The sequence below is a fragment of the Vulpes lagopus genome, chromosome 11, assembly GCF_018345385.1.
Source record: "Vulpes lagopus strain Blue_001 chromosome 11, ASM1834538v1, whole genome shotgun sequence".
NCBI classification, from domain to species: Eukaryota; Metazoa; Chordata; class Mammalia; order Carnivora; family Canidae; genus Vulpes; species Vulpes lagopus.
The window spans coordinates 72,656,459-72,726,359 of NC_054834.1; the positions used below are offsets into that span (position 1 = coordinate 72,656,459).

At 52.5% G+C, this 69,901-nt stretch overlaps 2 protein-coding genes across 4 annotated transcripts; one reads left to right on the forward strand and one right to left on the reverse strand.

The window, feature by feature from the left end:
* Positions 1–18,773: 18,773 nt before the first annotated feature.
* On the reverse strand, positions 18,774–43,273 carry IGHMBP2 (immunoglobulin mu DNA binding protein 2). 2 transcript variants are annotated; one of them, XM_041774216.1, is made up of 16 exons: positions 42,576–42,600; positions 41,495–41,664; positions 39,581–39,795; positions 38,777–38,960; positions 38,265–38,362; positions 36,269–36,432; positions 34,164–34,364; positions 31,858–32,005; positions 30,495–30,669; positions 28,251–28,433; positions 27,853–27,971; positions 27,361–27,455; positions 26,332–26,455; positions 24,684–25,592; positions 22,318–22,490; positions 18,774–19,881 (listed from the first exon to the last, which is right to left on the reverse strand). In XM_041774216.1, the coding sequence occupies exons 3-16, from the start codon at positions 39,582–39,584 to the stop codon at positions 19,684–19,686; spliced, it is 2,775 nt and encodes a 924-aa protein (XP_041630150.1). In that variant the 5' UTR covers positions 39,585–39,795; positions 41,495–41,664; positions 42,576–42,600; the 3' UTR covers positions 18,774–19,683. The 2 variants fall into 2 exon arrangements, with proteins under 2 accessions (XP_041630150.1, XP_041630149.1); XM_041774215.1 differs by lacking the exons at positions 39,581–39,795; positions 42,576–42,600 and adding an exon at positions 43,143–43,273.
* MRPL21 (mitochondrial ribosomal protein L21) lies at positions 43,236–56,515 on the forward strand. Of its 2 annotated transcripts, XM_041774217.1 has the most exons (7): positions 43,236–43,463; positions 47,173–47,230; positions 49,486–49,571; positions 50,620–50,783; positions 53,442–53,494; positions 54,408–54,511; positions 56,401–56,515. In XM_041774217.1, exons 1-7 carry the CDS (start codon positions 43,364–43,366, stop codon positions 56,463–56,465), a joined length of 630 nt encoding a protein of 209 aa, XP_041630151.1. In that variant the 5' UTR covers positions 43,236–43,363; the 3' UTR covers positions 56,466–56,515. The 2 variants fall into 2 exon arrangements, with proteins under 2 accessions (XP_041630151.1, XP_041630152.1); XM_041774218.1 differs by lacking the exons at positions 43,236–43,463; positions 47,173–47,230 and adding an exon at positions 50,388–50,448.
* The last annotated feature ends 13,386 nt before the right edge of the window (positions 56,516–69,901 follow it).

Consider the following 69,901-nt stretch of genomic DNA (forward strand, 5'->3'; position numbering starts at 1 on the left):
CTCTGCACCAACCCTGTTCACACAGAGGTCCACATACCAGACCAGGGAGCTGGAGTGGGCATAGCCCCCCAAGTGACTGCCACCCTGCTGGGTCAGTGCCCCCCCAGGAGATGCAATCCAACCCTCCACAGACCACACATGTAGCAGGCATATAACACGTGCCTGCTCAGTGAGAATAACACTGCCTGCTTGCAGGATGCACGTGCATCCTGACTCCCTTCACACTCTCCTTAGGGCCCTTTCCCACCTCCTTCTGCACAGATTCCTGGCAGTCATGCCAGTAGTCTGCAGGGTGTCCCTGCCCCACCTTCACCCACTTACTCCAGGCCACTGAGTACCCACCTCAGGGCCTTCGTAGTTGCTGTGCCCTCTGCCCGGAATGGCCTTCCCTAGCTGTGCGCAGAGCTCTCTCCCTTACTTTGCGCAGGTCACTGTTCAAATATCACCTCTTCACAGAGGCCTCTCCTGATCACCTGACATAAAACAATGCAATACACACACACATATACCTCTTAACCCTCCTGCCCTGCTTCATTTCCCTGGTGTGTTCCCCTGACTGATAGATTGCATTCACCAAGAAGGCAGGGGCCTTGTCCATTTTGATTACTGCTGTGCTCCAGGCCTAGGACGGTGCCTGGCAGAGAGGGGCCCAGGACATGTTTGTGGAATTCCCACTCACAGGCATTCCTTGGGGGTCCGGACAAGAGAAGGGGAGAGAGCCACAGCAGTGAGGCAGAGTGGTAACCCAGGTGGCTCAAGTCCACAGTCACCTCCAAGAGGGTCCCCCTCAAATGAAATACCTCATAAGAGTCCTCCCCCACATCTGAGTGGGAGCATTGTTCATGTGGGCACACATGTGTGACTGTGTCAATAAGAGACAGTAATGAGTGTGTCTACCTGTTTGTGTGCATCTATGAGTGTGAGTATGTCTTCAGTACACAACCCACACCCTGCACAACTGGTACCAGCCACTAGTCTCCAGCTATTTCATGCCTCTGTGATATTTTTCTTCCCTCTATAGGACAAACTCCCCAAGAGGAGGGTCTGACATTTTTCAGCCTCAGTGAAGGCTGATGGCAAAGACTAAAATCTGTCCAAAAAATTTTGTTTTGACTTCCAGAATGATGGGGCACCTGGGTGGCTCAGCAGTTGAGTGTCTTCCTTCAGCTCAGGTCATGATCCTGAGATCCAGGATCGAGTCCCATGCTGGGCTCCCTGTGAGGAGTCTGCTTCTCCTTCTGCCTGTGTTTCTGACTCTCTCTCTCTGTATTTCTCCATGAATGGATAAATAAAATCTTTTAAAAAACATTTTGGGTCCAAGTCCCTGCTCCACTGTGTCGGGTATACTTGGACCCAAGCTCGAACTTGTAAATAAACCCTCGTGTGTTTGCATCGGAAAAAAAAAAAAAATTCTGTTTTGACTTCCAGAATGAAAAAATAAGTCCATGCATGAGCTGCTACTTTGCTTTATCTATTTTGAGACTATGTTATTAGGAGCATACAAATTTAGGAGTGTTATATCATCCTGAGGAGCTGGATGATATTTCAGTATTCTTATCTGTTGGATCTATCACTTGTAAACAATTGAGAATTGGGTTGAGTTGCACCTTTGAAAATGAAACCCACCACTACAGTGAGTAGGCCTGTGTCCTGAATCCCCCATCCCACTCAGGAGTCAGTCCTAAAGAGTTGTACAGGTGAGCAGGTGGGAAGGCTCAGCCCTCACTAAGTTGTTACAGTGATGGAGGGAAGGGACTGGCTCTGGCTTCAACCCTGGCTCCATTACCACTGTCCTGGGTGCTATTGGGCCCATCTTGCACCCTCTCTGAGCTGTCTTCTCATCTGTATAAGGGGGACAATCACCTCCCTCCTCTACCAGTCTTCTATGTGGAAAGGACACACAGGTTCTGCATCCATCCGTCATCACCAGGCACTGAGAAGCACTATCCCAAAGGTGGAAACCTGAGTCCTTCCGGCAAGGGGCCTGTGGTGGGTTAAACATACAGCCCAGCCCTGTCTAAGCAAGCTATCCCAGTCCCTCTCCCTCAGGTCCCACAGCCACCTACGGTTAGTTAAAAGATGTCAGCCCAGAGCGACTTGTAGGCTCCCAGAGGCTGAGCTCTTCTCTCAAACAAGGCCATGACTTATTTGGCTCTTGGATCACCTATGTTTCATTTTCTGTGTCAGGGCTGTACTCCATCCTTCACTGAGGAATTCCGCTTCAAACTTGGAGAGCCCAGGGCCTTCTCACTCAGGGAGAGTAAATAGGGAGCAGTCAGGATGGCCAGGGGCACCAGGATGACCAGGAAAGGTCAATACAACCAGTGGAGGCCAAGATGACAGGAACAACTATGATGATAGCACACAGCCTCCCCTCTAGGCTGCTCTGCTGCCAAGGTCCCCTCCCCGCAGAGGTTCCTCTCACCTCTTTTGTGCCAAAGGGAACATTTGCCTTTTCCAGACCTGGCTCACTACAGTGTGACTGGGGCAGAGCCAGGAGCATGAGGAAGACAGAAACACAGAGAGAAAAAGAGAAATGGCCTGTCATCTCATCAAGCCTTCTTCCCACCTCAAACTCCTCTCCCTTCTCAAGCAAGTGATGAAGGAGTGGGAAGAAGGAAAGAAAGGGCCTCTTACAAGAGCCCCAAGACCCTGCAATGGGTATGGATAAGCATCTCTGATCCCACGGAAGAGGCACACAGAGTGTCCTGGCACAGTGACCACCCCGCAGAGTGTTCAGTTCTCTGAGTGACTCAAGGCTGCCTCTCCTCCAGGCTGTTTGTCCAGCACAAACAAAACTTGGTCACTGGGAGAGAAACACAAATCAGGACTCTGGGCAAGCCTGACCCTGCCACTAGGGCACAGCCCTGACCCACCCCCCAAGCCCCGCCCCAAACCCAGCACCCTCCCCAGCAGGCCCCTCCGTTTCAGCCATGCCCCAGGCTCCATCTGCCCCCACTAACATACAAGCTCCAGCCCCACCTACTCTGGGCCCCCTCCCAGCCCAGCTTTTGCCAAGCAAGCTTCCCAAGTAACTGCCCAAGAATGCCCCACCCAAGCTTCAGCTGTGCCCCGCCCCATCATCCACCTCCTAAAAAGGATTCCACCAGCAAGGGCTGGAGCATCTCGTCTGGGTGAAGAAGAACAGGCCTGCATGGAGTAGAAAGGGAAAGTAGCAGGGCCCCCTTGAAGCTCAAAAGCCTTCTGTTAAGTCCCGCTCATGCAAACTATCTCCAGTAGTCACATCCCCACCCTGGAATCCCTGGCCCTTGGGATTGATCCCAAGGTGGATCCCGGGTGATCTGAGACCAGCCTGCCCTTATCTGACCTGTGTGCTAATTAACCTGCATTACCCACAACCCTGCATTAAGAGCACAACCACCCCCTCCTCCTCCCCAGCTACAACACTAACCTAGGACTTCCCATTCCAGAGAATTCCTCCTAGGGAAAGAATTCACTAAATCAACCAATAGAGTTACCATGAAGATTAAATGAGATAAAGCCGGTGAAAGACAGCATAATGCCAGGCATATAACAATATGTGATAATATGTAATATGTGATTATAATAACGTGATTAAAAACCAGTCAAGACTTACAGGCAGGCCGCCCTCACTAGGGGCCAGGTGTTGGGGTGTTTCAATCATCTCCCTCCTCTTACAGCTGAGGCAACTGAGGTGGGAAAGGACTGACTGGCTTGTCACAAAACCCAGAGGCAACAAAAGTGGACTTTGAACCCAGGTATTCGGCTCCAGAGTCTCTGAGCTCAAACCAAATCCTATTCCGCCTCTAGAGGGTGGGCACCAAAGTGGAAAAGTGAGCCTCCCTATTTCACACTCCTTAGCAAACTCAGAGCCCAGCACAAATTCACCACACTGGTAAACACCAGACAAATGACAAATGTTTAGTATTCCCCAATGTAAAACAAACCAACCTTGGGTTGAGGAATGAGGTGCCATTTGGAAAAGGAGAAAAAGTGAAAGCGTACACTGGTCAGAGCAGAGAGACCCCAGCTCCCTGGGCAGAAGGTAGGAAGGTTCTTTACTGAGTGGGTTGGATTCCTGTGGCTGCAATAACAAATGACCGCAAACTTAGTGGCTTCAAACAACACAAATTCATTCTCTTACAGTTTGGGAGGTCTGAAGTCTAAAATGGATCAGCAGGGCTGAGTTCTTTCTGGGGGCTGTAGAACAGAATCTGTTTCCTTGCCTTTTTCAGGCTCCAGAGGCCATCTGCACTCCCTGGCTGTGGCTCCTCCTCCATCTTCAAAGACAGCCAGCTGCTACCTTCAAATCACTCTCGCTGCTCCATCACATCACCCTCTCTCTCTCTCTCAATCCCTCTTTTAAGGATTTATTAAGCCCACCCAGACAATCCAGAATAATCTCAAGATCCTTAACTTAATTATATCTGCAAAGTCCCTTTCACCATTGAGGTCACATATACACAGGCCTTGGAGATGGGGACACAAACATCTTTGGGGTACCATTATTTTATCTACCATACCATGGAAAATGGCCTGCCCAAGAGATAGGATCTGCAGATAGTGTATAGGGTTTTCCCAGAGAAACCAATGGTCCCTTCTCTATAAACTGATAGTGAAACCAGTAATCAACTCACCCTACCCACCACCCACAGAGTTTTCCATCAGCAGTTAGTACTGCACTCTTAAATAAAAATGGAGTCAAAGACCTTCAGGGAAAGTTTAAACGTGAAAGACAAGGTGCTAAAACAAAATGGAGAAAGGAACTCAGAGGAAACAAACCATGCAGGGTGCTGAAGCAGCAGAAGATAGTGCCTTCCAACATCAGGGTGAAAACCATCTTCAACCTAGGATCCACACCATCCACAGCAGTCTGAGACTAAATAAAGAAAATTTCTCAAAAAAAAAAAATTAAAAAACTGCCTTCCCTTCGCTCTTTCTCAGAAAGCCACTAATATCAATAACCAAGAAAGAGGGGTTTTTAGTTTTGTGAGAGAGTTTAAGGATGAATTCATGAAAGTACATAGAAAATTAAGCAAATGAGAAAAATAGGGCAATTAATAACTAGTAAAAACAAAGAGTTGTCTGAGAAAGGAAATGTAATCAGTTTATCATATTTATTTCCCTATCCTGATTTGTCCTCCTGCATGAGTCCATCCAGTCCCATGGCCTTAAATGCATGATAGAGCCAGTGACACGCCCCCCCCCCACCTTGTATCCCACCCACTTCCCTACTGAGCTTCAGACCTTCATATCAACCTGGTTTCTTAAAAATCTCTCCTTGGGTGTCTAATGGGCTCCACAAACTTAGCACATCATCAGCAGGTCCTGGCAGTCCTGTGCAGATCCTGGCTCGTTTCAAAACTCCATTCCTCTCTCAATCTTCTCTATCTCAGGAATTATAACCCCATCCCTCCAACTGCCCAAGCCAAAAATCAAGGAGGTATCTTAACTCTCTCTTCACCCCTTCATCTCCCACATCCTTTCAGCAATCCTGTTAAGTTCCAGCCCCCAAAATATCGTGCATCCACCCAATTCTCTCCATCAACCCTGCGCTCTCTCCACCCCTGCAGTCTGTTTTCTACAAGCCTGGGGAGCCTGCCAAGAACCCTCATACAGGGTGGCTCTAAGTAAAATCTATGCTCCCTCCCATGGTTCCTGAGGTCCCACCCCACTTAGACCCTCCAATCATTCTCTGTCCCACTCATAGCAACCTCGTACCCACTTCTCAAGTATCCGTCTTGTTCCTGTCTCAGAGCATTGGTTAGCACCTCTTCTTTTTTCCCCACTGTTTGACTGAGAAATAATTGACATACATCACTACATAAGCTGAAGGCATACAGCATGATGGTTTGATTTACACATATCATGGAATGATTTCCCCAATCGGGTCAGCTAACCTTGCACTCTTCTGATCCAGAACCTCCTTCTCCATAGTTTTTGCATGGGCACCCCTTCTTATCATTCAGATCTTGGTTCTAATGTCACCTCCTGGGTGTCACCTCCTTGGAGAGGCCTTCCTAGACCCTGTAACCTTCCCCTGGTCGCTCTCTGAGACGATCATATTTCACTGTCCCTGTCCCCACCCCATCCAACATCATTTCCAGAACATATCAGTAACCACGAGCTCAGGAACCCTACATGCTCTGTTCACTCTATGCCCCAATGTACCCCAGAGTTAGAGTTTGTTATGCACCTGCTGTGTAACAAAATCTTTTGAAGAAATAAAGAACGAAAAAAATTGTAAATAATCTTAATCAGGAGCAAGCAAACTTCATTCTGTCAAGGAGTGACAAAAAATATTTTAGCCTTTGAGGACAACACTGTGTCCACACAGCTGCTTGACTGCTGTTTCAGCCAAAAGCAGCCAGATAACAGTAAACAAATGGGCGTGGTTGTGTTGCAATCAAGCTTCACTGACACTGAAATTTGCATTTTATACCATTATCTTCTTTTGATTTTTTTTTTCCCAACTATTTAAAAAAGTAAAGTCGGGATCCCTGGGTGGCGCAGCTGTTTCGCGCCTGCCTTTGGCCCAGGGCACGATCCTGGAGACCCGGGATCGAATCCCACATTGGGCTCCCGGTGCATGGAGCCTGCTTCTCCCTCTGCCTGTGACTCTGCCTCTCTCTCTCTCTCTGTGACTATCATAAAAAAAATAAATTAAATAAATAAATAAATTAAATAAATAAATAAATAAATAAATAAATAAATAAAATAAAAAAGTAAAGTCCAGGGCAGCCCACGTGGCTCAGCTGTTTAGCGCCGCCTTCAGCCCAGGACATGATCCTGAAGATCTCGGATCAAGTCCCACGCAGGTTCCCTGCATGGAGCCTGCTTCCCCCTCTGCCTGTGTCTCTGACTCTCTCTCTCTCTCTCTCTCTCTCTCTCTGTGTGTGTGTCTCATGAATAAATAAATAAAATCTTTAAAATAAATAAATAAATAAATAGTAAAAAGTAAAGTCCATTCTGAGCTTGTACACTTTACAAAAAAGGTGGTGGGCCAGATTTGGCCTGCAGGTTCTATTAGCCGATTTCTGGTCTAAATAACAAACATTAGGGCAATGGTTTACTAAATTATGGAGAGCCCCACGATGCAATACTGTGAGGCTATTTAAAATGACAGTTGTGACAAATACAAAAAATATGGGAAATGTTTGTGACTCATTCCGTGAGAAATAGCAGAACACACAAGGGTCTGAACAGTTTGATGCAAGTATGCAAAATTATGCAAGCATATGGAGGGTAATCTGCAAAATATTAAAATAGCTGTGCTGAGTTAGCATACCATGAGGAGTTTTTATCATTATTTCTTCACATTTTTTTCAAGAAGAACCAATATAATAAATCTTGGCTTCTGCCACAAAATGAAATTTTAGAAGCTGGGGGAAGCAGCATAAGCAGTGATCAAAATCCTAACTTTTGGCTATAAACGGATTTGAACCCAGCTCTTGTACATCCTGGGGCCTTGACTTGGCTAAGCTTCAGCTGCCTGTTCTGAACTTGCCTTGAGCAGGACGTGGGCACATGCACCCAGCATCTGGTAGGTTCCCATCGTGTTGGCACTACTGGTATTGCCCATACAGAGAGGTCTCCCCCAGGGGAGCCCTCCTCTGTGCCTTAATTGGAGCCTGTGGCATCCTCCTCAGTCACGGTTCCTCATGGGCGCCCCGTTCCCCCATGACTGTTTCCGGTGTCTTAGTGGTTGGCAAGTGTTCCATAAGCACCTCCTCAGCCTCCCAGCAAGCCAGGCCCACGGGCACTAGCCAAGCTCCTTGCTCACAGGGAGGCAGCCTTAGAGCCACAGGGCAGAGGTGGAGAGGCCAGACCAGCCAGTAGAGGTCAGCAAGTCTTCTCACTGCCCTGTGGCTCTGTTTCCTTGCCTGAAAAATGAGACCAACAGGCACACCTCCCTCACAGAGGAGAGTACGGACAAAGGACATGAGAGTTATAAAGAGCCTGGCTGGGGCACCTGGGTGGCTCAGTGGTAGAGTGTCTGCCTTTGGCTCAGGTTGTGATCCCGAGGCCCTGGGATGGAGTCCCACATCAGGCTCCCCCACGGAAGCCTGCTTGTCCCTCGGCCTGTGTCTCTGCCTCTATGTGTGTATCTCTCATGAATAAAGAAATCGTTTTTAAAGATTTTATTTATTCATGACAGACACAGAAAGAGAGAGAGAGGCAGAGACACAGGCAGAGGGAGAAGCAGGCACCACACAGGGAGCCTGACGTGGGACTTGATCCTGGGTCTCCAGGATCACACCTGGGCTGAAGGCTGCGCTAAACCGCTGAGCCACCCAGGCTGCTCAATAAATAAAATCTTTTAAAAATATACTAAAACAGGGGATCCCTGGGTGGCTCAGCAGTTTAGTGTCTGCCTTTGGCCCAGGGAGCGATCCTGGAGTCCCGGGATCAAGTCCCATGTTGGGCTCCCGGAATGGAGCCTGCTTCTCCCTCCTCCTGTGTCTCTGCCTCTCTCTCTCTCTCTCTCTCTCTCTCTCTCTCTCTCTCTCTCTGTCTATAATAAATAAATAAATAAATAAATCTTTTTTAAAAAATACTAAAACAAAGAGCCTGGCTGACAGGGCAGGTGGGAAGTCTTGTGTGCTTTTCAAGAAGTCCAGAGGAGGAGTATCTGGGTGGCACAATTGGTTAGGCATCTGACTTTTGGTGTCGGGTCAAGTCCTGATCTCAGGGCCGTGAGTTCGAGCCCCTAGGCAGCTCTGTGCTCAGTGCAGTGTCTGCTTAAGACTCTGACTCCCTCTCCCTCTGCCCCTCCCTCCTCTCTAAAATCAATCAATCAATATTAAAAAAAAAAAAAAGAAAGAGCAGTCTGGAGGACATAGACAGACCATGTGACCCAGCACTTCCACTCCTAGGTAGAGACCCAAGAGAAGTGAAAACATGTCCACATAAAATCTTGTACACAGACATCCAGGGCAGCACTACTCACAATGGCCAAAATGTGGAAAAAATCCGAAGTCTACCAAATGAATGGATAATTATGAATGGATAAATAAAATGTGGTCTATCCCTACAACGAAACAGTATTCAGCCACAAAGAGGAATGAAATCCAAACACGAGGATGAACCTTGGAAACATTCTGCTAAATGACAACAGCCAGACCCAAAAGGCCAGAGTGAATGAGTCCATATACATGGAATGTCCAGAGCAGGCAAATCCATACAGAGAGCGGATCTGTAAGGTCAGAGAGGGTGGGGAGAGGCGTGACTATGAATGGATACGGGGCTTCCTTGTAGCGTGGTGAGAATGTCCTGGAACTAGAGAAAACAGTTCTACAACATTATGAAAGACACTAAAGTGCTCTCCTTACAACGGTGAGTTTTCTGTTACGTGAATTTTACCTCTAGCAAGAGCAGTGACTGGGAGCTGGCCTGGGGATGGGAAGGCAGCTGCACAGAGCTGTCAAGAACAGGGTGAGCTGTCATAACCAGCACCTCACACAAACACAGACATCGATTCTTCCAACCAATAAACCTGCACCGACACCCACCATGAGCAGACAGGTGGGCAGGAGGAAGAGCTGGGTGCCGTCCAGCCGGTTTGGGGAGGGCTGGACCCAGGGCAGCTTCCACTCCTCCCAAAAGAGGACAAAGAGCTCTCAAGAAGCTCCACTCCCACCTGGGGGTTGCAGCCTTCTCTGCGTCTGTCCCCAGCCCTGTGCTGTTCACGAGGCCCAGAGAGATCTAGTGGAACATACTGATGGCAGGTGGAATCGGCCGACATGCCTGGGAAATCCAGAATTCCCCAGATGCACACGTTCCTGGGTGTGGGTGTGCAGAACTTCGGGGAGCATGTGTGAATTAAAAGTGAAAGAAAAGGGCACCTGGGTGCTCAGTGGTTGAGCATCTGCATTGGGCTCAGGTCATGATCCCAGGGTCCTAGGATCGAGTCCCACACTGGGTTCCTCACAGGGAGCCTGCTTCTCCCTCTGTCTGTGTCTCTGCCTCTCTCTCTGTGCTTCTCATGAATAAATAAATAAAATATTTTTTTTAAAAAGTAAAGTAAAATACATTATCATTAAGAACACTGAGGGGGGTCCCCTTCCTAGGCCACTGGCCCATCGCCTGGGCCCAAAACGTGAAGTTCTCTCCCTCTCCTTCACACCCATGGGGGGTCAGCCAGCAAGTTCTGATGACTGAACCCGTGAATATTCTGTAGTCGGCCCTGCCGCCCAGCTGAGCAAGTCTGCAGTCTCTTGCTGCCCTCCCGCAGGCCTTCCTATGTGATTCCCGCCTACCTCTGGCACCCACCCCCAAACCTGTAGCACCTGCTCCCCATGGCCTTCCCAGAGCGATCTGGTACAACACAATTGGGGCCTGTCTCCTCCTGCCCACCACCCGCCTTCACCTCCTCCCACCCGTGTGAGACCCAGAGCCACAGTGGCCGGGCCACACCCGGCCCAGATGGAGAAGGTGGTCACGTGAGGACCCCAGACCCAGTGGGAATCACGCCCGCCCTTGCTTGTGACGCGTTCCACTGACTGGCCGCAAAACCAGCCAACAGGAGTCATTCTGTTCCGATGACAAAACCAGTACTCACCATTGGCAAAAACTTTAAGGAAGCAAAGAAGTACAAACAAGAGAGTGAGAATCACCCCAAACTCCAAAGGCCAGAGACGTTTACAATTCGGCCTCTAGCCTCTTCCGTATGTGTGTTTTGAGAAAGTTGGAGAGACTGAATATATAGTTTTATATCCTACTTTTGCCATTAAACGATAACATTCGTGATTGTACATTGTCATTATAAAATGATTCTACTGGTTGACTTTACAAAGTATCTGAAAGAAGAATAATTTGTCACAGAGGAGCTTCTGGGTACAGATGGAGGATGGAACTCCCACATCCACGGAGGTTTGTGAAACAGACACACACCACACACTCCCCGAAGGCTCAGGAACAGGGCCCCTGGGGCCCGTGAGGTGGGGTACAGCGGTGTCAAGAGAAGGAGGGTGGATGGATAGAGCAGCAGCTAGTCACGGAGGCAGAAAGCAGAATAGGGGCCGCCAGGGGCCAGGGTCAGAGGGACCGGCATCAGTGTTTCCCGCCCGCAGAGTTTCCATCTGGAAGACGGAGCAGCTCTGCACGTGGACGGCAGTGATAGCTGCACAACGGTGCAAATGTACTTAACGCCACTGAGCTCCATGCCAGCTAAAATGGTCAAAATGGCAAATTTTATTAAAAACTTTAAAAATTAAAATTATTTTTAAAAAAGAAGCAGCAGCAATCAGATCCTCCAGCCCCTCTGCGTCTTGAGGAAGCCTACAAACACACGGGGCTCCCCGTGCAACAGGTAAAACAGGCTCCTGTGCTCCAGGGCCCAGGGCCCACTGGGGCGCTGGGGATCCCACACAAACACAGGGGGATTCAGTGAAAGCATGAACAGTGGCTGTGCGGACCCTGCCGCACCCGGACTCAGGCCCCAGAGCACCTCAGATCTGACAAGTTCCAGGAGAAAGTCACGCTAGGCTCCGACCTGCCCCAGGTCCACGGCTGGATGGCTGGCTCCGTGGCAGACCTGTGGTCACCAGCCCGTGCGCACACCCAAAGTCCAGTCCCTCAAGCCACTCGAGCACACAACCACCAGGCACCTGAGGACAGCCCTCCTGCCAAAGGCAGACAGAAGGAATCTGGAATAAAAATGAGCCAGGAAGAAGCAGACCTCACACAACACACCAACATCACCCTCCACGAGGACCGAGCAGCCAGTGACCAAAGAGAGGGCACTGCACAACAGGAACACAAAAAGATAGTTCTTCAACTGTAAAAATGGGGGCAAAAATGTATGTTTAAAATCTAATTAAAATGGCTGGAAGAGAAGATGGAAGGGTATTTTGTAAAAAGAATATTTAAAAAAAAAAAAAAAAGAATATTTCATGCAAAAAGACCAAGAGGTAGAAATGGAAGAGGAGAGGGAAAAAAACTTAGAAACGCAGTCCAGCTCTGCCTCGCACAGGAGAGGGGCTCTGGGAAGGGGACTCGGAGAGAAGTGGGAGAGAGGAGAGGAATCCACATACCTGTTCCAGAAAACATCCCTGGACAGAAGCACCAAGAGGCACCTCACTAGCAGCAGGGGGATGGAGCAGGGCCGCACACTCGCCAGCTGATTCCTGGGAAACTTCACAAGGCGGATGCCCCAGCCCCCTGAACACCTCGAGCAAACCCCTGCACGGAAGGCTCAGTCCACAGGGCTCCCTAGGACTGCATCTGCTCGCTCTGACCGCTCCCATAAGTCCATTCATTGCACTTCTGGTTAGAACCCTGGTCGCAGCCCAGCACGCAGACGTCACGGCTCACCACGGGGAAGTAACGTGTAGGTACAAGACAAAGCACAAGGCAAGCAGCGTGGGCAGACAAGTAAGGGCGGTTGTGATGAAGCTCTGTGTTCCATTTGGCGAAGCTTCGAAATGTCACCCCAAACTCCAGAGACCCTGCTCGTCTCACTGTGATGGGCAGCCAAGCACTACGACCCCCCTGCCTGCCTGGCTGAGAACGGAGGCAGGAGGCTGGAAGGCCAGTGTATCAGCCGGGTCTGCTCAGGAGCAAGGAAAGCCAAGGGCATCAGACGGCAGCTCTGATCTAGGACACTGATTTCACAGAGAAAATAACCACCTTTAGCCCTCGGAGGACAGACGGGCACAAGGAGGGCATCCAGAACTCGGGCACTCACAGAATGGGCCCCACAGCACTCGGGGGACCGGGTGGTCTCTGAGGTCGGGCGAGAGGCTAGTTTGGGAAGTACCAGAAGAAGCCTGGACAGGAGGCAGCTGCCACTGCTGGAGGAACACCAGGATGGACAGGGAAGGAGGACCCCCGTCTCTCGCCCAACTCCCAGTCCCCCTCCAGAGCATCAGCCCAGAGTCAGAGAGCAGAGGAAGCAAAGTGGATCTGGAGCAGAAGTGTGCGGGGGCAACAGTCCTTGGGGTGAGGGGGGCAGCGCTGGGATGGGGGGCACACGAGACGTTCTGAGGGCCAGGCAAAGAGTCGCTGCTGGCAGATCGGTGTGGGATACAGGGGAGACAGGTGTACGGGATGACGACATGAATCTGGGAGCCTGGGAAATGAAGCTGCAGGCCTGGAAGGTGCGTATCGAGTATCCTAGGGCGGCCGTGACAAATGAACCAGGTGGCTGAAACAACAGAAACATATTCGCTCGTGGGTTCCTAAAAGTCCAAAATCAAGGTGTGGGCACGCTCCTTCTGAAGGCTCTGGTGGCAGGGGGTGGAAGGGATGGGGGGTCCTTCCTGCCTTTTCCACCTTCTGGGGCCCCAGGTGCTCTGTGGCCTCTGCCCTTGACCTCACACAGTCATCTCCTCCTCTTGGGTGTCTGTCCCATGTATCTCTTAGAAAGACAACTGTCATTGGATTTAGGGTCCCCCGGCCCTAAAGGAAGATCTCATCTCAAGATCCTTAATTACCTCTGCAGACCCTTTATTCAAGTAAGTTCACATCCACAAGTATTCTGGGTATTAGGACGTGGACATGTCTTTTGGGGGTCACCATTCAGCCTGCTACCAAGGGGCAGATCGGGCCACTCAGATTTGGACACGGTGAGTTTGAGATGCCCCTTAAATATTCATGTGGAGACGTGATGGGGGGAAGATAGCAAAGCAGATCATCAGTGGGGATCCCTTGGTGGACACCGAGCATTTTTAGCTCCAAGGCTCCATGGTGCGTGGTACAAGCCTGAGGTGGGACTCAAGTGCGCGGGGATAATTGGGAGACGCTGCTGGGGAGAAGAAGGAGGGAAGTGGGGTGGGCTCAGGGCAAGTCAGGTGAAGACACGATCTTGGAAACAGGGGTCGTCAGCCTGACCCCACGGCAGCTCTGCTTGTCCCCCTGAGGCAAAGGGCTGGCCTCTTAATTAAACCTGCCCTGTCTGAACTGCTGAGCCCCAGAACCCATGAGCATGGTGAACGGTTGCTCACACCACAGTCCTGGGTACATTTCTCAGGCAGCCATAGTCACGGGAACACTCTTTCCTTCTCTGATGAATCCAGAAGTCCTGCCCCAGCTCCAAGTTCCAGAGTGTGAACCTGGCTCCGATCCCACCAGAGAATCGGCCCCTTCCATCCCTGCCACCCCGAGGAAGGCACCTCCTGCCTCTCGCCAGGCCAGGCAGGCACCTCACAGGCCCACAGCATCCACACCCCCGATGGCCCTGTTTGGTTTCTGGAAAACAGGGATGTTTATCTTCTTTTGAGGGTGGCTCCATGTTTTTAAAACTTTTTCCATTCTGTGTATCACTGCTGAGTGTCAGGAGGGGGCGGTGCCTCTTAGCAAAATGTTGCCATGTCACCTTGACCTCCTGCAAAATGGGCTGCCCTCCATGACGGAGGCTGGGTTCGCCCCCACCCCGCCATGGGGCCTGGGCCTCCCGCTGCCTCGGCGTTCAGGACCGTTGTTCTTGAGCAGGCTGTGGGGGAAGCCTGTCTTCTCTTCCCTGGAAGGCAGCTGCGTGTCCACGTCCACACGCTGGACGCCAGAGGTGGTAGAAGCCAGAGGTGAGGTCAGTCCCGGCTCCCAAGGCCCTCCCTGCTCAACGACCCGCAGGTGTTTTCAGGTGTTTTCTCGTACATTCAGAGCAAGCAAGCCTGCGTGTGGGATGGGGTTTGCTAGGGCTCGGCTGCATAGTCTCAGTGTGCAAAGCACAGAGAACAACAGGGAGGAGCAAGCCACGAGCTCTGTCCTCTCCACTCGAGGAACAAGTGTAAAAGACAGCAGGACGCCCCGTCGTGCGCCAAGGAGGACGGACCAGAAATTCCCTGCATAGGGTGGGCTGTGTGATCTCGCCCTGGCACCCCCACCTCCCCACCCCCAACCCCGCCCACAGCCAGGCCCGCTAGCAGCCCCCACGGCATCGCGGGCATCGCGGGCACGCCTTCCTCTGAGTGGCCACAGCCCGAGTGCATGACCCGACGGGCAGACACAAAAGCTGCAGCCCCACCTCGCCCCCAAAGCCCACCCTGCACGGCCTCACACGGGAGTCTGCTGCGGTCTGGCCACAAGAGACGAGTGGGCCAGCCGGGTCGGGACCACCCGAATGCTGAAGCCCGGGATGAGGCCTAACACAAGTGGCACAAGCACCGAGGATGGTCTGGGCACTGCGTCCAGCGGGGAAGAAGGGGGGTGAGAAACCCTTTGGTGGGTCTGTTTCTCCAAGTCCCAACACCCCCATGTCTCATTTCATGAAAAGAACCCAAGCTTGGCTGCCCCCACGGGAGAGTCACTTCTGATTTGGAGCAGCCCCCAAAACCGTGGTTTCCAAATATTGCCGACCATGTGCCCCTATCAACAATATATACATACATTAAACGCCATGACCAAGTGGGATTTATCCAGGAGTTCCAGGTTGGTTTAACATTCAAAAGTCAATTAATGCATAGGCCATATTAGCAGGATAAAGGACACACCCCACATGGCTGTCTCAACAGGTGCATGAAGTCCAAAGTCTATTCATGATTTTTTTTTAAAGGCGTAATAAAAAAAAAATATAAGCAAGTAAATAAATAAATGCATAGAGAAACCCTCAGCAAACTAAGGATGGAAGGGAATGTGCCGGCCTGACAACCTCAGACGGGAGCCGGGTAGGGTGGCGGCGGGCAGACCCTGCTGAGCTGCACACCCGCGGTGGGTGGACTTTACCGTGTGGCAATTGCACCCCGGCAACGCTGCACAACAGAAGGGCGCACCGGCAGCCGAGGGGGGTGCAGAGGGAGCCCAGGGCCCAGGCAGCTACAGACAGAGGAACGAGAGCAAAACAATCCTGGGACTGAACACCCCATCCCAGCACAATTAAGAATCTGCCCGCCCAGATGAGAAGTCTGCTTCCTTGTTCCACTTTTCCTCCACGCAAAGAAGTTTCCAGACCAAATAAGGCTGCGGTTTTTGCAATGCTCCTGGCACACAACACAGTTCCTTTTAAGTGCCAGGTTATAACTGGGGCCTCAAACGTCCCAGAGCAGCACGGTGCCCATCGCCCACTGGTCCCTCTGGGTAACGCTCCAAACAACCCAGGTAAACACAGAGCGGGGCTGGCCTGGCGGCAGGGGTGAGAGTGAGCCCCGTCATTCCAAAGGAAGCCCGGCATGCCCATGTGGAGTACCAGGGCTCAATGTACCAGCAACTCCTGCTGGCAGCTGACCGGCTCCTGGGGCCCTGGGCGCCCTCCCCTTGTATGTCCAACCTGCACAGGGCGCCCCCCTGATACCTACAGCTTTGCGGACACTCCTTGGCATGGAAGGGTCAGGCATGGTGTCCGTCGCCCTGTGACCTGAATGCATTGCACCTCCACAGCAACCCTGGGAGACATGTCCTGCTATTTACCCACTTTACAGATGGGGAAACAGAGTCACAAGCCACATGGCCCATATGGGGTGAATCTTGAATGAACCCCCAGGTTGACATGCTCCAAGCTGGGACTCCATCCTGTGCCACATCACCCCCTCACCCCAAAAGGAGAAAAGACAGGGCTCCCAGCTCCATGCCTCCTGAGGGAAGCATGCCCACCCAGAAGGGACTCCCCAACCTTGGGCTGCTCCTCCGGGAGGGGCTGCAGCCTGCAGGTGACCAGCAACACCACCCTCACTGCCTGGGAAGATGTTTGGCTTGGCATGTTTTTTTCCCTTTTTTTGGGCTACCCTGTCCAGGCCAACTGGAGGGCATTTCTGAGGCAGCCAGTTACAAACATTGTCCTAACAAGGTCTCTCTGGGACGAGAAATGGAAACTTCTGCTGTTGCAACGGTCAACTCTGATATTTTAACGATGCGTCAAGACCAGCCTGAGTGGAGGTCAGCGATGGAGGGTGCAGGCTCCGTGCAGGAGCAGGTAGGCGTGGTGGTCAGGGAACCCTAGGCTGGGCACCGCCATCGAGCCCGCTAACCCAGACTCAGGTCTTGCATCACATGACACTGCCCAAGGATCATTCTGTGGACCTGTCGGCAAGGTGAAGACTGTTCTCTGCCCCATCAGCGATGAGCAGACGAGCTCAGAGAGGCAGACACTTGCTGACGCCACATTCCATGAAGTCAGCGCGCAGACTCAGGACCTTCTGATTTCGAGGCCTCCCACGGCCCCAGCGCACGCTGCATTGCCCTCCTTCCTCTACTTCAAGCTCTTCCTGGCAGGGTGGCCCATGGGCAGGAGCACGTGGATGAAGGAACAGCACCTGCCCCTTCTCTAATGAGCGTGAGTGTCCTGATTTGGTACCGCCTCCGTGCTGGGTCTGGGTAGGCCCAATACGATACACAGACAAAGGCACAGCTGGACCAGCAAAGATAATTCTAGCTGCAAGTGACAGAAACTCAAGGCAGACTTTCCTCAGCTTAAAAAGGATACCCTGGGAAGAGAGGGGTAGGCGACCAGGTGTGGCTGGATCCAGGTGCTCAAACAACGTGATTGTTATTTTGCTACTTCTATTTTTGGCTGTTTCTATGTTGGCCTCCTTCTCTCCTGCAGACAGGCTTCCCTTAGGAGGCAGGAAAGGTGACTGTCAGCCACCCTCAGGAAAAAGAGGCAACCTCTTTATTTCAGCATCTGTGTGTGAATCCCACTCTAGAACCCTGATGGGCCGTTTGTGGACTCTGCCCATCCCTGAACCAGGCCTAGCTGTGGGCAGGGGATCAGGGCTTATTACCACAAAGACAGGGAGAAAAAGCAAGCATCCTCAGCAGCAAGACAGCTACCACCATGCCCCTTGACAAGGGTGAAACACTGCTTTGTGTGCGCAGATTGCACTACCTTGCAACCTTGTTTCCCACCAGCTGGGGGCTGCTGGGGGGGCAGTGAGAACTTCAACTGACCATCTGGGATGCTGTACGGCTCCTGCATGCAGCAGCAGCCCCTGTGCTGACACGAACCACCCAATGGACCGTGTGTGGCACACAAACACACACTGCCTGGGGTCCCCACCACCTCCCCTTCCTGAATAATTTGGTCTTAAAGCCAGTTGACAGGAGCAAGGGAGGCACCCACGTAGAGGGGAGGTGGGGGGGCCATGGTGGCAGGGAGGGCATCAGGCCTGGGCAAGGAATGGGCTGTCCCCAACAGAATGTGGCCCAGCACTGTGGGCCAAGTGTGGTCCAAGTGTGTGGCCTGGTGCCAAAAACACAGTCCATAAATATGCTGAATAAATGGCACTTGGGGGCCAGTGGCAGGATAAGATATGGGAGGCTCCTGGGGATAACACAGACCTCTTGAACGCCTGGTCGGGGAGGCTGAGGTCACAGGAACATAAATGGCATTTAGGGTCAGCAGGTACAAAGTCTGCATGAGGGGTGTCTGGCAGGGGCGGAAGGCAGAGGACATTGCGCATCGGGCGAAAGCGGGAGGGCCAGACCCTGGGCTGTGGACATGAGGGGCAGCAGATCTGAGCCCACAGGGCAGACCCCCGGGGCCCCAGGGAGGCACTGTCTCTGACGCCTGCCCCTTTCTTCCCTTGGATAGCAGCCTCTCTCCAATCATCTCTTCACGGAGGCTGGTCTGGTTTGTACCAGTTTATCACCCCAGCCTTCCCAATTTCAAACTCATTCTAATTAGAAAAGTCAAGCAGAAAGAGGTATTTCTCTCCCCTTTGTCATCTGTGAACAGGGACAAGGCCCCCGCAGTGGCCCGCACACCCACCTCCTTGCTCTGAACGCTGCCAGCACCTTCTGGATGTCCAGCACCTATAGCAAACGTCGGCTCACCCTGAGCCCTGGGCCACTCCAGGAGAGACACAGTGAGCACAAAGGAGAAAGCACGTTCACCAGAGACACATAACAAACAACATGGGAGATGTGCATGGATCTTTATTTCACTCTTAAATAATTTATATCCCATTTAAACAAATAAAACTCTGAGACCAAAATATAACGACCTGAGGTTCTCCTCAATGAAGCAGCTGGCAAAGAACACCCGTGGGAGGGCTCCGGCTTTGTGTCAGCCACGCGGCTGCTCTAGGACAGCTCCTTTCCGTGACCGCCACCTGCACAGGCTCGCACAGGCCAGGGCGCCTTCATAAACCATGCCCCAGCGGGCCTCCAGACCTCAGAGCCGGAGCTGAGTCTGCTGCCCTGCAGGACCAGGTCGGGTCACCGCACCTGGCCAGGAACAGGACACAGATGGAAACTGGACTCAGTGAAGTCACAGCTGCGTTGGGGCACATGGGAGAAGTGCCTGGTGCTCTCAGATGCCATCTCCAGGTATGTGATCTGACTTTTCAAGTGCTCTCCCTCATTCTGGTGGCTGAAAGCTGGCCAGCCCCCAAAAGCAGGAATTTCCTTGTATGAAGCTTGAGAGGGTATTGGATCCAGGAAGGGGGACATAGTTTGAGGGGGACCCTCATGACAACACCCAAAGTTCAGATGGTGGGATTTCGGCTCTGACTTGGAAGGAAGGAACAGACCAAGAAACGGTCCAAGGCAGGAGAAGGGGAACGTGGCATGCCTGGGCCTACCTACACCACGTCCAGAGAGGGCCATGTGGCACTGACCGCACGCCCAGGCACCCTCTTCCAAGAGCTGTCAGGTTAGACAATCTCACCTCCTTCCTCCCAGACACCGTGTCCCCCACCCGACTCTGATACAGGCAGGTGGGTCAGGTTGCACACTGTCACCAGAAGCAATACAAGGAAGCAGAAAGCTTGCCCTCACTGTTTTTTTCAGAGGCAGGAGCTCTGGAGCAGCATGTGAAGAACTAGCTCTTCACTTTTCCTTCTCCTTCCGTTTACTCTTCCTCTGGCTGGTCAGCTCATCCAGCTTCTTATCCAGCCTCCTCTGGAGCTGGGCCCTCTTGGCTGGGTCCAGGGACCTGTCCTTGGTCCCACTGCCGGCATAGAGGACTCCTTCCCGGCTGATTCTCTGCCGGGCGTGGGCGCGAGCCCTCTCCCCACAGCCATGGATCTGGGGGGAGAGGAGACACAGTGGTGAGTGCTAAGCCAAACAGGGACAAACAGCCTGCAATTCTGCCCACTGCAGAGCTTGGGGACCATGATGCCCCATCACGAGGTTTTGGAGGGGCTGCCTACCCTTCCTGCACCTGAGCCCTCACCAGCAGGCTGCCATGGAGGGGGGCTAGAGGAAGCACCCACACCCTGCCCTCCATCTCTGCCTTCAGCTCAGCCCAAACCATCCTCTGAGAAAACGCTGTCGCATGGCTAGATCCCCACAACCTCCCTGACAGGGGGACATCACTTTGGGTATGGGTGACAAACACACACAGGCCCACCAGCAGTGGTGTTTGAAAAGCAGAAAGTCAACACACAAGTCATGCCCCTGGAAGCAACATGTCTTTCCTCAAGCACGTAGCCCAAGTACAATCACGTCCCCTCTGGGCAAAAAGCTGTGTTCTTTAATCTGATCCCAACACTAGGCCTGTCACGGGAGCTCCAAAATGTGCATGAGCTGGTGACATGCCCCTGTGTTTTCAGGAAACTCTCACGTAACTCCTGTTTTTGAAAGAAGGAAACCTTCTGAGCACATCCCCTGCACCAGGTACTACAGCCAGTGCACAACGTGTGCATAACACGGTTCCTTCTGGAAAGCCTGCTTCCATGCTGCACAGACGAAGGGAAGGGAATTGCCCGTGGAACCAGCGTGGACCTAGCCCGCCAGCTCCCCCAGCCCTGTGCACAGCTCAGGGACCCTGGCAGCCTGCCACCTGCACAGTGTCTGTCCCCACCCCTGCCGCTCGAGGCTCATGGGCTGCCCACCACAGCTCTCCCACAGACAGCCATGCTGCGTCATCCTTTCCATGTGGCCCAGTGTCCCACATCCTGCATCCCCCGCTCCTCACTGCACCTCGGTCAGGGGTGAGGGCTGAGGCACACCACCCAATGAACATGTGGGGCAAGTGGCTCAGGACTGAGGCAGAGTTCATTTGCCCATGTGACAAAGGGAGCAGGTGATAGAGCTAGTGATCGAGGCCGAACCCTGCCACCCAGCCCCATGCCATTTCTGCACAGCCTCATCCCATTGACCGTAGACTTGTGACAGACTTGGAGCCCTGCCCGCAGCCAGCATCTCGTGTCAGATAGGACACTGTGCTAGCGCTCCCCATAACACTTCCACCGACCACACGGGAAACGCACAGCCCACTGGCCCCTGCAGCCGGAGCTGCCCCACACCAGGGGCCCGCATAGGCTATGCCAGTAATGCAAGCTGGTCCCCCAAACCTCCATAAGACAATTTCTAAACATCCTAGAAAAACATCTTTCTAAAACACCACACACTTTGTCAAACAGATATGAACACAGACTGTGCACATGTGCATGTGCGTGTGTGCACAAGTGAAGGTGGGAAGGGGACTGGGGCAGGAGTAAGGGGTGGAGAGGGGACCCCTGCCCAGGGTGGGACACCACCAGAATCCCCATGCAGCTCATCCAGGACGGTGACACCCCAGGCACCACATGCCCTCCCCACGCCTGCCCTTCCCACCCACCTCCGACAGTCCCACTGCCATCCTCCCACTGGCCCAAACCAGAAACCCAAGGGCCCCTCTAGGTCCTCCTTCCCCTTCTTGTCGTGACCCACAACCAGTTCAGGGCCCAAGTCTATCCCTCCATGCTCCTCACGACCCACCCCAGGACCTCCCAGCCTCGCCCTGAGCCTTCCCTGCACTGCAGCCAGGGCTCCCACAACACGGTGGTGCTGAAACCTCCAATGCTCCCCTCGGCCTCCAGAAGCAGAGCTCAACTGCTCGGTGCACAGGCTTCGCAGCCTCCATTCCATCACCCTGCCTCTGGCTCTGCTCCCAGCTGCACAAGGGTACCCCCTCCCTAGGGCCTTCATATATGCCCTCCCCCACCCAGCCCCCACCCCTGCTGCCAGCTTGGCGCCAGATCCTCTCTCAACATGGTCAGCACATTGTGGCACCAGACACAGCTCTCATACCCAAGTCCCCACGGGTCCCCGCCTGGAGCAGAGGTGAACCCTGCTCTGGCCCCCAGCAACCCACACCTGGCAGAGGAGATCCACATGTGCTCAAGAAATGAATGAAGCAGCAGCTGGGCAGCCAGCCCATTTCAGACCATGGGCCAGAGGCCCCACCTCCCACCTTCCCTATGCTAACCCACTGATAAACCCCAAAGACACTAAAACAAAATCCCCTCTACCCAGAATTCCCACCAACTTGGTGGCGACTTGGCAAGTATGACATTTTACTTCCTCATGCCTAAAGCAGAGTATGAGTCTGTGTCCACTCAAAAATATTCAGTGCTTCTGACCAGCCACTGTTTGTGTGTGGAGCACATCTGCCCGGGGCCTAAGCCCCGGAGACAAAGCACTACCACCACCACCCCCCCGCACTCTGCCATCTGAGCTCCCGGAGGGTCGCCATACCTCGGGCAGGTGGTGGCTGAGGCAGAACCGGCGGCCACAGTGCTGGCAGAGCTGGCCCAGGGTCACCACGCTGGCTGTGCACTTAGCGAGGCCGCAGGTGTTATCTGCCTTCACGGCAGCCGCAACCAGGGCATCAAAGTCCTCCTCGCTGGGCAAATCTACAGCCGCATGTCCTAGGGAAAAAAAAGGGTCGCTCAAACAGGGAAGAACACAGTGGGATGAGAACCCTGCTGCTGGACCCATGGCTGCCCTGCCAAGCTGCTGTGCCCAGCTTCCCACTTTCTGTTCACAGCAAACAGGCAAATGACCCTCACTCAAGCCTGGCATCTGTTCAGCCAAGAGTGGCCCTTCCTCAGGGAGCTAATAACCAGTCCCTGCTAGGAGGTGTGGGCAGCATGCGGACTTCCTAGAAGGAAATCAGTGCACACACAGTGCCCCTAAAAGTCCATCTGCTTTAATCAAGAAAACATCTAACTACGAGGACGTTCCTTACGACGTGAACCATAGCAGGGAAACAGCTGGACAAACCGGTGTATTCACAGATAACGACGTCAGGGGACCTCAGCCTTCCTGACCAGGTATGGAGAAACCTTTTTAAGTTACTAGAAAATGCTCAAAAGTGGAAAAGAAACAGGAGATCATGCATAACTTTAATTCTGTAAAATGTATTTGTGCACTCCAAACATGGACATGCAGAAAACACTGCAAGGCTCCCACGAGGCAGCTGTCCTCAATGATCAAGGGGACAGGAACAGACAGGACATGCCGGCATGCCATTTCCTGGAGTTAATTCCGTATACTAGGCATGCCGCAGCGCCAAGCACACAGGTCAGGATGGTCAGCCTCAGAAGGACCCAGGGGCAACCATGACCTCACTCAGAAAGCACCACTGGTCTACTGGCACCTTGGTCGGCTGCAGCCACACCAGTCTTTCTGTGCAGATGCAACTCTGCCACCATCCTCTGTAAACGGGGAGGGGCCCCAAGCCCGTCCCCCACCCCAGACGGGCTCTACTGCACTCACAACATGCCAGCCTGCTGGGCATCAGAGGGCAGGGGAGGGAAAGACGTGCTCATGCCCAGGAGCAGCAGCAGGAGGCTTAGGGAAGGACTGACAAGGTGCTCGCCACTTGTCAGCATCCTCAAGAAACAGACAAGATGCAGGGACCAGGCACACAGGAGTGTTCAGGCCCCAATCCAGAAACGAGATCTCCCAAGAGTCCTGACTGCTTATCGGACAGGACCGAGTGCCTGTCATTCCCCCAACCCTCCTGAGGGGCAGGCAGCCTCTGACGCATTTAGCGGCACCCTACCCCACAGGGCCTCCAGCCATGGCCCCAGGGGCACGTTCAGACTGCCTCTGCTTCTCAGCTGCTGGAACCTCAGCACAGAGTCTAGAGACTGACTGGACAGGTCATGTTCTGACTCTGAGTGGCAAGATGAATTCTGAAGGTGGCCGCTGCTTCAAGAAACACTTCAAAGCGGGGCTAAGTCTCCCCAGAACACAGTCTTCAAGTAACCATGCCACACACCTCCCAGAAGGAAGGCCAGGTCCTCCCGTCATCGTGTCCCAGCACCTGCCCTTTACGGCACTAACCATTTTCTCAATGTGGTTTAAATAGGTACTTAACTTCTCTTTCTTCTGCCAGAACGTTGGTTCCTGGAGAGCAAGGGTGACTTTACTCCCTGGCACAAAGCAGGCACATAGTAGCTGCTCACTAAATACCACAGAACCAGTAAGGTATGGCCTCAGACCCTGGGGCTGCTCTCAAAGACCAAGAGTCATGTTTGTGCAGCTTTGCTCCCAGAAATTCAAAGAAAAAAAAGATGTGGATGGTTTGGTGGTCTTGTTCAGAGAGCAACAACTGGAGTAAGAGACTACCCAGAGGCCTCCAGAAAATCCAGGCCTTCAAGCTCAGTTCACGCGGATGCTCAATCACACTGCAGGGCAAGGGGCAGAGCAGAGAGACCCACCAAGCACACCAGTGCGCAGCAACTGCAGCGCAAGATAGGAGCTGGGATGTGGGACAGCTATCACCCAGCACGGACATCTGAGATCACCCAACGGCTCCTGGACACTGTCCTCGGCTCCCCCTCCTGGCTCTTCCCCTGCACTAAATGCACCCTGAGGACTTCCCACCTGCCAGGCGCTGCCTGAGGCCCCGGGGACGCAAAGGTCACCGTGACCAACCACTGCCCTCAGGGAGTTCATACCAGACCAGTTAAACACAAGGTGCAAGATGCAGAACCAGAGCAGGAGCAACAAGAGGAAGTCCTGAGTCTGAGGGTGGCAGGCAGGCTTCATGTGGGGCAGACACCCCAGGCACAGGGCGCCAAGCTGGACTCCCATTACGTGACCCCACTTACCTTTTGCCTCTTTCTTCTTCTTCCTCTCAGGTAGCGTGCGTGGCCCCGAGTGCGGGGCCTGCTGCCCCTCCATGGCTGGCCGCTCCTGCCGGCTCTTCTCTCTCTGCAGCCTTTCCAGGTACAGGGCCTTTAGATTCAGGGGGTCCTGGCCACTCTGCTCCCCAAGAGGGGGCTTGGTCTGTGTGGGGCTGGGGGCCGTGGGACCGACAGGGGCTATGCTGCCGACCCCTGCTGCAGGCGGCGGGGCAGGTGGGGCAGGCGGCGCAGACGGTGCAGGCGGGGCAGGAGGGGCTCTCTTGCTCACAGTGATGAACCTCTTCTTCCCCGTCCCAGTGCTGTCATGTCTCAGTCCGTGCTCTTCGGCGATCTGATGGACCCACATCCTGTCATGTGAGTTCAGGGAAGGAGGAAACTCCAACTGAGTTTTCTCACTCGCCACAAACTCCGCAATCATGGCCCTGAAGTGGTCTGCATGGTCTCTGCTCCCCGCTCCCTCTGGGCTGCCTCCATTGAGGCTGGGCTGAGAAGGGACCTCAGGGACCGAGGGCTTCCCACCCCGCCTCTTCCGCTCCAGCCCAGCAGCTGCTCTGGCCTCCTGGGCCCCTTCCTGGGCCCCCTCCTGAGGCCGGCTCCCAGGAGGCTTCCTGGACAATGCCGCAGAGCTTTGGGGTTTCGCACCAGCTTGTCCGTGGCCCTGGGAACTCTCGTGGGAGTAGTTTTCAGGGATGATGTCATCAAGATATTCAAAGGCGGTGCGCACCTCCCCGTGCTCTGTGAAGTGATCCACCAGGGTCTTCAAGAAGGCATGGTTGCTAACAGTGCGAGAATCGCACACAACTGCCACGTGGCGCCGAGCACGGGTGACGGCAACGTTGATCCTCCGGTCCTCAGCAAGGAAGCCCACCTCACCTAGGAACAAGCCAGGGCTGAGCGGCAGACCCGAAACTAAGGAACAGGTAGTCAACTCCGGAACCTGAGTGATAAGGATCACCAAGGGGATCGTCCGACGTCCCTTCTCCACCAACCACCGGCCCACTGCCGCACCGCCGCCTGCTGGGCCACCCCGGGCACCTGCACAGACCTCCTGCTGCCCATCCTGCTGCTGCCCGCCCATGGCTTACCAAGTCTGGCTCCACAGTACATGGTCTGGATACGGCTGCTCGTCTCCTTCCCCAGCCCAGCCCGGGGGGGTGACTGCAGCCAGCAGCAGGGAAAGCGCGAAGGATGAGCCCACTTCACGCAGGCTCTGGTCAGAGCCCTGCTGCACCCCACCTCTGGCCCCATCTCTCACCTGCCTCTTGCCCCACGCCAAGCTCACAGAGACCACGCTCACACCAACTTGCACAACCCCAGCAGAAATCCAGTATGCCCTCCGAATAATCTATTCTGTGCTTCCCCAGAGGCCTCTGTGGAGCCGTATGTACCTTTCCTTTTTTTTTTTTTTTAAAGATTTTATTTATTCATGAGAAACAGAGAGAGAGAGAGAGAGAGAGAGAGAGAGAGAGAGAGAGGCAGAGACACAGGCAGAGGAAGAAGCAGGCTCCATGCAGGGAGCCTGACGCGGGACTCGATCCCGGGACTCCAGGATCATGCCCTGGGCGGAAGACAGCGCTAAACCACTGAGCCACCCAGGCTGCCCCCTACGTACCTTTCCTATTGGATCTGACGAAGGACAGTACCACAGCCTCCTTCTCTCGGCCTTGGAAGCCGTCAACTGACTTAATTTCAAGCTCAGGGTGCCTGTGGGCAAGGCTCTGTCTGAGCAGGTCCACCTGGAACACCAAGCAGGGCCACGTCCACATCACAGCTCAGGCCACGGCAGCCTTGACGCTGCTCTTGTACTTGGCAGAGGGCCTCACGCCGCACAAGGGCCGTGACTGCCTTCTGTCAGGTCAGCAAATACACGAAGCAGCACATAAACAGGTCAGGTGCGGCCTCACACCCCAGCACTGACGTTACGTCATTTCTTCTGGCTCAAGACAGCCCCCTGCCCAGACACCCTTCTGTGTGATGCCTGTAAACCAGGAAGGGATGGCAACCGAGCCACAGACCTCATGATACCTTCCTGCCTGCACCTGCATTTTTTCCACCAAGCAAGACAGACTTTAGTGACAAGCATGTAGGCACTGAGAGAGAAAACATGAGAAACCCCAAAAAGAAAGGAGCAGGTGATGGCTGCTTCTGCTGCTCCCCCCCTGCCCCCAGTAACAGGCAACACCCCGATCTTCCTTCAGCAAACTGCCTGTCCCGCACTTAGCCCAGGAAACAGAGCCAGCCCCCCTACCCAAAGACGGGTGAGGAACTGCTCCAGCCACAGCAACCAGTGCAGGGATGGGGACCTAAGTCAGATTCCTAAGATCCAAAGCTGAGACCCTGTGGGAGAGGCTGTGATGGGACAGGCAGTCCCCAGGGCTGCTCTGTAAGGATGGCGCCAGCCCAGGCAGCCAGGACCTCCTGGGCAGCTGGCCAGAATAATGACGCCAAGCAGGGAAGCAGGCTGACATCAGCAGAGCAAGTAAAAGAGACAGATTCTTGCTACTGTCATGTGTGCCCTGGATCTAGTTAGGAGATGAACAGTCGGCCTAGAGTTTACAGTCAGAGACCATAAACCACACCTTCCCTTCACTTAGGGGGACTGTGCCCACCGACACAGACAGACAAATGGGCCCCCTCACACCTGGAGGTTGTATGGCGTGATGACGGCGATGTCGCTTGCCTGGACACCAGCATCCACCAGGGCCTGGATGTGCAGACTGACAAGGCGCACTTCACCTGGAGGGATGTAAGCAGGCTGTGGGCCAGGTCACTTGGAGCAGACCCCCATCATCAATGCTAGTTTCTTTAGCAGTCCACACAATCCTACAAGCGGATCTTACATCGTGCCTGGGGTAATGCCCTGAGCTGCAGGGTTGCCAGACCGAGCCAACAAAGACACAGGCTGGCACCATGGGGGAGCCAGGATCTTGTCCAAGGCCAACGAGGCCGACCACAGCGGCCTCATGCCCCCTCCCAAGCCTACTCCTTCCCCCAAAGCCACATGTGTTCCCACCTCCTCTCTTCTCCCCCCCCTACTCAGCTCCTCTGAAGTTGGCAACTGCAGTAGGTTTCCATGAAGAGGAGCTCAGGGTCTGATGAAGCTAGAACACTGGCCCTGTCCCAGCGAGCTCACCAGGGTTCCCCTTAGACTGGTCGTCATCCTCTTCGAGTTCAAACAGCCCGCAGCCGGCTGTGTCCACAAGCAGCAGGGGGATGCCTGTTTCCTCTGTGGCAGCCACTCCCGGGAGGTCCCTGCATGCAGGTGGAGACTGAACACATGACCCCAGGGCAATAAAGCAGAGCTGAAGCCCTAATGACAGAACTCGAGTCTCTCTTTACTCCCTCTGGCACAGCCTATTCCCACGGGAAACAGGGGACATGAAGAACCTCAGAGACTGAGCACCCCAAAACAGCCCTGCAGAGTAAGGCCCTCCCGCCTGAAAGCCAGCCTCAGAGGTGACTTTTACTCTAGACTCTCCACTGAATGTGGGACTCAGGGTAGGCCAGGTGGGGCAGAACCGAAGCACTCACCGCAGAAGGTGCCCAGCCACGGAAGGGTGGGCTGTGAGCTGCCCATGGTACAGGGCCTCCGAGGCCCACCGCATGATGGCCTGGTGCATGCGGTACTGCACCGTCAGTGTCCGCACCACACGCACGCCATGCTCCTCAGCCAGGCGCTCCATCAGGCTGAGTGAAAGCCCCGCCAGGGCAGCCCTGTGCCAAGACAGGAACCGGAAAGGGGAGCCTGAGTTTCCGAGTCTGCCCTGAAACCAGAGTCCAGGGAGGAAAGCGGTGTTCAAACCTCAGATCCCAATGCCCCCACCCCAAGTTCTGACCTAAAATTAAGGTTGTGCTCACCCCAAAGACGCCCACATCCTGGGACCTGTGAACACGTGACCATACCTGTGTGTGTGAAGTCACAGTAGGCCCAAAGCTATCGGGGGGTCCTTCTAAGAGGGAGGCAGGAGGGTGAGGGTCAGGGTCAGGGTGAGGGTCAGGGTCAGAGAAGACAAGACCAGAGAAGTGAAGACACTGCCCGCTGGCTGTACGGGTGAAGAAGGGGCCCCAGGTGAAAGAGTGAGGCACTTCCAGAAGCTGGAAAAGCCTAAAACATGAACCCTCCCCCGGAGCTTCCCTGCCAACACCCTGACTTTAACCCACGGAGCCCAAGTGTGGACTTCTGACTTCCAGAATCACGAATAAATCTATGCTGTTCAAGTGATGATTTGTCACAGTACCAACCGCAAACTGTTACAAATTATTTCAAACTCCAACATACTTCAGCCACAAGTAACCCACTACTAATTGTAACCACAGCTGACATTCACCTACGGCTTCCTGTGAACCACTCTTAACGCTGTTAACTCACTCAATCCTCACAAAACCTTAAGGGGTAGTGTTGTGCATCCCACTTCCCCAGGAGGAGAGTGAGACACAGAGAAGTTGAGGGACCAGCCCAAGGCTGCCCAGCCAGTGAGCTGCAGAGGCCGAAGCACCTCTTCACCACCATGGCACAACGTCTCCCTCCCGGTCAGTGATACTAAAACTGGGGCAAAGTTCCTGATCATACTTCAGGGGCCCTTGCTCTGTAAGCTTGTAAGACCTCGAGGTCAACCTCTTCCAATTCAGATACCTACTGAAAACGATTCATGCCAGAGACATGAGCAAAGCAGCTACCAGTCCCCGCTACAAACAGAGAACTGCCTGGCACAAGTTCCCCCAACGGGGGCATCCCTGCTCCAAGGGCACAGCTCCAAACGCTCTCCACACAAAGGTCTGTGCAGGATACAGAGCCCCTGTCCCGGAGTCTCCACACCGACTCCTACCGTGGGGGCAGGCCTCCCGTCAGGACAACTCCCCAAACACAGCGCCCCATCTCCACCTGCACTGCACCCACTCTGAGGACCCATGCTAGGTGCTCTCCTTCTCCGACAGATCCTGACTTAATGCCCCTCTGCTCTGGGGGCCCCCTCTCCCCTCTGGTGGGTTCCACCCAACAGACATGCCGGCTCATTGTGCTTCTGGCCCCCAGAAAGGGAGCCAGAAGCTCCACTGCGACCTGTCCACACTCACAGCGAAGGATAAGAGCATCTTGGGGAGCAGCAGAGCGGGAAGAAAGCCACCTGTGTGGGGAGAAATTCCCTGCCTCGGGGACGGCTGGTGTCCCTGGGCGCATTTACACAAGGCCAGTCCTGGTCACAACTTACATCCCAGTTGGAACAACCAGGGAACGAACAGACTAACACACTGCTGCCACAGAAACACTGAGAAGCTGTGACAAGGGACCTACAGATAACAGGGACACATGGAGACAGGGTGGTCACGGGAGGCCACGAAGAGGGCTCATCCGGGAGAGGACTGAACGGAGGAGGGTGAGGTCAGCCCGTGTCCGGGAAGGAACCGTCCAGACGGGGAGAGAAAGGGCAGAAGAGGCCAGTGAGGCCAGAGCAGTGGAGGAGGAGGGGCCGGGACGGCCAAGCTTGGTCACAACACCAGGGACTGCTGCATCTCTGCGGCATGCAGGATCAGAATCTACAGAATCACTCCTTGTGGCCTCAGTCAAAGGATGTGCCTACAGGTCAGGACTCGGGAGACTCCAGGCCAGGCCAGGAGCTGATCAACCCAGAGGCCAGTTGGCCCACCCACAGAAGCAGCTCTCCCTCGGACCCCACCTGATGGAACAGGCACATTGACCTGCTGGGAAACCACTCAACTGGCCCAGACTGGGCACGGTGCCGAGTGCTGAGGCGACAGAGACACGGGCAGGGGTCTTACTTATGAGAGACCGTGGTGGGGGGCAGCTGTTTGTGATCTCCAGCCAGGATGCACTTCCTGGCCTTCAGCAGGGGGATCCAGCAGCTAGCTTCCAGAGCCTGCGCGCACTCGTCGATGACCACCACATCAAAGTGGGTATCGGGCAGTAACCTCAGGGGACCATCAGAAGAGGCACCTGGTGGAATTGGAACCGTGAGCCTTACAGAAGTTGCTGGCTGTCTGCGTCCTAGCAGCTGTGAACACACTGCAAGACATGCCAACAGACCTGTCGGTTCAGAATCCAGTCCAGCGTTAGGACGGTGTAAGAAGCGTGCGTCTTGGAATAAAAACTCAGGAAGGACATTAAAAACCTCGTGTTACAGCCCACCTGTGTTCATGTGTGAGGCAGTGTGCTCCTAGCCAAAGGCCACCTCAACACTCCAAACACCAGGCTCCATCAGCCCTATAGGGGCTGGGAGCACCCCCGATGCAGAAAGCCCTCTCCCCAAGCATTTGCCCAAAACCATGAATCTCTGAGGCAATGCACAACAGCTGGAGGGAGCGAGACGTAACCGGAAAGCCTCAAAGGAAGATTGAGGGAATGAGATATCCACAAGGGGTAGAGAAGCTCCAACCTGACCCTGGGGGCCCAGAAGGCGATCTACACACGTCGGGCTGTGTGTGTGCTCACACAAAACCCCAGGAGCCCCGAAGCGCTCATGGCTGGTTCACCTCTGGCTTCACACCAAAAGGAAGCGAGGCCCGAGAGCTGTGAAGCGCCTGGCTGAGCTCTGAACGTGTGCCCCCAACACACAGAGGCCCTCAGCCAAGACCCGCAGATGTGCCACTTCCATCATGGGAGGCAATCTGTGCGATCCTCCCCTGCCCTCTGTGCTGGCAGGCTTCAGTGGCCGCTGGGGACAACAATGCAGGCATCTCAGAATCAGGTCAGGGAAGTCACTAAACAAACCAAACAGTAACAACAAGCCCCGGGGAGGGAAGAGAACCTGATTTCCGTATTCCCGGTATCAGGAATGAAACCAGTGACACCATTACAGATGCCACAGATATTTGTAACATAAGTGGATATTAAGAACAAGTTTAGACCTATGATTTTGATCCATTAGATTAAATGAACGAGTTCCTTGAAGACACTACCTGGCTCAAGAAGAGGAAACCTGAATATCCCTGAATCAATATGGATTAAACTGAGTTGGTCATTGAAAAACTCCTCATAAGGAACACTCCAGGCCCTGAAGACTTCCATGGTGAATCCCACCATTTATGGACAGCTCTACACAAACCCCGCCAGAAACAGGGAAGGGAGAAAACCCCTCCCGGCCCCTCTAGGAAGCCTTGCTGAGGGCGGACCTGCTCCCCTCACCCGTGTTGGTCGCCAGCACCACCGCTGCCGAAGTGAGGCTCTCCAGCATCGCGGCTTCCTCCCTCTCCTTCAGCTCTTTCCTTAACAGCTTGACTTCATTCCAAACACTACTCTTCTCTCTCCTATCCTGGGTCTGCCTGTTGTTCACCTACAAAGGAAAGCCAATAACACATAAATGCTTGCACGTGATTTCGCACCTACTTAGCTCTTTCTCTTTCATGAAGTGCTCCTGTTTATAACCAGCTGGTCCACTTCATTAAGCTTGAGAGGCGCTAAAATGTCAAGAATCCGTTTGATGGGCAGCCCGGGTGGCTCAGTGGTTTAGCACCACCTTCGGTCCAGGGCGTGATCCTGGAGACCCAGGATCGAGTCTCACATCGGGCTCCCTGCATGGAGCCTGCTTCTCCCTCTGCCTGTGTCTGCCTCTCTCTCTCTCTGTGTCTCTCATGAATAAATTTAAAAAGTCTTTTAAAAAAAAAAAAAAAAAAGAATCCATCTGAAAGGAACAACAGATACACACAGGTGACCCAGCACTTGACACCCTGTGGCCTTACTGCCAGTGTTACCCGCACGGGGGAGGGAGCGGGGCAGAGTCCAGGTCCTCAAACCAGACAGTGCTTAGAACTGTAACTCAGGAAAAAAAAAAAAAAAAAAAAAAAGAACTGTAACTCAGATGAAACCAGAAATGGGACCCCACCCTACCCTGAGCAGTCACCACACATGCTCTTGGCAAGAAAGAGCACCTGCCATCCCAGGATTTGGGTTTTAGCTGCTCACAGAGAAGAGGCTATACACTTCAGTTGTTATTCCATATTTGCCAAGAGAGTAACAAACTTTTCTCAACCTATAAAATGTGTATCTAAGCCTCGACTTTCTGTAATACTAAAGAAGACACTCTTCCTAGAGGCAGCTGGTTAGCTCAGACGGTGAAGCATCTGCCTTCAGCTTGGGTCATGATCTCTGGGTCCTAGGGTTGAACCCCAAGTTGGGCTCCCTGCTTAGTAAGGACCCTGTTTCTTTCTCATCCTCTACCTCTCCTCAGCACTCAGAAGCTCACTCTCTCTCAAATAAATAAAATCTTAAAAAAGACACCCTTTATTTTTTTAAGATTTTATTTATTCATTCATGAGACACAGAGAGAGAGAGAGGGGCAGAGACATAGGCAGAGGGAAAAGCAGGCTCCATGAAGGGAGCCTGATGTGGGACTCGATCCCAGATCTCCAGGATCAGGCCCTGGGTTGAAAGCAGCACTAAACCGCTGAGCCACCCGGGAGGCCCAAGATACCCTTCCTAACTGTGATTTCTGCTTTGGAGAACTGGATATGGCAGGGTTGACTGGGGGGCCTTACTGTGCCTTCCTTATGGGGAAGACCCTGAAAAGCACTGATTACAAATGGAAACAAGAAAGGCAGTCATCCACATCTGTGGTGGAGGCAATACCATCCGGGCATACTCCTATCCCCTCTACCCTCAATTGACATGCTCTCAGCCTGTCCTCAGATCTGCTGGGTGCACACTGGCATCTCGAGTGCCACCCCACTATTCCGCACCCATGGGAAGGCAGACTCACAGCCCCAGCCCTGTGGGACCAGGACACAGAGGAGCAGCAATGTGAGGCCATGAGACCAGCTGACTGTGAGCAAACGAAGGGGATGGTAAATCAGAGAACCAGCGAGCGCCAAAGTACCAGACTGCAAGACTTAACACGTCTCCAATTATCCTGTCACCCACTGCCTCTTTTCCACAGGGAGAGTGTAAATGGACCAAAATTTGGGAAGATGAATTTTTGAATTTTTATTATCAGGTTCCTGGGTTTTTTCTTGCCAATATTATCAGACCTAGGGGATGTTTAGAGACATGTCTTCTTTAAGATGACCTCTCACCTCCTCCCAAAACTACTTTGTAAACAGCTGAGACCCTATTAAGTGCTGAGTACAAATTTCTATCAAAAGTGGGCAGTCCTTAATTTCTTAATACAACTGGGGCGGGGGGGGGGGGACCCTTTTAATGGGCAGTTCTGATATTTGAAATTCTTTTTTTTTTAAGTAGGCTCCATGCCCAGTGTGGAGCCCAACTCATGGCCTGAACTCACAACCCTGAGATCAGAACCTGCACTGAGATCAAGAGTCAGACGCTTAACAGACTGAGCCTCCCAGGCACCACCCCCTACCGCCCCTATGTTTGAAATTCTTAAATGAATTGATAGAGGCAAAGGAAAAGTGAAGAGGAGCACAGACAAAATTGGCTCCCAGGAAAAACTGTGGATCAGAAAGCATGCAGAGCGGTCGCTGGTAGGAGGTACGTACAAAGGCCTGATCAATGTCCTTTCTGATGTCTGCAACAATCTGGGCATTGTCACTCCGCGCTAAAACCGCATCGAGGGAATGCTGCTGAATGGACTCCAGGAGGCGGGCAGGGTGCCCGAGGCGCAGGATCTTCTGCTTACACCGAGCCAGGCGCTCCACCAGATTGTCCACAGCTATGTTAGAGGGAGCACAGCACAGAACCTGGGGGGGGCAAAGCTCAAATTCAGCGACTTCTTTAGTCAACCACTTAAGTTCATGCTAAAACAAAGAGAAAGCCTTGAAAGTAGAGAGAGGACAGAGTGCACAAGTGATGTCAGAGCGGCTGGAGGGACGGCTGCACGCGACCTAAAAATAGTGAAAGGGAATAGAGGGGAAGGGAGAAGAAATGGGTAGGAAATATCAGAAAGGGAGACAGAACATGGAAGACTCCTAACTCTGGGAAACGAACTAGGGGTGATGGAAGGGGAGGAGGGCAGGGGATGGGGGTGACTGGGTGGCGAGCACTGAGGGGGGCACTTGACGGGATGAGCACTGGGTATTATTCTGTATGTTGGCAAATTGAACACCAATAAAAAAATAATGAATGAATGAATGAATGAATGAATGAACGAACGAACGAATGAATGAATGACACATGTTACTGCAGACTCTATAGTAGCTGCAACTGATGCTTCAGAAGTCTAGTCACCGGGCACCTGGGGGGCTCAGCCGGTCAGCCATTGGCCGGGGTCGGCTCAGCATCCTGGGACTGAGCCCCTCATCAGGCTCCTTGCTCAGTGCGGAGCCTGCTTCTCCCTCTCCCTCTGTTCATTCACTTGCATTCCTGCTCACACTCTCGAATAAATAAAATCTTAAAAAAAATAAAAGAATACAAAGAACTCCTAGAACCAGAAATGTTAAATAATTTGCAACCGGGGAGGGGGGGGACTCAAAAATTAAAGCGTCCTGAAATCTTTCTGATGGGCTCAATCTTGCTCCTAACACTATTTTTTGTAGTGATTTTAAATCAGGAAAGAAAAACTGGAAGTTCCACTATTAGAAGCAGGTGACAGCTAGCAGAGGAGGTGGAGCAGACCCCCCAGGAACACAAGCCTCAGAAGCAGGCGGCCACGGCCTGGCCCTCCCTGTGTCCTGCGCCACGTGTGTCCTCCCACAGAGGGCCTGAGTGTGAACCAAGGTGTGTTCTGTCTCAGTTTACACAAACAGGAGGCATTATCCAATCAAACCACCAGACCTGCTTCCTACCAATGAGTCATCACTTAATCAAGTTTTCAAATGCCTGAGCCAAATCACTCATTTGTATGAAACTACTGGACAGTTTCATGACCAAGATCTCCCTTCAGCTCCAAGCAGCAGCGGTTCTGCCTGCAGAGGAGCATGAGGCTCAGAGCAAAGACCCTGGAGAGCGTGACTGCCTGAGTCCAAACCCTGGCCCTGCCATCCACCCACTGCTTGGGACCTTTGCCAATTTCTTTGGAAACACGGGTCCCCCAATAGTTCCTAGCACCCAGGGTTTCTGTGAGGACTACCTGAGTACATGGACAGCACTCAGAAGGATAACTATTTTGTAAGAACTCATCAGTAAAATGTTGATCATCATTACTGTAATTCTTACAGTTATCTGATATTTACAAAGAAAGATTTTCTAAAAGTTTTCCAAACATGCTCAGAATCCATAATGACTCACTCATGTGGATGCAGAGGAAAAAAGACCATTCTCAACTATTAAAAACATAAATGAGTGATATACAATATCCCATATCCCATGTCAATGACAGGCCAGCTGTCTCCCTGAACTAACTACAGGGCCCAAAGGTACGGACAGGCCTGCCCACAGTGTGAGCATGGCAAGTGCGCTGAGCAGAGCCTCTCTCAGAGCCCCAGACCGGCACTCCCAAGCGTGCTCCCCCTTCCCATGCCCCCTGCAGCTCTCAGAAGTCAGGGCGGGCCAAGTCCAATGCGCCATTGGTAGGTGCTCCGAACACTCCTGACTGGGCCTGAATCCAGCTGAGCACCTGCAAGCCAAGCACCTGCGAGCCAAGCTCCTGCGAGCCCGGCACAAGGAGCACATCCATCCTGATGGGGCAGCAGCACCCATAGCTCACCTTTAAGCCCTGTCTCACAGCCTGAAGAATGATCTCGACCACAGTGGTGGTTTTCCCGGTGCCAGGAGGCCCATGGATGATGGCAAGTTCTTTCTGGGACAGCGCAAAGGAGACTGCTTCCTTCTGGGAGGCATCCAGGGAGGTGTTGCAGAACAGTGGCGGCTCTACAGGAGAGACAGCAGTGTTAGGCTCTGGCTCCATGCCACTCGGTACTTCCTCCTGGCAGAAGGCACTGACCCTTCCCAGGAACTTGCCAACAGACAAAATCAGTCCGCTTGGTCCTCTGGTGGTTCCTCCCAGGAAGCAGATCCAGCTTGCTGCGTGTTTTCCCAAGTCCAGTTTCCCTGGGACCCAACCACACCCGCTCACATATGCTTGTCTCTGGCTGCTACATCAGCTCACAAAGCCTGACATATTTACAATCCATCCCTTTATTTAAGAAGTTTGACAACTTATGCTACACAGTAACAGACCTTTCTGAAAGAAAGGTTTCTTGGAATCTATTTCTAGTAGGGGTGTCTAGGGGGCTCAGTCCGATAAGCACCTGACTCTTGATTTCAGCTCAAGTCATGATCTCGAGGTCGTAAGATTGAGCCCCCGGACTCAGTAGGGAATCTCCTTAGGATTTTCTCTCTCAGGATGCCTGGGTGGCTCAGTGGTTGAGCATCTGCCTATGGCTCAGGGCGTGATCCCAGAGTCCCAGGATCGAGTCCCACATCGGGCTCCCTGCATGAAGCCTGCTTTTCCCTCTTCCTGTGTCTCTGCCTATCTGTATCTCTCATGAATAAATAAATCAAAAATCTTAAAAAAAAAAAAAAAAAGGATTCTCTCTCTCTCTCTGCCTCTGCCCCTCCCCTCCATGTATGCTCAACTCTCACAAAAAATAAAAGTAAAATAAGTAAAAATTAAAATAAGTTAGTTTTTCTACCCTGCTGCCCCTTTTTAAGTGCCCATAAAGTGACAAAAACAAATGACAAAAAGGAATTAGCAAATTTTGGAATCGTGTCTTCTCATTGAATCTTCTATAATGAAGACCAATTATTTGCCTCGTGTACTCTGTGCTCAGAGAGCAGCAGCTATGTGTCCAGCTCTATAGGGCACCGGCTGCAGGGAGACACCCGACCCATGAGTGAGCAGAACTCCCAGGCACAGTGCCCTGATCTGGGCTGGCCAGACTGACACAAAGCTAGAAAGCAGCAAAGGACCACCTGACCCAAAGTCCCAGTGCACATGTGTGCATACATGTCTGTATGTAAAAGACAGAGTGCTCCACGTGGAAAAACTAGAATATACACAAGTATTAGCTAACTGGCTAACTCCAGATGGCAGGTTCCTGAGGGATCTGTTCCCCTGCAAATGTACTTACTTATTTCCAAATATCCTATGATTAACACATACTCTATTACTCTTCTCATCAGAAATAAGTGACCTTCAATTTGAAGGATGCTGAGAAATGACCAAATGCACTTAAGAATTGGGACTTTTCAAACAAACACAAAAACACTATTAAACACAAACACTCAACCATCCTATTTCCACATCACTGAGCTAGAACATCCTCACATCTCCAGAGAACGTAGTGAAGTCAACAGAATGAGCTGCTTCCTTGCACTAAATGCACAAGAGGTCAGTCCATATGACTCATTCCGAGAAATTTAAAGTAGACTTTTAATTTATAAAAGAGAGAGGGATCCCTGGGTGGCACAGCAGTTTGGCGCCTGCCTTTGGCCCAGGGCGCGATCCTAGAGACCCAGGATCAAGTCCCACGTCGGGCTCCCGGTGGATGGAGCCTGCTTCTCCCTCTGCCTGCGTCTCTGCCTCTCTCTCTCTCTCTCTCTCTCTCTCTCTTTCTATCATAAATAAATAAAAATTTAAAAAAAAGAGAGACAGATACCTTCTAACTGTACATCCTCGAACTCTCAAACACCCTGGGTCCTGCTGTTCTCGGTGTTTCTGTAAGAACCTCGATCAGAAAAGAACACACAAAGGTTCTTACCTATATTGCTGGCAGGACTGGGGGCTGATCCGCCGAAGAGGACCTCTATGAGTGAGGACGCGGGGCCAGAATGGTACTTCTTTAGCGTTATCAGAGCCCTGCCAACAGAGAAAACTAGAGTTAGGAGTGTGGTGAACACCAAATATTGAATCTGTGCCCAACCCTCTGCCCAGCAAGGACCACCTGCAGCCTCCATATCCTGTGAGGGGCCCACACAGACTCCACACTCAACACAATTGCTCTCTTCCACCCACAGAGGCAAGCAGTCAGGTAAGTGTGCAGTACTGGAAGAAAATAGGATGCCTGGGTGGCTCAGTATGTGATCCCAGAGTCCTGGGATCAAGTCCTGCATCAGGCTTCCCATAGGGAGCCTGCTTCTCCCTCAGCCTATGTCTCCGCCTGTCTCTCATGAATAAGCAAAATCTTTAAAAAAAAAAAAAAAAGAAAGAAAGAAAGAAAGAAAGAAAGAAAGAGAAAAAGAAAACTTGATTCCCAGTCACACAAACTCTTACTTTTTCAGTCGCTTGTAAGTGATGTCATTGGCAAGTTTTAACAGTCTGTAGGCCCGCTCCCGGTCCAAGCTCAGCTGGAAATCATGGGACGCATCAAAGGCTACCGTGACTGATCGCTGTGTGATCCGGGTCAGGATCCCTGTGGCCAGCTGATTGCCTTCATCATACAGACCCACTATATCGCCTATAGAAGCAAAAAGTTACACAAATGCTGTGCACAGTTAAACCGTGACCTATTTTATATAATAAATTCCAGAGTATTTCAAATATCCTATCCGTATTGTCTTTAGAAATGAAAAAAAAAAAAAAAAAAGAAATGCAATCGGTAGCAATAAAAGTTTTTTTTTAATAGTAAAAGTTTTTTAACCAGCACCTAAATTATATATAAAAATTGACTTGAAATCAATGAAGTGTTTACAGCAAACATGCCAGTCAAGAAAACATTTAAAGTGCCTGCTCTGTGCCAGGCGCTATTCCAGGCACTGGTCTGATTAGAAATAAGACACAGACATCTGCACCGAAGGCTTTAAGGAAAGATGAAAAAAAAAAAAAAAAGGAAAGATGAAGCCCCCCCAGGAGGGGATGGAGGGATGAGGGCGTCACTTTAGAAACACTGTATGACAAGGGTTCCTCTGAGTGGTGACAGGTAAGCAGGATGGGGCTTGAACAAAGTGGAGCCCTCAAGCACATCTAGGAGAAACATTCCAGGAAGAATAGGAACATCGACAAAGGAGGAAGGGAGGTCATTTGCTGACCACTCAGCACGGATCTCTCCACTTCCCATGGCAATGCTGGGGGATTTACCCATCTGCTAGGTGATCCTGAGGGCCTTCCCTTGATGCCAGGGAGAGAGCATACAACCTATGCCTCAGCCAGTCACTGCATCCCATGTCCGTCCCTGGCCACGGAGACTGTTCAGGGATGAGCACAGACCAAATCTGACGCCCTGAGATGCAATGAGACTTTTGATTGGCATCTGCAAAGAGGCCCTCCTCCGTCTGTCTGGCCGGACCAGGAACCTGAAAGCAAATTGGGGCCAGAACCACTATGATGTGTCACCTGAGAAGGAGCCAACCCAGAAGAGGGCAAAGCCAAGAAATGGAGAGAAGTGAAGCCTAAGCAACCTCCCAAAAGCCCTGAAGCCAACCTTCCAGTATTGCAACCAACGCCATCCTTCGTACCCAAGCCAGTTTGGCTTGGGTTTTCATCACCTGGAACAGAAGACTGTTCTGACCAAAACAGACTCCACTGTGAGAGAAAGCCAGAGCCACTCACATATTTACACCCTATTTATTCTGTGTCGGAAAGTATATGCCACAAGTCAACCAGGCACCAGACACACCCTTAGCTTGGGCTACTTTTCTTCCAGGCAATGAGTTTCATCTCTACCTTGAACCTTTTCTCTGGCACCTTCCCTCAACTTTATAGAGACAAAGAGCACAGGGCAACAACACTCCTGGGGCAGGGTCTGGCTCTGTGTGCGCAACCACAGGATCCCATGCCTCCTGGGACCACCTCCCCACCAGTACCCTGCATAGGGTCCCATGTTCCAGAACTGATATTTCTAAGTTGAGCCTTAAAACTGCTCTTCAGAAGATGAAAAAGTAACAACCCTACCTCAATCTGATCAACACCTGCATCGACACATCAAATTTTTGGCCCAATGCTTTTCCACATAAATGCCCCTGCCCCTGACTTCCTGTTTATGAACCCTTCACTAGTCTCTGGGGTCATACTCCACAATGCTGGCCAACTGAATATACGACTGAATATATTTTTACTTTTTGTTTTCAGATTTACAACACCCACCCACCACCCCCACCACCCACCCCCGCCCGCATGGATATTGGACTGTGACAGTGAAACAGTGTAACAGAAAGTTGCCACTGTAACGCCCCCAGTCCCTGTCGGCAGACAGCAGCCTCACTTAACAAGAACATGTAGACCTGATGCCAACCAGCAGCCCCTCTTCATCCCGTCTCCAATTCCAGCTAGTATTCCAACAACTGTGGGCAAGAGTTTGGCCAATCAGAATATGAAATCAAAAACCCGTCAGCACCAAAACACAGCGGAGACTCTTCTAGAGCAAGTACAGAACCACTGGTGCTGCTGTCTCCAGGTTTGAGAGCTAAACAGGTGCCCTTGGTGGGTGGTTCAGCAGCTTCTCCCAGCTGCTCGTCCTCTCCAGCAGGGTTGGCACGAGTGTACTTCAAGTACTCCTGGCACAAGAAGCCAGGGAACATGGAGCTATGAACACTGTGTCCTCATTGTCCAAGACAAATACGATGACAGGCCTGTGTAATGTCACAGTTTCTAGGGGCCGTGATAGAAAAATTGTTTTAAAAATACATTGGTTTTAATAACAACATATTTTAATGCCAATATACATTCAACATGTGTCACGTTTCCAAAAACGTCTCTATAGATAGAGATTATCTATATTTCTTTGTACTTGAACTTCAAAATCTGGTGTGCACTGCACACATGTGGCAATCACTACCCACATCTCAACCACACACGGCAGGTGGCTGCCACCGCGGACAGTGCTGACCCAGACTACCAAAGAGCCACAGAGGTTGTGACCTTCCAACTAAGAGTTCTTTGCTGCACTGCTTTATTCTCCAACTAGTCACATGTAAGCTGGCGCTCACAAGAGTAAAAGTCACAGCATGGAGACCAGCAGCACAAAATATACGCCTACATTGCAAATGCACAGACCCGAAGTAAAGCTGTTGCTGGGAAGCACCGCAGCAGATGTGCATCTCCTGGGCTCTAAGGTGACCAGCAGCCGCCCGTACAGCCCAGTCCGCTGGCTGGAAACCTGCAGCTTCAGCAAACAGACGCCTCGGCTCTGGAGTTCTTTTGGGGAGATGTTCTCCTGCCAGGACCTGGAAGACATCCAACACTGAGAGTTCAATATTTACACTTCCCCAGCATTTATTCCAGCCCACACAGAAGGAATGTAAAAGGGAGAGAAAAGCAGACAAAGGCACCAAATAAGACCCACAGAGGCTCTGCATCTGCCCCTTGCGTCCTGAGCCTCCCCCATCCCCTCGCGCTGGCAGAGCTAGTTCCCTTTACCTGATCCACCTGCACTGGTTCCCCCCATGTCACTCAGTCCATCAGTGCCCCCTGCCAAGTCCACCATCTGTAACCTCACGAATCCACGTCTGCCTCTCATCCTCACCACTATAACCCGGGCTCAAGCCATACCGCCTCCTCATCTGGACCAGACAGAGCCTCCTGCCTCCTGCCTGACCTCGGGGGCTTGCCCTGACCGGTCGCAAGCGGCAGCACCCAAGCAGTCCACCTAAAATACAAATCTAGTCACTCCCCTTTGAAAGGTAACAAAGGAAGACCTCACTAAGATGGAGCAGGGAGGCCAGAGAGGGGAGCTGCCCCGTTCCACGTCAGCTACGGACCCTGATGGCACCGAAGCCTCAACCCCACGACGGGAAAGATGCACATCACACCCCCTGCGAGAAATCCACCGGCCCTGCGCTCAGCCAGGGAGCGCCGGCCTTCCCGTGACAGACTTCTATTCCAAACAGCCCTTCCCACTGCCTCCTTCTCCTGCTTTTGCGGCACTAATCCAGTTTGTGCCACAGCTTCCTTGGCCGGAACTGCAATTCTCTGCTATTACGAATAAACTCATCTCGCTGGTAAAAAAAAAAAAAAAAAGAAAAGAAAAGAAAAAAGGCTGTTTTACTTTCAGGGTTAACACCCCCACTTAGGCGTGCAGAGAGCCGTCCTCCGCACACAGAACAGGCCACGGGCCCGCCCGCGAGGCCCCCTCGACCTGAGCCCGGCCGCCGCCGCCGCCGCCGCCGCCGCCGCGGGCCTCCCTGTGCGCGGGGCACCGAGCCCAGCGCCTCACCGCAGACCAACTGGAGCTCAGCGAGTCCCGTCACAAGCCGGTGGCCACGGCTCGGAGGTGTGACCTGCAGTGTCCCACGGCCACGCACGAAGGAGCCGGGGTGCCGCCCAGGTCGGCAGGGCCGCAGCAGCTCTGCTCCGAATCAAAGCCCCGCCCGCAGCAGGGACCTGGCGCGAACCCCGGACCGCGGCTGCCCGGCCCCCGGCCCGTCCCCCGGCACCTGGGGGGCGCTACGGGGCCGCTCGGCGTCGCAGCCTCAGACCAGAGCAGCGGAGGATCAAAGAGCCGGGGGTGCAGGAAGACCGCGGGCTGCTGCCGCTTCAGCCGGCGACCCGCCCCGCCCCGAGGGAGGCAAAGCGCCGAAGACGCGCCGCGAACAGGCTGGACCCGGCTGGACACTTGGGGGCGGGGGCTCCAGGCTGAAAAGAAAGGACCCAAGGGCCGCCAACCCGCGCCGCGAGCGCCGGGGCCCCGCCGGCCGCCCCCTACCTGCGCTCCTCGACCTCCGCGTCTCTCTCGAGTTCCAGCAGGTCCAAGTGCTTGGTCACGAAGCTCTCCACGGCCGTCGAGGCCATGGCCGCCGACCGGCCGGGCCCGGGGCCGCGGAGGTCCCGCCGCCGCGCGGGGCGGAGTTCCCGGCCGGACCCCGTGCGTCGACGCACAAGGCGCGCGTCGCTTCCGCTTCCGCTTCCGGCCGAGGCTGCGGGAAGATGGCGGCGGCCGTGGCGGCCCGGGCCGTGCCCGTGTGCTTCCGACGGCTGCTGTGCGCGTGCAGCCGCCGCGGCCCGAGAGCCGCAGGGCCCGGAGCCGGTGAGAGGCGGGCGGCGGGGTGAGAGGCGGGCAGCGGGGCGTGCGGGTCCGCGTCCGCCCCATGCCTTCGGCGGAAGCGCCCCGTTGGCCGCTTGCTGTCGGCGCGGTGACCAGCACGGCGCTGGCCTTGCAGTCGGGGCAGCCCAGGCTCGGCCTGGCGCCTTTCGTTAGCAGTGACATTCGCCAAAGGCACTATCTGTGCTTGAAATGATTGGCGTGCCGATTTTATTTATTTGAGAGACAGAGCGCGCGCGCGCACAGGAGCAGGGGCAGAGGGAGCCGGAGAGCGGGGAGCCCGGTGCGGGGCTCGGGCCGGCCACCAGGGATCATAACCTGAGCCACCCACTGCCCCCAACCATGTCTTCAAAATAGGCCCGGGGACGCCTGGGTGGCCGGCGGCTGAGGTCTCTCTGCGCCCCAGGTCGCGATCCCGAGGTCCTGGGACCCAGTCCCACGTCTGCCTCTCTCTGTGTTCGTCCTGAATAGACAAGTAAGATCTTTTTAAAAATAGGTCTAAGTGTACATTTGCGGATATTGAAGAATTGTTCTCCTTAGAAAGAACAGTGCTTCAGTGATGTGTTTTTTAAAGAATATTTTCTTTTTGTGGAAGCATGTTGACATCCTTGCTGCTCAAGCAGTGTATCTGTGATTGACTTAAAAATAATTGCAAAGTTGGGCCAGAGACCGTGTACACCCAAAAATGTGCAACGCGAGTTGATAACCGTTGAATCTGCGTGAAGGCTCTGGACTCTCGGTTCTGTCCTCTTTACTTTCTCGTGTGTTTGACGTTTTCCATGAGTAAAAGTTAGGTTTAGGGAGGGAGGGAGGGACAGTTTTACAAAAGCAGTGGAAGTTATTCCCTTGTCCTGACATAAGACCGCCTTTGGAATGCTGTGTTCAATTCCACACTCCCCGCTTTAAGAAACACAGGTAACGTGGAGTTCAGAGAAGGTGACCAGAATGGAAAGCAGCCAGGTCCTTGAGGAGTGAGAGAGGGGAACAGGATGGAAGACCCCACAGTGCTCAGAGCTGTAGGACGACCCCACGGGAGAGGAGGGAGCACATTTGTTCCTTCCGGGGTCCTGGACTGAGCCAAGGTCGTAGATGAGAGTTACAAGGAGGTGGCTTCCAAGGGAGGCGCAGAGTCCACTGTCAGGGCATATTCCAACCAGGGCTTCATTCATTCACCCACCATTTACTGAGCACCTCTTACCCGCAAGCACTGATGGGGGGAGGGGTGGAATACATCGTAAACTTAAATAATTCCTGCTCTTAATGGTGCTAGTATTCTGATGGGGGAAGAGTGGCTGTGGAAAGACAGGCAACTTTTTTTTTTTTTAAGATTCTGTTTATTTATGAGAGACACAGAGAGAGAAGCAGAGAGACAGGCAGAGGGAGAAACAGGCTCCATGCAGGGAGCCCGACATGGGACTTGATCCCAGGACCCCAGGATTAGGCCCTGGGTTGAAGGCGCCGCTAAGCCACTGAGCCACCCAGGCTGCCCAAGACAGGAAATTTTTAAAAATAAATTACGTAGTGTATTAGAAGCTGGTGAGTCTTGGGGAGAAAAATCAAGCATGAAGTGGGTGGGAGAGAGTCAATTTTAAATAGGATAGTCCAGGAAGACCTCTCTACTGAGATGGTGTTTGAGTGGACACCCAGCGAGAATGGGGGAGGGAGGTTTCAGAGGAAGAGCAGCCAAGGCACACACACTTCGAGGCAGGCACTTGGCATGTGCCTAGCATGTTCCGAGAATAGCCAGGAAGCCAGGGTGGCAGGTGCAGAATGAACAAGAGGTAGAGTCTGAGAGATGGGCTCAAAGCGAGCAAGAGAGAAAGGGGGCATCACACTGCCCATGCCCTGTAAGCCCTTGTGAGGGTTTTGGCTTTTTCTCTGAATTAAATAGGAAGCTCTTGGAGAGTTTTGGCAAAATAGTGACAAGATCTGACCTGAGTTTTCACAGGGTCACTCTAGCTGCTGCACAGAGAAGGGAGGTAATGGGGAGAGCAGGGTATTAGTAATAATTCTAGCAAGAGGTGATTGATGGTGGCTTGGGGGATTTAGGTGGTCAGACCCTGGATCTCAAAGAGAGAGCTGATCTGCTGATAGCTCTGAGGATGTGAGAGAGGAAAGGGTCAAGAGTGACCGAGATTTTTTGGCCTGAGCAACTAGAAAGGTGACATTGCCATTTTGTGAGATGGGGAGGAGAAGCAGGCATGAGGGTGAATCTGGAGCCTTTGCAGGTTTTGAGATGCCTGTCAGACTTGCAAGTGGTGACAGCAAATGGACAAGTCGGTGGTCAAATCCAGGCTGCAGGTGTAAAACTGGGAGTCACCAGTGTAAACAAGATACTTAAATCCATTCATCTAGATACAATCACCTGAGGAATGGTCCCAGAAAAAGAAGAGATAAGGCCGAACGAAGATCTAAACCCCAGGCACAGCAAGGTAGTAGAGGAGAACCCAGCCCAAGATACCAATAATTGGGAACACCTGCTAAGAGGTAGCTGTAATAGGGTGAATTTCATGGAAAGTACATTATAGCTCAATATTTAAAAAAAAAAAAAAAAAAAACTAAATGCAGGACGCCTGGGTGGCTCAGCGGTTAAGCGCCTGCCTTCGGCCCAGGGTGTGATCTCGGAGTCCTGGGATCAAGTCCCACATCCGGCTCCCTGCATGGAGCCTGCCTCTCTCCCTGCTTCTGTCTCTCATGAATAAATAAATAAAATCTTTAAAAATAAAAAATAAAAATAAAACACATCGTAGATGCAAGAAATGTTTGGCGGGATTCAATATTCATAACGACAACTCAAAGAACTAGATAGAGGAAACTTTTAATTCATTTTAAGTAGACTCCACACCCAGTGTGGGGCTCAAACTCACGACCCCGAGATCCAGAGCTGCATAGTCTACCAACTAAGCCAGCCAGGGGCCCCCATAGAGGAAACTTCAGTAACAGGACATCTTTAGAGGAAATGAATAAATAAATCCTCAACAGTTACTGAGTTGCTATCCTCTCCTTTTCTCTCCTAAGCTCCACATTTGATTTCTGGGCCTTTGTCCCTTGGTGTATTAGTCATCTACTGCTGCATAATAAGTCACCCCAAAACTTGGCAGCTTAGCGTGGTTGACATTTGTCATGTCCCACCATTTCCAATGGTCAGGAGTAGTACAGGAACAGGTTAGCTGGGTGGTTCTGGCTCTCAAGTTGCCCTCAGGCTGTCTGCTGGGGGCGGGATCTTCTGTTTCCCAGCTCACAACCTTAGCCATGGGCAGGCGGCCTCCATTCTAGTCTTTTATAAGGTAATTTCAGAAGTGTTGTGCTATCACATCTGCCACATGTCATTGGTCACAGAAACCAACTCCATTTGGGAGGGACAACATGGGTGAGCCTAGCAGGAGATGGGCTCCTCAGGCCGTCTGGGAGGCGGAGAACAGCATCTGACCCTATGGGGCACTTGGCGATCAAGGAACAGGTCAGTGGGTGAGGGTTCTTGTTTTAGGCCCTTTTCAATGGTGTGATGAACAGATGGACACACACAAGTAATAACCACAAGCAATGGTGTTTTAGCTTTGTCAACAGAGATATTTTCCACAGACACGTGACCTGGTGCTCCAACTCCAGCACCAACAATCGCAGTTGTCCATTTCACTTTGTAAGAGCAGTGGCATTTCTTACCACTAATGATCACTGTTTCTTGTTTCCTCAGCTTCCCTGGGATCTGCTTCCCAAAGATTTGGTTCGCAGAGTACTTCAGTTCCACAAGGGTAATGTCAAAACATGGGTTTGAGTGACTCTTCCTTTGTAGGACTATCTTTCTAAAGTCAGAACAGCCTATGTGTGGGTTTTCAATGATATTTACATTTTCTCATACCTTTTTTGATAGTATTTTTCTAGAACTCTTGACATAAACATCCATGGAACATCCAGAGTCCAAAGATGAATGTGCTCCTAATTAGAGGCTTCTGACCGGAGAGCTAGAATCACAAGAAGGTTGGATCAGAATTTTTAGGAAGAACTTAAATATCCCTTGGAAGAGCATATTCAGTATTAAAATATCACTCTTAGAGGAAAAAAATCTTTTTTTTATTTTTTTAAGATTTTATTTACTTTGGGAGGGGGAAAAAGAAGGAGAGAGAGAATCTCAAGCAGACTCCTAGCTGAGCCTGAAGCCCAAACACAGGGCTGGGTCCCAGGACCCTAAGATTACCACCTGAGTTGAAATCAGAAGTTGGATGCTTAGCCGACTGAGCCACCCAGGCACCCCAGGGAGAAAAAAACCTTTAATGTAAACTACAGAAGGTAAATTTGACAAAATCCCACCCAAATTCCCAGTAAGAATATCCAAAAGCAGTAGAGGGTAACAGTGAAGAGTAAGGAAGCTCCTGGTCCTGTCCCAGTCCCACTCCTCACAACCCAGGGGCCCATGAGCAAAGTAGTCCACTCTGAGCTTCGTGCAAGATGGATATGGTATTAGTATCTCTCTCAGTGGAGTCCTGTGCACGTTCAATAAATGTTCACATTTAAAGAGCTTAGGACAGTGCTTGGCGTACCATGAGTTGTTACGGGGTATCAGCTGCTCCTGCATTCCCGACTCAGAAGTGGGAAGATTCCGGGGGCTTTTATGTTTCTCAAAAGATGAAGTCGAAAAACAGAATCAGATTAGAGAGAGAGATATCCTAAGGCAGAACATTAGTTAATTTGAGTTAATCTTTCTCTTTCCCCCATGAGTTCCAGGTCTCTAGCATCTGTTGTCTTATAGTCTGTCTCACGGGGAGGGCTGGGCCCAGCAAGGGGACCAGAGCTCCCACGATTGGACTCTCCTCCTCCTTGTCTGTCAGAGATCATTGCTTGGCCACAGGGTGGGAATGTGTTTCCAGGTGCCCTGAGATTAGCACAGTGGATGAGCTCAGTTTCATTTTTTGGCCGGTTGACACCAAAGTGTTTAGAGCCACAGCATGGGGAGCGTTCGTTGTATGCACCCAAGTGGGGCTCCTGATGGAACTCTGCAGCAGAAAGACGGACATTTCCCTCTCTGGTGGCAAACAGCAATAGAAGCTTTAAAACCATTCTGAATAATTTAATTCAATTTGGGCGCTACTGAGCTCTCCCCTCTCCATAGATTTCAGGAATTCAAGGCAGAAATAGATCAAGAAGTTAGAAAGACCCTGCCACCTTTTGCCTCTGTGCTCCCTCCCTATGCACCCAGCTCGTTTCCTCCAGGCCGAGCGGAGGGAGGAGCAGACCCTGGCTGCAGCAGCACTGCTCCCGCGTGCATCTCCACACTGCCCGGTCCTTCCGGGCACACCATCCCTCCTGATCCTGCACAGCCCTGGGGACAGGTGTTTTTGTTCCCATTTGCTCAGTGAAAGAAACTGGAGCGCAGAATAGTGAGATGGTTGCCAAGGTCCTGTTAGTCTGGTGACAGAGGCAGGGTTCCAACCCCTGTCTGTGCACAAAGGCCAAGCGGACTCTTACCTGGTAGGAGTTAGAGGTAAGGGCTGAGCAGCAAAGTGTTCCTGGCACTGCAGCACGGTTGGGAGGCAGAGAATGTCTTGCCTTCGGGTGGAGCGTTGGGGGTGGCAAAGGAGGGGCATCGTTGCAGCCCACACCTCTAAGAGTACATGTGTCCTGACACTTAAGAAAGAGAGTCCAGTCTTCTCGAATGAGCCACCGGCCCAGGGGGGTAGTTATTCCAAGGAGGGGTGCTTCTGGGATGAAATGGTTGGAATTCCCGTTTTGATTATTGAGTAATTAGTGGGTGTTTCTTGAAATACGTGGCCCTTCTGAGAGGATGTGCGGTCAAACAGAAGGGCAAGTCTGTACTGAGAGTCCCGTGTCCACATGGCAGCAACAGCACAGCAACAAGCTTGTGCTTGTCACCGCCCTCAGGCCCGGGGCCTCCTGGGAGCATATGGCAGGCACAGCCCTGTCCCCCCAGCTTGAGCACAGCCGTTTCTCACAGATTCTGAACTGTCTTTTCCCATGGGCATGCCGTGTACATGTAAAATCTGTTTTACAGGTATGTTCCTAAAACATCACTGAGTTCACCACCTTGGCCAGAAGTTGTCCTGCCAGACCCAGCTGAGGAGACCAGACACCATGCAGGTAACAGATTTGGAAACGAGGGCAGTACCCCCCATTTCTCCCCTGACAAGGTGGTCCCCTGGCCACAGAACAGGATCTCACATTTCCAGGGGCCCTGAGACTCAGCACGGTGTGAATGCTCAGGCTCGTTTTTGCCACTTGACACAGATTCAAACCCTCGCAAGCACCAGCCACAGTCCAAGCAGGCAGTGTAAGCAAGGGAGGACCCCCGGCTCCACCTCTGTCCACGCTGTTGGTGGAAACACAGTGGCAGGAAAAGATTTCTCCGCCATCAGAAGAACCATGTGCATGGTGGTCAGTAGGTGTGGGTGCAGCCTGGGAGTTGGAGAAACTCGGGGTGTCAGGATTCCTGTCGACCCAGAGCGTGTCCCGTGAGGAGGGACAATGTGGCCGGCCACCGTTGCCACGAGGGAGCGCGGTGTCCTCTTTGCCTTACAAGGCTGGAAACACAGGTCAGCGCGTGGCATCTTCTGGTTTTAAAGTACCGTTTGAGATGTGGTGCCAGATAAACAGTGCTCTGCCCTTTCTCCGGGCGCAGCTCGGGCCTGACTCTTTCCAGGGCAGGCACCGTACACTCCTGTCCCAGCACCCAGCCTCAGGCCAGGCTGGGCAGGTCAGGGCTCACAGATGCTTATCAGACAGCGAACAGGGCAGGAGAGAAGGGATCGCGACCTGAGGTGAGGCAGTGGAAGCCCGGAGCTGTGCGGGCAGAGGCTTCCAGGTGGACCTACCTCCACAGGGTGTAATTCTAGCTTTTCCTGGTTTGCAAAAAGGCCTCTGCTCTCACTTTGCTACTCCTCTGGCTTTTTCTTACAGAAAACTGGGAATCCAATGGGGTGAAGGTCTTTCCACCCCAGAATCACAGGGATGGAGCCAGGTACACCTAGTGCTCAGGCTAGAGAATCATGGGCGGCAGCCCCACCGCCACTTCCCATCCCACTGAGGGAGAGCAGGGGACCTGGGGCCTTGTATGACTGTCCCTGCAGGCCTGTGCCAATGTGAGTAGCTGACCGGCTGGCCACTTGGCCTGCTTTCTCCCCGCTCCTAGAGGTCGTGGGGAAGGTGAACGAGCTGATCGCCACAGGCCAGTATGGCAGGCTGTTTGCTGTGGTGCACTTCGCCAGCCACCAGTGGAAGGTGACCTCTGAGGACCTGATTTTAATCAACAACGAATTAGACATTGCATGTGGAGAGAGGATACGGCTGGAGAAGGTGAGTGCAACAGGGTCTGTGTGCCCCAGGAGTTCAGTCACCAGGTGTGCTATCCTGGGGAGCCTTCCTCAGGTCAGCGGGAGAGGGTAAGCAGAGCCAACGGACAGGAGACGGCAGGTGTCCCCTTGGGGGTGGCTGAAGCCCAGCAGGGCGAGGGACTGCAAGGGCAGCTCAAGAGACTTCCCCTCACAGGAAGGCGGGCCACCCTTCCTCCAAGGAAAACACGTATGCTGATGGAGCTCCCGTCTCAGGAGCACCCTCCCTTAGAGCGTAATGAGCATCCCGGTTGCAGACGGGGCTTCAGCTCCACACTTACGGGGCAAGTGTTTCTGCAGGAACACTACTGTGGTGTTAGACTTGATGGCTGCTGCTTTTAAGCAGAAGGACTGGTTTTAGAGGCATTTCCCAGGGACTGGTATGTCTACCAGCCATTCCACACTGCTTGGTCTGCATGTTTAGCCTGGTATTTCTACCCATCACTTACAATTCTTCTTGTTGTTTGGGGCAGACCTCTTTGTTTTTTTCTTATTCTATTTATAAAAGTATATCAAATGTAAGTTTTCAGGGGTGCCTGGGTGGCTCAGTCAGCTGAGCATCAGATTCTTGTTTTCAGCTCAGGTCGTGGTCTCAGAGTCAGGAGATCAATCCCCACATCGGGCTCTGCACTCGAGATAGGGCCTGCTTGGGACTGTGTCTCCCTCTCCCTCTGTGCATTCTCTCACCCACTCACTCTCTCTCTAATAAGTTCTAATATATATTTATATACGTATATATGAGCTTTCTATATTAGATCGTTTTTCTAGGATGTGTTTAACTGCTAACATAATATGACATAGCATATATGGTTTTTTTTATTGATTAAAACTCCTCTTTTGTGGTTGCAGAGTTTTTGTGTACTTAAACCAAAACTCTGGTTTTTTTAAGATTTTATTTATTGATTTGACAGAGAGAGAGAGACAGAGAGACAGAGCACAAGCAGGGGGAGCAACAGAGGGAGAGGGAGAAGTAGGCTCCCTGCTCACCCGACGCGGGGCTCGATCTCAGGACCCTGGGACCATGACCTGAGCCGAAGGCAGACACTTAACCACTGAGCCACCCAGATGCCCCTTAAACTCTATTTCTTTCTTTCTTTCTTTCTTTCTTTCTTTCTTTCTTTCTTTCTTTCTTTCTTTCTTTCTTTCTTTCAAGATTTTATTTATTTATTCATAAGAGACGCAGGCAGAGGGAGAAGCAGGCTCCCTGCAGGGAGCCCGATGCAGGACTCGATCCCAGGACCCCGGGATCACAACCTGAGCCAAAGGCAGATGCTCAACCACTGAGCCGCCCAGGCGCCCCCTTAAACTCTGTTTCTAAGATGTTCTCACAGCCGGTGAACTGAGCTCAGAGCTGAACTAATTAACCATATAGGGCTTCAACAGCCAGGAGGGCTTACTTCTCCTTAATGACAGTGGCTCTGTCATGAGCTCATGGGTAAGGGCACATTTACTCTATATAACATCTGAAATAAGTAGGAGACTTTAGAGGTGTATCTGAAGATTTTTGAAAGGGAATTTTTTTTAAGTCTTAAGTTTATTTGCTTCTTTTTTTTCTTTTTTTTCTTTTTTTAGTAATTTACACCCAACATGAGGCTCAAATTTATGACCCAAGATTGAGAGTCCTGCATTCCACGAACTGAGCCAACCAGGTACCCCCTACAAAGATATCATTTTGAAACATTTCACATTAACAAAAATATTATAGGGATGCCTGAGTGGCTCAGCAGTTGAGCATCTGCCTTTGGCTCAGGACATGATCCCAGGGTCCTGGGATTGAGTCCCACATCGGGTTCCCTGTGTGGAGCCTGCTTCTCCCTCTGCCTATGTCTCTGCCTCTCTCTCTGTGTCTCTCAAGAATAAATAAATAAAACCTTTAAAAAAAAACAATTAAAAAAAAAAAAACATTATAGAAACCACCACCTAATGCAAACTGTTTTTCCTAACTTAGGGAATGCAGTAGAAGAGAACATGTCACCCTGAAAGTGACTGTAATACAGTGTTTTGATTATTTGTCATCATCGAACATATGAAGTCCATTGATGTTGTAAAATACACTTCATCTTTAAATATTTAAGCTTTATGTCATTGGGTGTTTTTCTCATCTGCCCTTGTAATGCAAAGATGTCTTCATCTGAGGCCATACTTGGTCGTGCAAAGGACAGTTGCTGAAACATCCACGTGGAATTTTGCAATCTTTAAAAAATACACTTGAACCTAAATCTTGGCAGAATTAGCAGTGTTATAAACTGCTTCCAAGGACACCGCAATAGGATTTTCCCTGTATATAACTTTCTATAAAAAGTTTAAAAAAAAAAAAAAGCCACCATTATTTACACAGGCGGTTGACACTCTTCTCTGGATGCACAATCACTGAGTCAGGTACTCAACGACACTTGTCCTGGCTGCACTGATGGGCCTATCTGGGAGGTAGCCGCAGCTCTGTGGCTCAGCACCTGGGGGCTGGCTCACATTCCCGCTGGTTTGAACCCTGAGGAACAGCTAGTAGGCTGGCAGATCAAGTCCGTAGCACGCTGTTGGGTGGCTGGTACCTTCCTCATGCTCCATTGTTTGCGTCACTGACTTTTCTGTCACTTGTTGGTAACATGCCTATTTCATTTCCCAGGTCCTATTGGTTGGAGCTGACAACTTCACGTTACTTGGCAAGCCACTCCTTGGGTAATGTGCTCACTAATGCTGGGCTTTGTCTAGGGCCTGCACGATCTGTGAGGGAGGCCATGCAGAGGACACCCAGGCCAGACCATTGTTCTATTACAATTTATTACAGTGGAGACTTGTAAGATTTGTTGACAGAACACCCTGTCTCTTTTTTCTTCTCTTCTCTTCTCTTTTTTTTAAAGTAAACACTCCCCCCCCCCCTTGTGGCTCAAACTCACAACCCCAAGATCAAGAGTCCCACACTTCTCCAACTGAGATACCAGGTGCCCCTGTGCTGTTCTTTTTTATTAGTATCAGGTTATAATTCACATACAGTATCGTATCCATGTCAGGTGTACACGATGTCTTGGTACATTACCGAGTGCAGTCCGCCATGGGCCTATTGCCCTGGGTCACCTCCCAAAGTGATTACAGTGTTGTGGACCATATTCCTGGTGCTGAGCCACCTCCCCATGGCTGGTTTCTTTCACAGCCAGAAGTTCACACCTCTTAGTCCCCTTTTCTTTTCTTTTCTTTTCTTTTTTTTTTTTTTTTTAAGATTTTATTTATTTATTTATGAGAGACAGAGACAGGAACAGACACAGGGAGAGGGAGAAGCTGGCTCCATGCAGGGAGCCTGACATGGGACTTGATCCTGGGTCTTCAGGATCATACCATAGGCTAAAGGCAGTGCTAAACCACTGAGCCACCTGGGCTGCCCCCCCTTCTCTTATTTTGCCCATTGCCCCCACCTCCTCCCCTTCTACACTGTTCTGTCGTGCTTCTTTGAGGTTTTCAAATTATCTGCAGGGAGGGTATAATTTATAATCAGCAGAAAATAAAGCAAAACTTTGTTTTGGAAATTCTTACACACCATTAGTAAGATTGAAAAATAATTAAGAAGGTAGGTCATTGTTTATTTTCTTCTTTCTAGAAAGGATCTCGTTCGAGTAGAAGCCACGGTCATTGAAAAGACAGAATCATGGCCAAAAATCAATATGAAATTTAAGAAGAGGAAAAACTACAGGAAGAAGAAAGGTGAGTTAGACAAAGTGTGGCTGGTGCCCCGTCCCCACTGTGCTCGGTCCCCCACTATGCTCGGTCCTGTGGCTGCTGGCAGGGACAGCGGCTACAGACACGGGACGGAGCTCAGCCCCGGTCTTCTGGGTCAGATTGGGCCGGGCAGGTAGAAGTCACTCTTAAGCGGAGCAGGGGTGTGGAGGGAGAGGCCCTGGGACCTCAGCCACTGCCACTGGACCACAATGTGCCAGCAGGTCACAATGGAGGGGAACATTTGCCTTCACCTCAGACTGGCACAGCATGTCCCATGACACACAGACGGGCATCAGTGGCAGCACCATTTGTGCCAGAAGCACCAGAGGTGACTCTCCCGTCCAGCATGGAGACTGGACAAATAAACGGGGTGGGGCAAGGCAGTCCTCTCTCAGCAGGGCATTCCCCCTGCAGTGCCATGAGCAAACTGCCACTCCACACGAGAACGGGAAGGAATCTTAGATAACTGGTGGGACCTGAGCAACACCTGACCTTGTGCCTCTGGGTACATATATCCAGGGGTGGAGGGAGGCCTGAGGAAGAGGGCCATTGGTTGACAGAGAAGGGAGAACCAGCATGGGATGGGGTGAGGAGCATAGGGTGAAGGGCCCTGCAGAGCATGGCTTGGTGATGAAGTGAGCGTCCGTCTGATGGCCTCACTGCTGGGCAGGAAGTCCAGGGGTCTCCTGGGGACGGCGGGGAGGGGGGAGGGAAGGTTCAGGTGGGAAGGGGTGAGGTCAGGGGTCAAAGTGAAGGAGCAAAACTGACTATGGACGAGAGAGGGAACTGGCAGGGTATGTCAGCCCAGGAGCTGCATAACGTGCTGGCAGGTACAGCATGAGGGCCAGGAGCAGGGGCAGGGCAGATGCTAACCATTGGTGTCCAAATACTTGGGCTGCACAGCGGGGGGAGGTGGCCCTGATGTGGTCTAAGGAGACCTGGAGTAGAGCAGCAGCAGTGAATGTCAGGGGGTGATTTCACAGCACAGACCTCACCCATGGGTGCCCCCCTCCCGCCAGGTGTGAGGGAGCAGAGGGGCCCCTGGGGTGGGTTTAGCAGCCAGTTAGTGGGAAGAGGAGAGGAAGCCTCCTGCGGTGGTTCTTTGGGGCACGCTGCAGGGGTGTGTCTCAGACTATGGTGCGAGGGGTCGGGAAAGTGAGGGCATCTCCTGAGTGAGGGCAGTAGCCTCCCAGGTGGGGGCCAGGCCCCACACATCCAAGATGGAGGGCCCTGGGACACATGGGGTCATAGGAGGCCCCAGGTAGGTCCCAGACCAGCTGTCACTCCGCTTTCTGCCCCCCCCCCCATCTTGAGGGAGTGCCAGTTGAGGCCTGGCCTGTGCTCCCCCCAACTTGTCCTGTCCCCATTACCTTTCTTTGGTCCAGTCCGTGGCCACCCCCCACAGCCCCATGAATCCACAAGCAGGAACAGGCCCATCCCTGCAGAAGGCACCCCTGGAAGTCACAACCCCCCGTAAGGTGGGGGCTCCTCAAGCCTAGGACCCACAGGTGTGGGATCCTGTCTGGCAAGTGTATAGCATGCACAGTCCTCAGTCACCCTCATCACCACTGGCCTGAGCTGCCAGTATTGGGGAGGTGCTAAAATACCCTGACAGAGTAGGCTGGCTCTGCCTCAGGTCAGGTTCACAGGAGCCTCTCCTCCACCCTCTGCTGCTTCTGACTGGGCTCCCGGAGCATGGGGCAGGACAGGCACGTGGCCAGCGGGGTCCCCATGGGGCCTGGGTTCCGCCTGGGGAGGGCCAGTGCCAGGCCGACCCCCCGTGGAAAGAGCAGGTGGTCCGGCCACAGGGTCTCACTGTGGCTCATGAACATCGCAGACGTGGCCAAGCTGTGACCCTGTTCTCTCTCTTCCAGTTATCGTGAACCCACAGACTGTCCTTCGGGTAAACACCATTGAGATCGCTCCATGTTTGTGCTGATCCTGAAGCTCATGTTTACAGAATGTAAAAATAAACCCCTGTTTTCTGGACACCGAGTTTCTGAATTTCTATATAAAAAGCTTTGCATTCCTGTGATAGATTTTTCTAGCTTGAGTGCCAGCCACATCTGTGAGCTTAGTTCTGTAAGCAGCAGCATCCCTGAGCAAGAGAAGCCTGGAATTCAGGAAGAAGCACGAGCATGGCCCTCCGGGGGCTGCAGCCTGCAGGCTTGTTTGAGAGACAAAGTCGTGTTCTTGGCTGCTGTCCACTATCCACCCCACTGCAGGTGGCGGGGCCCCAGGGCGTGGTGTGGGGACACAGCTGGGCCCTGGGAGCTCACACCACCTTCTGGCAAGGTGGGCACACCACATCTCTTGAGTATGCTTGTTTCTAGTGATTTGCTCTTTTAAGAAGCTGGGATTCAGACCAGTCTGGGCCCAGAGCCCCATTCTTGTCCTTTGCCTGTGGTCAGTGGGGAAGGGGGATGGCAGTCTGGCCAGGACGGGGGGAGGGGGGGGCAGGGGGAATTGAGAGTGAGGAAGTGGCTGGGATGTGACAGTAGCAGACAGCAAAGGGGCCAGAGGTGTTTTGGGGCAGATCCTAAAAGCAGCCACCTGTCCTGGAACGTAAGCGCACAGGGAATCCATCAAGGAGGGACAGCAGGTCCTGGACCTGGAGTGGCCCAGGGAAGGGGGAGCCGGTTGGGGACGGGGGTGCTCTGCTGGCAAGGCCCTATGAGCTGTGTCATTCCCAGAGGCAGGGCCTCCCCCAGAGAATAGTTAGGGCTTGCGAGCCACACAACAAAACCTGTGGGACCATAGTGTGTGCTTTCTTCTGCAGGGGTCCTGGGAGAGTCCCGTGGGGGGTCATCGGGTGGTGCCTGCCACGTGGAAGTGACAGCTCTGGGGGTGCATGGAGCCGGCCGCCCCAGAGGAGACTCTCCTGTGTAATACCCTCCGTGGGAGGCAGGGGGCGCAGTCCTGCAGGACCAGGACGCCCACACGGCTGCCAGGGGCTTGATGCAGGGGCGTGAGGGGTGCTGGGATCCAGCCCTGCTGGTGGAGCGCTCTCCCCTCAGGCCACACCTCGAGCTTCTGAGGACCTCCCTCATGCTAACAGCTATTGAAAAACATGTGAGACAGAAATCACCTTCCCGTTCTGTGCCTCTGGCACATGTGTATGCTGGAAACAGAATAGGTTCTGGAAGGCCTGCTCTGGCCAGGCAGTAGGGCTCTGGGGCTGCGGGGCGCTTCTGGAGAGTGTGAGCCCCAGGCAGTGTGGGACCTCGGGGCAAGGTACCCAGGCCCTGAGCTTCGACAGCCTCCCCTGGTAAATGGGGAAGATCCCAGTACCCGCCTCACTGGACCATGTGATGGGAAGCGCCAGGCCCACGTTCACCATGTGCAGCGTCTGCTCTGGGGAACTGGTGACGTGCCTACAGAGCATTAATGCAGCATATGAGCTAGTGAACGTTTGCTGCTTTTAAAAACAACTAAGCTTGGGCACCCGGATGGCTCAATCGGTTAAGCATCTGGCTCTTGACTTCAGCTCAGGTCATGATCTCAGGGTCATGGGATTGAACCCCACATTGGGCTCCATGCTCAGCAGGGAGCCTGCTTCTCCCTCTCCCTCTGCTCTTCACTCTGCTCGTGAGCTCTCTCACTCTCAGACAAAATCTTTAAAAAACTGGACTAGCCTTGTTCACAGCAGGCAAAGCGCAGAAAGAATTCACACGTGTGTCAGCAGGTGGGTGGATAAACGTAGGCAGTCCATAGTACGGTGGACTGTTGTTCAGCCATGAAGACGGTGAAGTCCTGATGGCCGCCACATGGGTGAGCCTGAACACCGGATGCCGAGTGAAAGAAGCCAGTCACAAAAGGACAAATGCTGTGTGATTCCACTTGTGTGAAACACCAAGAATTCGAGAATTCGCAAATCCATAGAGAAAGTAGATGGGTTCCCAGGGGCTGGAGTCACTGAGAAATAGGGAGCTGTTGCCTGATGAGTACAGGGGTTCTGTTTGAGGTCCTGGGAAAGGCTGGAAGTAGATGGTGGTGATGGTTATGCAATATTGTGAATGTCATTAATGCCACTCAGTTGTCACTTAAAAATGATTAAGATGTGGAGCGCCTGGGTGGTTCGGTTGGTTGAGAATCGGTCTCTTGGTTTTGGCTCAGGTCATGATCCCAGGGTCATGGGATTGAGCCCCAGGTCGGGCTCCTCACTCAGCACACAATCTGCTTGTGATTCTCTCATACTCAGGCTCTCCCACTCTCTCATTCTCTTTCTCAAAAAATTAAGAGGGTAAATTCTATGTTAGGTAGATTTTACCACAATTTTTTTTTTTAAAAATTGGGGAAAAAATGGATTATGGATTAGGTTAATGACATCACTTGTCTTAAAAAAAAAAAAAAAAAATAGGGCAGCTCAGGTGGCTCAGCAGTTTAGCGCCGCCTTCAGCCCAGGGCCTGATCCTGGAGACCCTGGATCGAGTCCCACATCAGGCTCCCTGCATGGAGCCTGCTTCTCCCTCTGCCTGTGTCTCTGCCTCTCTTTCTCTCTCTCTCTGTCTCTCATGAATAAATAAATTAAAAATCTTAAAAAAAAAAAAAAAAAGAAATAGCCCCTCGTGTATTTTTGCAGAGTATGAAAGCCCCCCAGAGGTTCTTCCCGACAGAGCTGTGCTGTTCTGGCAGCAGGCGGGGGGCGGCAGGGGGCAAGGTGCTCTGTCCACAGCCCGCTGCCTCCTGGCTCGCCCTCCAGGCCGCTGTGAGACCCCCGAGAGCGCAGTGGGGTTAGGCCTTGTCGGGAGAGCGCGATGGGACAGTGGGAGACAGGGCAGCCCGGGACCCCAGAGCCCCCGCCCTCCGTCACCAACCGCACTCCTGGTTACTATGGGTATGAATCACAAGCCGCTTGGGGCTGCCGGGCCACCCCATCTCAGGAGGACGCTTCCCGGGTCACCGTCTGCTCCCTGTCTTCTTCCTGGGGTCAGCACGTGAGTCTGCTTGTCCCGCGTTTCTCGCTGGCCTCCCTCCCTCCCTGGACAGCCAGCCCCGGGGCGAGCGTGAGACTGTTTCACTCACCAGCCAGGCCGAGGCCGGGCCTCCCGGGACCCCGGAGCCCCAGCTCTAGAAGCGCTAAAGGCGCCCCGTGCCTCGGTGCGGGTGGCCCTCAGTGGAGGGCGGCTGCGTCCGTTGGCACGGAGGACAGGCTCTGGTGGCCGACTTGCTGACCTTTCCCCCGGCACCCGGGCCTCCCTCTGCGGGGCCCAGCCACTTCCGTCAAGGTGGGGGCAACCACCGTGGCGGGGAGATAAGCGCCACACCTGGAAGGCCGGGCGCACTTTGCCCTACTTCCTGCGCGGCTGCACGGCAGGGACCGGGGTGCATCAACCAGGACGCCTCTTGTCCCCTAGAGACGTCCTCAGGTTTCTCCCTCTGCTCCTGCTGGCGGCTGCAGGACGCGCAGCGCCCCCTCTCCGCCCGCCCAAGGGTTCTAGGCTCCGTGTGCGGGACAGACTGGCAAAGTGGGAGGGTTGCCCTGGGCCCCCCCGACCTCCCGACCCCCCGGCTCCTAACCGAACTTCAGGGCCGGCACAGTCTATCAGATTGTCTCGGGGAATGACCTCTGAGGGACAGAGCACGTCACCAAGGGTCATTTTAAAGTGAGGTACCTGCGTGGGGGCCGCAGAGAAGGTGGGCGAGGCACCCCGGGTCCTGGGTGCGGGAGCTCAGGGCTGGAAGACCTGGGTGCACTCAAACGGTGGGGGGGTCCCCTCTTTCCTTTTTTCTGAGAGAGCAAGAGTGAGATCACAGAGGGGGAGGGAGAAGCGGGCTCCCCGCTGAGCAGGCAGCCGGATGCAGGACTCGATCCCAGGCCCCCGAGATCGTGACCTGAGCCAAAGGCTGATGCTTGACCCACTGAGCCACCCCAGCGCCCCTGAGGGGAGTTTCTGAATCATTCAAAGCAGGGGGGTCTGCGGGCTGGCGGGGCTGAACTTCCACAGCGCTGAGCCCCTCGGTGTCCCGGCTGTGACGAGGGGGGCAGGGGAGCACACGTGGTTCCCCACCTGGCCCCAGCTGGCTGCTGTGTGGGGGTAAACATCGACGTTGTCATCACACTCGCTAATTGCTGACACATGACGTTTTGCTGTGCCGTTTCCCACCTTCCAGAAAAGTTCTCCCGGGAAGATGCAGCGCACGCAGGTGGGAACTCGTGACCTGCCTGCCCCTTCAAGGGAAGACTCTACTGGATTGTCGAGCCGGTACTTTGAAATGAAACTGTTATTTCCACTGTCCAGGAATGTTTTCCTTAAGAAAACCTTCTGGGGGCACCTGGGTGGCTCAGTTGGTGAAGCAGCTGCCTTCTGCTCAGGGCCCTGGGATGGAGCTCAGCAGGGAGCCTGCTTCTCCCCCTCCCCCTGCTCCTCTCTCTCTCTCTCTCTCTCTCTCTCTCTCTCTAATAAATAAAATCTTTAAAAAAAGAAAAGAAAGAAAAGAGGGACGCCTGACCTGGGTGGCTCAGCGGTTTGGCGCCTGCCTTCAGGTCAGGGCCTGATCCTGCAGTCCCCAGATGAGGCTCCCTGAGGGAGCCTGCTTCTCCCTCTGCCTGTGTCTCTGCCTCTCTCTGTGTGTGCCTCTATGAATAAATAAATTAAAAAAAAAAAATCCTAGGTGACTCAGTTGGTTAAGCGTTGGACTCTTTATCTCCGCTCAGGTCGTGATCTCAGGGTCATGAGTTCGAGCCCCACACTGGGCTCTGCACTGGGCTGTGGAGCTTACTTTAAAAAAAAAAATTTTTTTTTAAATTTTTTTAAACCTAGGACTCTCACAGAAGATTCTTGAAGTGGGGCCATTTCAAGGGGCAGGATTTGAGGCCTGGGCTCTGAGCCCTCCATCACCTCAGAAATTACTCTCCCCACTGCACCTTTGCCTCCCCCAAGGCGCACCTGTTCTTCACCAATTATCCAGCTTTAATGTTTCTGTGGGAATGACACACAGCATTGGTGAGTTTGCTGTGCCACTACACAGGGCCTGGGGGAGAGGGGTTCTCTTGTCAGGATTCCTCCACCACCTCAAGACTTGACCCAGTTCAGAGCCCCAGCTCTCATGGGCAACAACTTCACCGCCTGAGCCTCCGCCTCCTCCTCAGCTGTGTGGGGCCTTAGTGCTATTTGCCTCAGTGAGGCACTTGGCAGGAGCCATCAGCCTTAGTACCCAGAGGGCAAGACGACCCCTTCCCTGGCCGCTCTGCACACCTTGCCAGGACCTCGGCGCACGTGCCAAGGAGGCGCCTGTGCGAACCTCTCCTTTCTCCTTCTCCTGGCCAGCAGGGAGCTGCATCCCTCTATTTAATTTTATTTTTACTTTTTCGGCATATGGTTTAAAAACTTTTATAACAGACTCTGTTAAATCATACATCACACTTTCTGTGTAATGAAATACACAAGGTGGAGTTCAATGGCACAAAAAAGCATTCTTCCGCCATGTGCCCACTTCTGTCTCTAGTTGTGTGGAATTTGCTCTGTCGGGCTTCGGGTCAATTTCCGGGATATTTAAGATGATTTGATAGCTATGTATTTGTGTTCATGGGACAAGACAAGCTTAGGGTCCCCTACTCCGCCACCACCTCCCTCCCCTCTTCTGCATCCCTCTGTTTCAAAATACAGGTTTGTGGGGGTTTGTTTGTTTGTTTTAAGAAAAGCTGTATTTATTTGAGAGAGAGAGTGAGCGAGGGAGAAAGAACAGGGGCGGGGACAGAGAGAGGGAGAAGTAGATGGCTCCCGCTCAGCAGGGAGCCAGATGTGGGGCCCAATCACAGGTCCCGAGATCATGACCTGAACCAAAGGCAGGCGCTTCACCCACTGAGCCACCCAGACACCCCAAAATACAGGTTTTATTCTCATTAGGACAGTGAGTCCAACAGATCAGGACTCGGCTGCTGTTGGAAAGATGGTTTATTACACACAGATCCCGAGAGGAAGAGGAGGGGGCCACAGAGGAAAGCACTAGGGCCCATCAGGAGGCAGAAGGAGACGGGAACTGTGGGCAGGAGCCTTACTGTGGTTTCTGAGGGAAGGAGCAGGCGGGGCGGAATGAACAGGCTGAGGCTTGGCCGGTCTGGATAATTTCAGAGGATGTGGGACACAGGCCATCGCTGGCTGTCTGGGACCTGCCCTGGGCTGATGAGGTCCTGAGTGTGAGACCCAGGAAGACAGGTGGGGGTGAGGGCTCTACGTGGGTTCCTTTGCATTGAAAGTCGCCGTCTCAAGCTAGTTATTTGCCCTCTCTAGGAATCACAAACTCTGGGAGGGACAGTCCTTCCAGAGCCAGCAAGGCCCCCGGTGCCAGAGCTTCAGAAACACAGAAAATAAAAGACACAGTTGACACACACTTAGGCCCACAGAACAGAAACCTCATGAGTCTCTATTCCTTACACACAAATCATAGCAAACACCCCCTCACCAACTGGGACAAATGCAATATAATCACGTGGGTAATGATGCTCAGCACGTGGCAAAGCCCTATCTACACCACCTTTTGCCCAGGGCAGCCCCCTTATGCACACACATGCACACACACAAGCACATGCACACACACATGCACATGCACATGCACAAGCACATGCACACAAGCACATCACATACACACATGAACACACACAAGCACGTGCACATACACACGCACACATACATGCACACACACGTGCACAGAATCCAGTGGACTCCTCCATCTTGAGTTCTCACTGAGACTTGGCATCATGCAGGAGGCCCATGCTGGGGACACTGCAGTCAGCTGGGCAACTGGCCAACCCATCAACCCACAAGGTGGCTATGGTGAGTACTGTCAACTGGGGCAACGTGGCAGCCCAGGGCCAGGAGAGGACACCCCCCCCCCCCCAGGTGGAGGGCCAGGTAGGCCTCGGGTGTGGAATGGACATCGACCATGATGCCACTCAGAGGAAACAAGCAGTACCAAGTCCCCAAAGCCCGGGAGGAGGCTAAGAGCCAGGAGATTCCGGGAACCATTCATCTGATGGTGACTGCAGAAGAGAGAAGGAGGGTGCAAGGGGCCCAGAGACACTGTTCCGAAAAGCTGTACTGTGTGGAATAAATCCCTTTGTGGGAAGAGTAAATACAGGCTTTGACGCAAATGCATTTTGACATGTCTTACGCTATTTCTCTACTTAGGGAAGCACCTGAGCCACATTCTGTGCCCCACATCAAATAAATTGCAGCCTGGGCACCTGTGGGGCTCAGTGGTTGAGCATCTGCCTTCAGTTCTGGTCATGATCCCAGGGTCCCAGGATCGAGTCCTGCATCGGGCTCCCTGCATAGAGCCTGCTTCTCCCTCTGCCTGTGTCTCTGCCTCTCTTTCTGTGTCTCTCATGAATAATAAATTAAGTCGTACAATAAATAAATAAATTGCAGCCTAGGGCCAGCTTCCCAGAGTGAACCTTGCCAGGGCATCCAGATGGCAGGCAGAAGCCTGGAGCCCCAGGTGAAGTGTGTACCTGGCACACAGAGGACCTTAGGTAATCCGTGTTAGATAGTCTGTGCCTTGGGGATCCCTGGGTGGCGCAGTGGTTTGGCGCCTGCCTTTGGCTCAGCGCGTGATCCTGGAGACCCAGGATCGAATCCCACATCAGGCTCCCGGTGCATGGAGCCTGCTTCTCCCTTTGCATGTGTCTCTGCCTCTCTCTCTCTCTTTGACTATCATAAATAAATAAAAATTAAAAAAAAAAAAAAGACAATCTGTGCCTTGGATGTAAACAGAGACTGAGGATCTCACGTCCTCCTGGCTGTGCGTGGACAGGAGAGGCTGTGGGCAGGTACACGGTGGCTTCCCATCTGAGTCTCCTGAGCTCTACTCACAGCCACACAGGAGGAAGGCCACCTATATGTACACGGTTCTCAGACAGCAGCAGTGCTCTGCTTCTGCTCCTGATGGGCCCAGGCTTCCTATCATCACCCTAGAGCCACATCCAGGGCCCGTGGCTACTCTGGGAGAAGCCGAAGTCCAAGCTCACACAGGCTGGGGGCAGCAAGGCACATGGGCCCACCCCTGAGCACACATGCGCATGCATACTGCTACCAGGGCCATCTCGCAGAAGGAAGCCAGCAGATCAAGTGGGCTAAAAGAGCAAAGGGTGGGATCCCTGGGTGGCCCAGCGGTTTGGCCCCTGCCTTTGGCCCAGGGCGCGATCCTGGAGACCCGGGATCGAATCCCACATCAGGCTCCCAGTGCATGGAGCCTGCTTCTCCCTCTGCCTGTGTCTCTGCCTCTCTCTCTCTCTCTGTGACTATCATAAATAATAAATAAAAATTAAAAAAAAAATAAAAAATAAAAGAGCAAAGGGTGGTTGTCATGGGTTGAATTGTGTCCCCCCACAATTCATATGTTGGACCCCTCTCTCGGCATCGCAAAACGTGGACTAACTTGTACACAGGGTCATTGCAGACGTGATAGTTCCAATGAGGTCACACTAGAGCAGGGGTACTGATCCGATGTGACTGGTATCCTTGGGAAAAGGAGAATTGTGGACACAGACGCTAGGAGGACACCCTGTGACATTGGGAGTGACACAGCCATGAGGTACAGAGCTACCAGAAGTCAGGGGAGAGGCCCCCGGACAGACTGCTCCCAGCACTTGTAGGGGACCACAGCTCTGCCCATTCTGCAATCTCAGGCTACCAGCCTCCAGCGCCCATTGTGTGAGCCCCCAGCGCCCATTGCGTGAACCCCCAGCACCTGCTGCATGAGCCCCCAATCTGCAGCACCTCCAGAGAATGAAGGCAGTGGTGAAGACAAAGGATAAACACATCCCTGAATCAGCCCTGAACTCCGATTCTCACCGTCTGGCTCCCAGCGTATGGACTTGATCCAGGTGTTCATTTTCCTTCAAGACCAAGCCAGCCTCCCAGACACCTGGTCCCTCCTTGCCCCTGCGGCCCGCACCTCTCCGGGGACTGCCCAGCATGAGCTGGCTGGAGTCATGGATGAGCAAACTCATCAGCCCCAAAGGCCCACCCGCCAGCCTGTCCACTCTTCACCTTGATGGGGTGTGGCCCTGACCAGACCAAGGTGCTAAGACATAACCTCTTGCAGCACATGAACCTAAATTCTCTTGTGTCAGGCCTCCTAGGTGCAACTAAGAGCAAAGACTCTGGTCCCAACCACTTTTTTTTTTTTTTTTTTTTACTTCTGACTCCCATCCCTGCTGATTCCTTAATTCAAATACAGCCACAGAGGCCAGGGGTGTCCCGAATGGAACCCAGCAAGTATGTGCTTGAATCCATTGTAGTACATTCTTTGGTAATAAAGGATCACCTTTCAAATGTAGGGACCTGTGGCCAATGCCAGGGGATGTCCATGCAAGGATGTCAGGAGTTCCTTCAGAAATCACCCTGGGTTTCTTCCAGTAGCCAGGCCAGCACCTGGCAACCAAATTCCTGTGTAGGGTCCTTACCACATAATAGTGGTGACAGAGAGGCAGGGCTGGGATACCTTCTGAGAACAAAGCCTGGCACATGTAAATGATTGTGCTGATTGTTCTGTTTTTTGGTTTTAAGATTTTATTTCTTTATTTTAGAGAGACAGAGAAAGCACGCGTCGAAAGAGGGTTGGGGAGGGGCAGACGGTGAGGGAGAGACAATCCCAAGCAGATGCTGCACTGAGATCATGACCTGAGATGAAATCAAGTGTCAGTCACTTAACCGACTCAGCCCCCAGGGGCCCCTTGAGCTGGTTGTTTTTATTGCCACAGACAGATGTGGGGTATTTGGGAACCGAAGCCAGCTTGAGGAAAGGATCTGTCTTGATCTCTCATCACCAAAGAACACATTTACGATGGGCTGAGATGTCCAGTTACTCGATTCTGTAGGGGAAGCTGCTGGTGTCCGCAGCTTCATTCAAGGTTAAGGGCTTCAAATCTCAGCAGAACACCTGTTCCTTTAGGGGCTCGCACTCCAGTCTGGTCCATGTCCCGTCTAGTTATCAATAAATATTTGATCACAATGAGCTAGCTCTTCTCTTCAGATACTATTTCACTTAGGGGGGGGGGGGGGGAATCACAGAAAAAAGTATATGTTTGTGAAAACATGGAATATCCCTCGAAGTTGGCACCCGAAACTGACATAAGTTTCTCTCTTCAGAGTGGGGAGCTGGGAAACCAGAGGACAGGAAGGGCATGCTTTTCTTACATGCCCTTTTGCGCCTTTGGAATTTTTGCCATAGGCAAGTACTATCTGTGCAAAAGAATGCATTAAACTCATTCAGAACAGCCATCATAAAACTCAGACTTCTTACTTGGAATTCACAGGATCTTTGTGCAGAGGCGCGAGGAGGTTCTGTGCAGGGAAGAATCAAGAGCAAACAACTACCACCTTGCATCCAGAGCTTCCTGCAGGCGCTGCACCTCCATAAGTTGTCACTCCATCTCCAAATGATCACACCATAGGAGTCAGGGTTCTCCAGAGAAACAGCACCAATAGGATATCCGGAGATACACGATTTATTGTTGGAGATTGGCTGTTACAGTTACCAAAGGGGAGATGTCCCATGATCTGACACGTACAAGCTGAAGACCCAGGAAAGTGTGATTCCACCTCCTTTTTTCTTTTTTTAGGATTTTATTTATTTATTTGAAAGACAGAGCAAGAGAGCAGAAGTGGGGAGGGAGTGGGGGACAAGGAGAGGGAAGAAGTAGGCTCCCCACTGAGCAGGGAGCCCGATGAGGGACTCGATCCCTCTTTGTCTGAGGGATCATGGTCTGAGCAGAAGGAAGATGCTCAACCACTGAGCCTCCCAGGCACCCCATGATTCCACCCTCTTCTGCCAGTTTGCTTCATCCAGACCCCCAAGGGTGGGACAGTGCCCACCCAGTGCCCACCCGCACCCCCAGGGGACCAGGCGATGCTTCTCCCTTAGCCCCACCCATCAAAAGTTAACTTCTTCTGGAAATGCCCTCACAGACACACCCAGAAATTATGTTTTCCCAGCTGTCGCTACGTCCCTCAGCCCCATGAGGTCAATGTAAAATCAACCATCACACCCATGAATTTTTCACAATAATCCTGCAAGGCAGGTTTCAGGATCCCTGCCTCACAGGTGACAAGCCTGAAGTTTAGAGATGCCATGCCCAGAGGGGGAGGCACCTGGATCTGAGGCCCTACCTGGGGAGGTGGCAAAAATGCAATTGAGCAAATGTAATGACCTGATGGGCTTTATTCAACGATTCATGAATGGGGCAGCAGCCCACCCAGTGGGTAGAGGGGACACGGAGGATCTGTACAAAACTACAAAACGGAAGGATTAATTTAATGGTCAGAAATGGGGACTTGACAAGGAGGTTATTAGCAAAGAAAAGATGGACTGTTTTGGGCAAAGTCACCTCCTTTTGGGGGTGGGGGGAGGAGGATGACCTCACATGTGAGGTCCCAGGCCTTGAGAGGCTGAAAATGCCATTCGATGAGGTATGAAGTCGTGGCCGGGGCGTAGTGACAGTGAGTGAAAGTGACTCACTCCACTGCAGGCCTGTTGTTTCTTTGCTTTTTTTTTTTTTTTAATAAGATTTTATTAAAAAAAAAAAAAGATTTTATTTATTTATTTAAAAGAGTGAGCAAGAGAGCACAAATGGCGGGAGGGGCAGAGGGAGAGGGAGAAGCAGGCTCCCCACTGAGCAGGGAGCCCAATGTGGGGTTCAATCCCAGGACCCCGAGATCATGACCTGAGCTAAAGTGATATGCTTAACCGACTAAGCCACCCAGGCACCCCCACACACACCTTTTTAAAGAAAAAAATCCATCTTATTCTCATTACTCAAGTGCACATCCTCCTCAAGAGTTAACAGTTGATGGAGGCACCTGGGTGGCTCAGTGGGTTGGATGTCTGCCTTCAGCTCAGGTCATGATCCCAGGGTCCTGCTCCACGGGGAGTCTGCATCTAACTCTCCCTTGCCCGCGCTCTTCCTGCTTGTACTCTCTGTCAAATTAATTAATTAATTTTAAAAAAAGTAACAGTTGATGGCAAAATCTTCCAGGCTTATTGCAACCCATTTATCTCTATTAAGCATTATATAACATAGCATGCATTTTTAAATTATTTTTTTGCATGCATTTTTTTAAAGTTTGTATTTGTTTAATTTTATTGGAGAGAGTGAGAAAGGGCATGAGCAGGGGGCAGATGGGGGGCAGAAGGCAAGAAAGAATCTCAAGCAGCCTTCAAGCCCAGCTTGATGCAGGGCTTGATCTCACAACCCTGAGATCATGACTTGAGCCGAAATGAAGAGTAGGAGGCTTACCAGACTGAGCCATTCAGGCTCAGAAAGAAAATATATTTTCCCCTATCCATCGTAGGTTGTGTGGTTGGGACTCTGTGAGTGAGACTGGCAAAGACAGACGAAGAAGAGAAAATGAAACAGAAGTTTATTAACATGGGCATTGCATGGAGACACATTGGAGCACACAGGGCGGAGCAACCAGTGTGGTGGTTAGAATTTAAGCTTAAATAGACCATCTTATAATAACCGTAAGAATCACCTAAGTTAAAACCAAGGCAAAGGGGATTTGGGCTGCTGGTCGGAGAACCAGTGGCGGGAACGTGACAAGGAAAAGAATGGGAAAAGAATGTTAAGCAGATGGGAGTCCCAGGCTTCTCCACTGATTTGGGTGGAGAGCCCTCCACTTCCTGTGTGGGAGAGGCAGACTCTTTACAAATGGAAATTACCTTTATAAATGTAAATTTCCTTTACAAAAAAACCCTTGTGCCCTGTTTTTAGAGGTTTTCCTGAATCTGCTGGTTTTCAATGGCTATTTTGCTCAAAAAAACCCCAAAGGCCAAAGAGGCCTATTTTGGGGTGGCATATGCTGGCGCCCCAACCCTTCTTCTCCCCTCCGGTTGCCTGGGAACTGCTCCCAGGACCCCCATCTGAGGACCCTGTGCCTACAGAGGTTGACCCAAGGTACTGATCTTGCCATTCTTGATGTAGTTAGTGTTCAGAATTCTGTAGGGTGGCACGTGGTTGGCGCTCCTGTAGCCCACCCTAGGCTGGACCCCACCAAGGCACAGGGTGCCTTAGGGGCCCAGGGAAAAGGCAATTCCATCAGATGTTAATGTTTGTTGCTGTCACAGCCACGAAAGTACTTCTCCAAAAACAGCCAGCCCTCTCTCCAGGCAGAAACAGCTGAGCCACATTTGGAGTGCTAGCTCTGTGTGTGTGTGTGCGCGCGTGTGTTAAAGAGATTCAATGTTTTGGAAGGAAAATCAAATCAGAGTGAATGTGAATGTTATCCATTTCAAGCCTTATAAAGAGGATTTGGTTGGGACTCCTGGGTGGCTCAGTGGTTGAGCGTCTGCCTTTGGCTCAGGGTGTGATCCTGGAGTCCCTGGATCAATTCCCACGTTGGGCTCCCTGCATGGAGCCTGCTTCTCCCT

Coding starts and splice junctions, on each gene's coding strand:
- IGHMBP2 (XM_041774215.1), bottom strand. CDS start 43,228: ATGGCCTCGACGGCCGTGGAGAGCTTCGTGACCAAGCACTTGGACCTG. Junction 28,434..30,494: donor CCCACCACGGTCTCTCATAA/GTAAGACCCCTG, acceptor GTCTTGGCACAG/GGCTGCCCTGGCGGGGCTTT. Junction 25,593..26,331: donor CGTCAGATCCAATAGGAAAG/GTACGTAGGGGG, acceptor GCTTGTTCCTAG/GTGAGGTGGGCTTCCTTGCT.
- MRPL21 (XM_041774217.1), top strand. CDS start 43,364: ATGGCGGCGGCCGTGGCGGCCCGGGCCGTGCCCGTGTGCTTCCGACGG. Junction 49,572..50,619: donor GGAGACCAGACACCATGCAG/GTAACAGATTTG, acceptor CCCCGCTCCTAG/AGGTCGTGGGGAAGGTGAAC. Junction 53,495..54,407: donor CTTGGCAAGCCACTCCTTGG/GTAATGTGCTCA, acceptor TCTTCTTTCTAG/AAAGGATCTCGTTCGAGTAG.